Raw genomic sequence first — 72,089 nt, forward strand, 5'->3', positions numbered from 1 at the left:
TCGAGCGAGGAACATAGGTGGCACTCGATTAAAGTCGTTCTCAAGCGGCTTCGTGGCGATTGGATTAACAGGTGGATTGGGTTTCTAAATGGCTTCCTCCCACGGTTTGCTCGTGCCCTCTAAACGCGTGACGCGCGCTACTTCGTCGTTTCTTTTCATCTTCTTCTTTATCCTATTTCAAATTTGTACCTCATTCTTTTTACTCTTCGTTAGTGCCGCGCATCGAACGTACATATAACGAGATATATGGATCGACTCGTATACACAGCAGAGCGTGCAATTAACTGGCCATGGAAATTCGACGTGGCTATCGCGGTGAAAATGAAATGTAAATACGGATGTGTCGCATTACGCTATCGGCCCGTGTATAATTGCCCACGATCCGAGTTTGAAGTCAATGAAATTCGCTATCACGCGGCGACTCGATGACGCGCATGTATATTCAGGACCGTTTATGCAAAGTAACGCCAATAAATATGCAACGATGTAAATGTCAGATATTTGTACCGCGTTTATGGCCGTGCCACGACGCTAGTTACATACGTGCCGCACGTTCGTTATATTTCCGATTTAAAGAAACGATTATTTTCCGGCATACATATGTATCGGATTCGGGTTATCGACATCGATCTCTTTTCTTCGCTGATCTTTCGGACCTGTCGACGTTATTAAAACGTCGTTGAAACCTTCGTTCGTATTTGCTTTTCTCGTCCATGTTACTCGGTACGTGTCGGAAATGGCTATTTCTGTTGTTTTTTATCGTCAGTTCTTCCGTCAAGATCGAGTAGTTTGTTAAAAATTACATAGATTATTTCTGTTAGTTACTTGAATAACTTTTTAAATAATTGTTCCAAAACTTAAACATGCATGTACGTAATAAAAAATACAAAGAGGATGGACAATCGAATTTTCTTATGAAGTTAAAGTTGTATAAATTAATTACGCAGCGTGAAGTTCACGGAAAAAAGAAACGGATTTCTCGGCGAAGCGTTAGAGAAGAACCTTTTTTTATTTCAACTCGTCCCGATTCTCTAAACGCTGTTCGTCAAAGAGATCCGTGTTCTCGCAGACAGGCATCTACGCCACCGTGGACGTAATGGAAATTCAAATTTATTCCCACTGCCATTTGCGCGGGACGGTTCATTAGCACGGTCCGCAGCGAACAGCGTGTCTTTAACTACCTGAACCGGCCAAGCGGCGGCGATAATTTAATTATTACGTTAGATTTGCTAATTCGTCTTGAGAGGGTGGCACCGGTTCGCGGGACCGCTTTTTCTCGGGGGTGGTTTAAGTAATGAGCAGCAAGCTCCTCCTTTCGCCGATAGAATTCACTCTCCCAGTCTTCCAACGACTTGCCAGCATTCCTCCTGTTGCCTCTTTCATCGTACTTTCTTCGTTTCGCCTCGTCGACGCTTCTCTCTCCTGTTTCTCTCTTTTTACGCGAGGGATTAACAATCTCCGATCAGAAGGAATTGATTGCCGCTTCTTCTCACCTGACACGCCCACGTATATGTTTTTCTTCGTTTGCGCCGCGTTCCTCCATCTCCAAATCGAAACCATCAAATTAGCGAATCGTAAAGTTAAAATGGTATCGTCGTAATCGTCACTCAATGAATTCGAACGAGACACGTGTAAAATAAACTATGTATTACTGTAATATACCGGAGACGATATCCGTTCGATTTGTGGATATCTACGGTAGTTGATCTATTTGGTGCGTTCTATCAATTTGATCGAGCTACCCTTATCCCTACACCTCTATCACCATACGAGAATAAGCGATGTTGTCCGATTTTTACAGGAGAGCAATTTTAAAATTCACTATATCCACGCTCCTAAATTATTTGATTCGTAGCCAAATTTGCGATCGTCGCTTCACTTTCTCCATAATTTTAAAAATATCGCTTGTCGTAATAATAAAATATCGTGCGTCTTAGCCGTTATACCTTCCCACGACGGTAGCGCATTTCTTCAACCATATGTTTGGACCTTACATATTCTTTCTATTTCTAGCTATCTCGTATTGAAATATTTCCTTTTAGCTGTGACACGATATAAAAGTAAGAAAATCGACATCACCAAAAATCGAAACTTATCATCCTTTCCTGTGATCCTCGTAATCGTTCAATTTATAGATATGTAGCGGCACGCGAGCAGGACACTTCGAATCCTGTTGTTTTGCCTCGGAGTATCAAGACCATTAGGTTACAAGTATCGTAAGGATCAATGAACTCCGAGCAAAACAATGTCGCCGCTACATACAACCGTCAAACACAGTCGAGTTCAAATTTTCCGGCTGTCCCCCGATCAGTATAAATAAACAGACGCAATCAGGAGCGAGAGAGTTCATCGAACAGAGTCGAAGAGCATTAACGTATAAAGCAGTATCGCAGTGATCTACAAAGTTTCTCCGAGTATTTATCGGGTATTTATTTCGTGACTTATTTTTGTATCAGCGACTCACAATTCGTCTGTAATTTACTTATTTGAAAATATATTTAACGCATTGCGATTGCAATAATTCGCTTTCGTTATTTTCGTTCAACCAAATAGAGACTAATCCTGCACAGATACTTAACGTATCATTTGTCACGTTTTATCGATCGAATTAAGCTACCCTGAATACGTTATTCGTTGGTTTCTCGAGCGATTACGTGCGCGATTTTCCCCTCTGTCGAACGGTGAAATTGATCGAGTACTCGTATGTACGTTACACAGACGTATGTACGTACGCAGGTGTATGTAGGCGCGAACAAAGCTGAAACGCGATGATCAGGAGGTATCGGCACAGGTATATCGTAACAGCTCGATATAAACCGTGGCGCGGTTTCGAGCGTTCCGCGCGGAATATATATATCGTTATTTCATAATGGCCGCGGGTGGTGCGCTCGTCGCATATCATCAGGGCGAATTACGAAAGGAATTGGCCGACCTCGTGTGCCGCGGGAAGCAAACGTTCCGAAGCGATTGGTAACGACCTGGTTACCATTAGATTGGACGGCAGCCATGAGCCGCGAGGCGAAACGGAGGCCATTCTTGGCAAAAATTAATTATAACATAGACGGGCTGATTAATGACCGGATAAACATCGGCTTTCGGATCTCGGTTTCATGAATTATTCAGCCTGCATCCGACTTTGATAGTCCGTATGAGACGTTTAGAAACGGTAATTCGATGGCTTGTTACCGTAATTAGATAAACTTCTGATTGATAAGGGGTGATATTTTATCGATTGTCTTTTTTTATTTTGCGCGTGGATGAAACTGTATCTTTTCATGATTCGCGGTAGCAAAGTTTTATCGTTTTGGGAGATGTCGATTTATGCAACGAGGTATGAGAATCGAGAGCGTCGTTCCGATTTTTAGAAATTACATGTTTTCCAGGGAACATCTATACGAGTAATTTAGAAAACTGAAGATAACGTATTTGATAAAGTTGCAAAGATTTACCAATGTCGTTACTATTATCTCCGGCTAGCGCTTTCCCAACTACGGACATCACTTTTCCCGCGACACAATTTACAATACCGAATCAAAGCAAATTGCCGTGCGTACCGGTCGGCCAGTTCGCATGCGTACAGCTTACAAATGCCCGACGATGGCTCCCAATTACGTAAAGTTATGACATCTGTGACACAATCCTGTGCATGCGTGTATGGAACGCCCTCCTTCCGTGACGGTCGCCGACGTCCACTGACGCACCTCGATCGAAGCTCTGTTTAACTCTTTTTCCTCTTTAAAATTCCATTTTAACGCTCGCACACATCCCTTCCACTTTTTTTACTTTTTTTCTTTCAATCTCCTCCAATTTCGAGATTTTCTTCATTTTCCACTTTCTCCCTCTTTTTCATCTTCTTACTTTCCTCCATTCTTCGAGATTGTATCATCTTTGAGATTTTTATTTGTTGCAATGAAATTATTTTGTAAAAATTTCTTAGAACTTTATTTGGTTGTTTATTTTTTATTTATTATACATTTACATATTAGGACGCACTTCCTGCTTTGCATCTTTGTCTCATGAATCTTATTTGTTTTTTACGTTTTTACGTTTAGCGTTCTTCCCCCAAAGTAACGTGCTGCTTCACTAACTCGTTACAACACATCACGAATTTCGTTGCAAAATTTCATTCGTTGCAAAATCTCAATTATCGATATTTTTTCTCGGCTTTTTTTCTGGCATTTTTCGCAACTTCCCGAGTTTTCCAGGGCACAGCTAATTGCCACTGGCGACATTCGCTTTTTCTATTCGCGAATGCATCCGCGACCGCGTTGCATCGTCACCATTCGCACACTTATTTGCGTGTCATCTCGTTCGGCGTATCCTCGGTCAGACGTATTGTTCTATTGTGTCCTCCTCCGTTTCGAATCTTTCGCTTGTCTCTGGAGAATTTTTTCGAAATTCCGTAATTACAGTCATGGAGTTTTATTTCATGTAAATCGACGCAAAGAAAGACGCGTAAGTGGTTATTAAAATAGATACTGCTTAATAATCATTCGTGTCTGAGGAAATATTGTTGAAACAATTTTACTACACAAAAAGATACTACAAATCTTCTTTTAACCAATAGGTTAACAATTAAATATAATTATGGTCCTTTACTTAACTTTATTCCATTCTTTAGGTCATTTTATAGCAAATCGTATTTTTCTCTCGTTGGAAAATTTCATAGATACATACGTGAAAATGTGAAAGAATCGTTATTAATGTGTGTAATTTTTCGTTTCAATTGTATATCGAAGGTTTCCCTAAAACGTTAAAAATAGGAATTAAAAGGAAGAGAAAAAGGAGGAATTAAAACGAGCTCGAGACGCAAAGAACTCGCGTAGCAGGATTAAGACATTTTTTAATTATGTATACCGAATTGTATGAAATAATCAAACTATCGAGATTACGCACATCTACAGAGACATTCGACAGCGTCGGTGCTTCTTCTTACGGTGCAATTTCAGCAAATGAAAATTACATTAGAAATTGATTCTACGAAAGGAAATTTATAAGAAAGTACTAGACGTCTTTTTCGCTTCCCCGTAATAAGTTGAGTCTTCTCCTTTCAATTGAATTTCACGTGATGATCTCTAATGCTTAGAAGGCGTCTCGATGCTACAAAGTCGATTAGAAAATCTAAGAAAAGCCGAACAAACTTTGTTCCGCTCTGCTGCGTCGGAAAGATCGCGCGATGCCGCTCTGACAGGCGTTAAAATCACTGGAGAGCGTGACGTTCGAATGCACCAGATGCGCATCGCGTGCACTGGGCGTTCATGATTGCAAATTGCGGGAAACATTCGAAAGCATCCGGGGCTGTCGCAGGCCGATGTTCCCTGATTTTTCTTGCACGATGTCGAACCACTCACGCGGAAACTGCTGTTCTTACTTAATCGCCAATTAGCTGCAAGTGTAACTCCGAGGTATTTGCGGTCTTTCGGTGTTTCGATCGACGTAGACTGCCGTAACACGATCGCTTACAAAGTTGATTAAAAGTGACTGACGTGTTTGGTCAACTGACCTAGAAATTACATTATTTCTGCATTTAGGTATAAAATTTATTGGTCGTAGGTGTATATATACAGAGTCTCGTTAAAACATTTGAATACATACAACAATCTTTTTTTGTAAATACGTTACGTGTTACGTACGTTACAAACTTAGATAAGTTTGCAAAACTGAAATTATACATAAAATATGTACATAGCACTGTAGCTGTAAGCTTCGTTATTTAGTTGGGTCTTTCGTACTAATTATATATTTAAAAGGCGATTACTAAATATACGTTTGCTGTAAATGTTTGTAATTTCTACGTAGAATTTCAGATTGGTTTGCAATTTTACCAATACTTGGTATAACCAAGTCGTGTCTCGTTACGGCATTAATGAAGTTTAAAAAAAGTTTCGTATAATACGTATAAATCTTCAGGAAATATTCGTGCGTTGAGCGTTCAAATACTTTCCATTTCTTTGTTTTTTCCATTTTTCTTATAGCCTTAGTCAAACGTGGATATAATCGGATTATTTAATACATTTACAAGTATCGTATGACATAGATTTTCTATCGATCTGTTACATGGAATTCTATTGGGAAACATTGTCGCGTCGTTTAACTTTTCCTCTCAAGATCTGCTGCTCTAATTTCACATCAATCTTAAACTCGAGAATTAAACGTAGAACGCTCTCGCTAGTCTCCTCCAATTATGCGAATGCTATTCCTAATTTCCGTGTTCAAATTTCGCACGTTTCCCCTGCCACATCATCTCACCGTAGCCCCGTTTTCGAGTTATTAATCGCCACGCTGAGAGAAATCAACGTTACAGCGGCACAATCTCGCAACGGATCCCGCAACCGGCGTAATTGGATTCGAGCTTAATACATTTATAATGCAAAGTTATTAACCTAACTAACGTATGATCGCCGCAATTACGTGGTTGTGGGTTTTGCCGGCTTAACGAGCGATCTTGAGAAACCGTGTGCTGCCCTGACGAAAGCAGTCTAGTGGGCCGGTCGACGACGCCGACCGAAAGAGGGATCATCCGTTTCTTCCTTCGATCGAATCGCCTTTACGCTATTTTCCGCACGTTCAACGACCTATTTCTCTATCTCCGTTCGTGGAATGTCAGCTACTCGTTTCGTAAAACGCCCGCACGAGTCCTACCATTCGAATTATCAGAGAATATGCAGGATTGTTAGATAGTCAAATGCAATGGATGTCGAAGTTTAACTTGGGCCGATATATCTGTACGTATATTCGAGTATACGCTGGCTTACGAAAGTATTTCGGCACTTAGCGTAGATATCGTATGTATTACATAAAACATTTTGATTAAGAAAACTTAGAAAGATTTGCAGAGTCGACGTGATAAAACGTACACGTTTCGTTATTAAACGTGTGGTACACGTTACATTGTACTGTTGGTTAGGTTTCTAGAAAATCGTTAAAACGTAACAGCATCGTGCAAAATGTCAAGCAAGATTCGTACTGCGATAAAACATTATACGCATATCTCCGATCATTTTGACAATCATTTCGAGTTACCAATATCGTTTGTCGACTTCGAAGCTCGAGGCTCGGTTTCCTACGAATAATAAAAACACATAAAATCGTAATTCCAACGTGTTCGTTCGTTCGATCCGTTCGAACAATGAGACATGTTAAACGATGGAGATAAAAGAGAACCGATCGGTGAGAGGTAGACAAAGAATATGATTTCGTTTTCATATTCCGGGGGCGGGCGTGGCGACGAGCATGGCAATGAGCCTGGTCAGCCTTACGACCGGAAGCGAGGGAGGCACACGCGCATCCGGTGATGCGAGACGTCTACGCAAGATACGATCCTCTCCGCCTTCTTTCGCCGCGTGCGATCAAAGATTTCCCCTCAGATTCGAGCGGTTCGATCCGAACGATGACTCGCCGCGACGGTCTTACTCGTCGAGGGAATACGACGCGGTAAAAAGCGAAGGTAGAGCTCGTTTATCTTGTTTCATGGTCTCGAGCAAGCGTGAAAGTCATTTGCAGGTTCATCTTCCTTCGATGGTTGTTTCGTTGATCGCCGTGTGCGAACGTTTCGTAATCGTGAATACGGTGTTCTCGTAGCTATATGCGACGTGAATTCCGTCGCTCTTTGTGGAATTCGTGGCTGATACGGAATTAAGATGCTTCGGAGTTGATATACGAGCCTCTCGAAAACCAAACCCATTTTTTGTAGCTTTTCGCTTTCGTTATCTGGATACACGATTATCCAATTTTCGTAGAAACAAATGATTTATCGACGTTAGTTTATTCGCTGCTGGAAGCTGACACGAACAATTGTAAATTTCACGAGATAATAGTTGTAACATCATAATTCCCACCAACTTTTTTATCCGTGGTGGATACCGAGCGATTCGTGCTACTCTTGTGATATCTAAGAATGGATCAAATTCGTTCTATTTCCTAATTGCAAATACGCGATAGTACGACCACTGCGAGAGGGTCAAAGATGCTCGATCGGCAGCGAAATTTACCTCTATTAAAATACATCGCATATTAAAATTCGCTTGGATTATTTTCTTTTTGTTAAAAGTTTTCTTCTAACTTGCAAGCTTTCCTTAAATCGCTTTAAGCGATTATAGGTATGTTAAAATATTCTTACTCAAAATTCTTACTCGAGCACGGAACTCGGAAATTCCTCAAACTTTCCTCGCAAAATTGCAACAAAGTTTACCATCGATTAGGCAAGGCTATTCCCTGGGAACGAAGAGACACGGTTGCAAGAATACCTTGCTAAACTTTTCTAATCAAAGTTCAAGCAACGGATGCACGTATCAAACGGGTTGCAACACGCGTCCTACAGTCGTTTCCCGACGGTGCAATTGTTATATTGTAGCAATAAGAATTGCATCGTTGTATCGCGGCACGCGATCGAAGTGGTCCCCTATTGGTGAGCCTAATTGCAAGAACCACGGTATTTTCTCCGTCGCTTACATAACGAAATCGACTCTGCCGCTGCATCCGGATCTCTTTCCACGTCGAACCGATGTGAATCACCCCCTCACGCGAGATCGATCCGTGCTTCGCTCTCTTCTCGATCGGACCTTCGTTTAATTTCGAATTTGCACAAAATTTAGAGTTTATAGGATCTTAGTTACGGAATTCGAGAGAATTTCAAACTTTTTAGAAATATCAGGAAGTTCGTAGCCTTTTCTCCTCCTTGCATTTTCATGCGAATGTCCCGATCAATTTCAAAATACAAGACGGGAGATTTTCTTCTTCGCTCAATTTCTAACGATACAACCTAATCTGCTCGATTTTTCAAACAACGATATTTCCGTCTCTCCAAGGTTTATTAAGAATCGATTCGTATACAAATATATGCGTCCAATGAAACCTGTCCTTTTCCAAATATTATTCGCGCGAGAATCACCGCTCGAAAGGTCCGAAAGGCTAGTTCGAAAAGTCTGCCCTGCGAGCCCATCGGCATTAACAGTCGGTTCGTGGTGTCTGGAGAGGACCGCAGCTACCGCGTACGCATAAGATGCAAATGGTGCCACGTACGAGCTACCAAGACGATTTGCACCGCGAGGTTCGGCATTAGGGGACACGATAACGCAGTGACACTCTTTGAGACCCGCAACGATTTATCTGGGGGTTGTCGCGCGTCCATGCGACCGGGCATCGTGCATCACTCGCCGCTGAGGGACGCGTTGCAAGCGGATGCGCGACGGGGAGCACGGTTTCGAGTGATAGATCTCCTGGCCGAGGTGAAATATACCTACTTGGTGTAGCGTGTGCTTGGCACGCAGCGGATTATTCGCGAACCCTGGGAAGCATCCGTCACACGGGACCTGGAGTGAATTTCCTCACGACGACCTTTCGGGGAAACCGCAGAAATTTGTCGTAATTTCGTTCAGAGACGTTGCTTTATTTTTTAAACGTCTAATAGCGTAACTGTTTAGAACGGATATCTTTCAGTTCGATCGAAATTTAAGATACGCAGGACGTGCGAGGAATTTCGTAGTATTCAAAGGAGAAGTCGAAGAGAATTTACTTCTGGTGCAGTTTGTGGTACAGTTTGACGAATATTTTTTAATTTGATCAAGATTTGGAAATTTGCGAGACAAGTTAAATTTGTTGGCAACGAGTTACTTTGAAATCGTCGAAGAATCGTATACGTGTGATCGAATCGTTATTCAAACTCTTTAAACGAAGCGTATAAACTTTGACGTAGACGAAATGGTATATATCGTAGCAACACGTGAAATTTCTCGATTCTCAGGAGCAACGCGAGTCGGTAGCACTCGCCGTTAAACCTTAACGATACGATAAAAGATGAAAGGTTTTTGGCACAATAGAATACATAATAAACACGAGAAAGAAGTCACCATTGGTGCGTCCTATTTGGCGAAAACACTCAAGACACAATCGGTTCCCTTCCGAAACTTCGTCCAACATGCTAATTGTTCGAAACAGCAACAGCTCACAAAACCTTACACAAATTCGCGGCAAAGAAAAGATGGTTTTGCCGGGGTCCGTCTCGACGAGAAGCGAAGGGGACTGTCGGCAATATATTTTCAACGCGGCCCGGAGAGTGAATATTTAAATTCGAGTATCGTTATGCGCTTCGTGGCGCCAGCCTCTCTAAACGGTGCTGGTGTTGTCTCGACGAGCGAGCAGTCTCTCACTCCGGAGAAAAAACAAAGGGTTCCCCGTGGCCACTCCACCTGTCACGCAGTCGAAAACGCAAGACCAGTGGCAGTGTCGCGTAACGATTCCTCGCCTCCGGTCTGCGCGTTCCTCTTTCCCTTTTTTCTCTCTTTTTCACCTCTTTCTCATTTTTCTTCTCTTTCTCGTTTCTTTGTTTTTTTTTTTTCGTCTCCTTTCGTTTTCTCGTCGCCGGTTGCCCACGTTCGACCGTTTTCTCGGCGCATTCAGCGGAAATATTAAAATGCCCCGACGAGTCGTGCGCACGACAATAAGTTCTGTCGGCGCTCCGGACGTGCCCTGGATACCGGGCGTTCGCTCTTAAACTACCATCCGCGTATACCGTTTCCCTCTTCGTTCGTTCCTCGCGCCTCCAGAGGGGGCCATCTCGCTCGACCATAATTCGTCGGGGTGTCCCCGGGGATTGAAATGCACGCGGTGCACATCCTGTCCGGGAAAATTCAAATGAGCCTTGGTATGCTCGAACTCTGTCCGCCCGCAACCGCTACGAAACCCTCCGAGAGAGATTTGGAAATCCGCTCGACCGCTTCTGACGGATGGATTGCGAGACACGCTCCGGGACCACGAAAAGAGATCCGAGTGATAAATATCCGTGCACGATGAGCAACAGGTTTTTTCGTGGGGAGGAACGTGGGACAGTTGGCTTGTGGAAACGTAGCGAAAGTCGGATTGCAGGAGTGGGGAGGGTTCGTTATTGATATTCCAGGGTGGAGTTTCGAAATGGTGTGGGAAACGGAAGTCCATCAGGCAGAGGATTCGATGGTTAACCTCTTTGTATTCGCCACGGAAATATTTCCCGATATAATTTTGCTCGTACGTTATTAACGACGTTACCAACCACGTAGATAGTTTACGTGGCTGTTTCTAATATCTAAAACGTGGGGTGTTGGCTCGCGTAAAATAAAAATTAATAATTCGCGATGTCTTAAACGATCGATCGAAACGCGAGACGATTGAAATATTTCGTGCTTCGACGAATAAATATGCGATTTCGTTCAAGAGGATTTATTGATTTATGATCGTTGCAACGTTTACATCTTTAAATAACGAAATGTTTGAAGGAAAAGAAAACGAACGAGCGTTCAAATACACTCGCGTGTCAGCTTCGGTGTCATGTTCGGTGCGTGCGCGCTCGTTGGCGCCTTTTGAGCGCGCACGCACCGAACCGACCCACCTGCGAAGCAAACTATGGTTTTATCAGCTTCTTCGGTTCAAGTCGTCCGATAACCTCGATGTCTACGACAGAACAGCAAACATTCGAACTTTCTTATCTTCTTTACCGTCGATTGACAAAGATCATTTGCGAATTCCCCCCTTAATCCACATTGGCCTTGGTCAAACGACAGTTCTTCGATGGATTCTTAGCGCATCGCAAATCGGTGCATCAGGCTAACCATTTGATTCCGACGTCGCTCGTTAAGTAAAGCAACGAATCTAGAATGTTCGACGAAGTTAGCGGATCAATGGATTCTGTCGACTTGGAACCCTGACGAAGAAATAAAATTTTCGAGTTTGTTTCTTTATTTCGAGCATTTCTAATTGAGGAGTCGAGATGACAAACGTGGTGTGCCCGAGAAGCTTGGAATCTCGATAGCCATATATTTCTGTTCATTTTGAAAGCTAGAGATTTTTAATATTTTTGACACAATTTTTACATCATTTAGCACTGAACGCTATTTCGAATTTGCAAGGTTTATCAATTCAGAGAGAGAGAACAAACGGAAAGAAATACGCGATGTGTAGCCTTTTTGGTATATCGTACTTTCGTGTTTTATTACGCTTTATCTTACAATAGCCAGAAAAGTTAAAATAAATTATTCCAGCCCTTATCCTTTTTTCTCTGTACCTCATTTACCACTCCAACCCCTCAATTTTCTTCATTGTTAATAAAGGAAAGTTAAATACGACATCAGACTCACCGGTATGCTCGTCCGAATATCGTTAACGATTCGCCGAGCCCGTTCAGCGAAGTTCTGCACGCAATGAACCAACGAATCTGCTTCTTCGAGGTTTACCGGTTTCTTCCGATTAACTTCCACGTAGTTAAGCTCTTTACTCGGGTTAGTTACCGTCTTCAAGTTCGCTTCGTTCAATTTCCTGTGCACTGTCGTCGGAGTTTGAAACGACACGCCTTTCGTTAATGCTTGGTCGGTTCTGTACATGCGGCGAAATCTTATTAAAAAGTATATTTTTAATCAAAGATATTCGTCCGTTTAACATTTCCTTGTAATTCATACCTATTATTTTGCACATGTTGTCGTACGCAAACTGCCGCTAAGAGACAAAGTGCGTACATGGGATTCTTGATGTAGTGAAGAGGCATAATAGAGATCGCCTTACTATTTTCGATTTCGCTGGTAGAATCTACCGCGACCAAAGAATTTTGATAATTTACTTAGAATTTCGCGAAAGACTTCGCGTGGCCGGAACGTTGCCGTGCTGTTGGTTTGTTTGAAAAACGATTGCAACTCGCCTATCGATCGTTTTCTTTTTTAAGCTATTACGATTGCCGCTCGAAAACGGTTCAGCGCCTTCTTGCTCTAGTTTCACCTTCCAAACAAAATAAATCTTCGGCAAGATTTTCTCGTTATTTTCGCACAGAATTGCGTCTATATTTGCGTATGCACATCTAATCTAGCACAGCTTTCGCGAAGCGTGCGAAAAACGTTCGACGTTTCGAAAGAACCGTGAACGATATTAAAACGATCGTTCGCGGAGGATTCGCGCTAATGACAAGCTGGAACAAACGGCACGTAACGAGGATTAGCGCGATTTTTAACGAGTTTCGAGATTACCGTGGCTTCGACCGTGGGGCGCAATTACGCATGACTACGTAAACGTTCGATTACTTGGTTTCACGTCGGCTCGACGCGGCCTTTTCGCGCCTTTCACTTTCCCGCGCTTCAAACAGAAGTCGCAAGTTTAACTGCTTTTTTTCTGCTCGTCATCAGGACGAACGACATTAACCTTAATTCCGATAATAATACGCGTAGACGTTTTAATTGTCGCATCTGCTGAAGCGTGAACAGGGAAGTGTATAAGGCATTTCCAGCGCTATATAAAATAAAACTAGAACTAGATATACAGTCAGCCACAAAAATAGCCGTATTCTTTGTAAGAAGCCATTTTTGTCAATGTAGAAGCTACAGGGTTTCACATCGCAGTCGTTGTACGATACAAAAGAGCGACGTAACGCAACATAGCTCGACGAAGTATTATTAAAAAACCGACTCAGTTTTCCACGCATTACATCGTACTGTGTGTTTTTTTTTCTCTGTTTTACAATTTTTTCATTCGCTTTAGACAAAACGCGTTGACGATCTCAAATTTTCGATAGATGTGCGCTGTGCTCTTTCGCACCCTAATCTCAAGCACCTCTGGCGCTTGAATCTTAGTCGATTTAGGAATCGATCGACCAAGCTGAATCCGTGCGATTGTCCAAAATTCTCGGACGCGTAAAATGTAACAAAGAATATGAGTACGAGGATATGCGTGGAAGAGAAGGTATTTATCTAACTCCGTGCTCCATTTAAAGTTTAAGGGAACGCTCTCTCTCGAGATTCACGGAGCGCTCGTATTATCCGCGGAAATTGGTTCTAGCGAACGCGAGGTCAGGAAAGACCTCGCCGACGCGAGGATCGCGTGCAGGACCGACCACTCATCCACACTCGAGTATTAAACATAAGTGCCACTTACCTATGCCTGATCCTCACGAGCTACGGTCATCTTCGTCCCCTCACCCCTAGCTCTAAAGTTTCGCCGTTTCTGATCCCTTGGCCTGCCCTTGTTGTTGCCGGCACTGGCAACGTTTCTCGCGATCCATCCCGTCTCACCTCGTGGCGATTCCCGTGAAAAACGGAGTCGTGGGGCAACCCGCCGTCGGCTGATTCACCTTCCGTACCCCGCAGAATATACACGCACGCGGAACGGTATCTTGGCTAACCCCTAGACCTTTGCTCCTCTCACGGTCTCTAGCGTTTTTCCTTCGAAGGTGGTCGAATATTTTGGGTCGCGTGAAGTTATTCGGATCTTTCTGATTTTTCGCTCGTTACAGCTATTACCGCAGTCGAATTACACGTTACACGTGGTCCGTAGAAATTGGAAATCGTATACTTATGTAGTGTGAGATATAACGACCAACTCTTAATTTCTATTTAAACGCGTTATACTCTAAGAATTTACTATCAACGGTGTTTCGTTTACATATAGAAATACTGCAAATATTGGAAATTCGTATGCAGATATAATTTATCAAATAGATCGACTCCTTACTAAAAATTTCCTAGCGCAACCATGACCGAGTCGTGAATTTCTCACGTGCCCTTTCACTTTTATCGATTCCGTCGCTTCACCCCTGAAACATACCAAATGCGTTATACAAAATACCAGGTATATCGATCAATTTTACCACGTCGCTCTATCCCGTCTCCGTAAATTAATAAGTTATTAGGCCAGCTATCTCTCGAGCGTTATCCCGAAGCGATCTTTCTGTGGAATCTCGCGCGAGTTTCCATTCCATCGTCCTCGCCTCCGTCGTAGAATAAGCAGCAGCTTCTGGCGTGCACGAGCTCGGCGGCGAGAGAGCCGCTCGTCGTTCCGAAAGCGTCGGCCTGGTCTCGGGCGAGCTGGTGGCGCGAGATCGTGAGAAGTACTCCAGATCAGCGAGCAGGATCTACCAGGTACATATCGCGAGGCTGTTAGAGTCAGATCGCTAACAAAGTGAGGATCAAATAATAACACGTTAGGATCGCGGAGCCCGAAGATAGATGGCGCTCGGTGTGAGTGAATAATTTGATAATGGCGGCGGCGGGAGCGACGCCGACGTAGCGCTTCGTAGTTTTCGCCCCCGCCGCCTCCTTCTAGGATCGTGGACGAGAAGAAGAGCCGGTCGAAGAGGGAAGATGATCTCCGATCGTTGCTCGAGATCTAGCACTCGTTGCCTCTCTCCCTTTTCCTTTCTCGTCACACCGTATTCTCTTCTTCCTTCTCGTTGCTTCGACACCGTCTTATTTTCTGCTTGCGTCTCGCTCTATCGTTTCGCCCCCTCGTATTCCCCCATCCTTCCTCCACTCGACTGTTACTCTCGATCTTGAAAGATCATGCCGCGAGATCACGGGGCTATTCGTGATATACCCGAGCCGCGGACGGGTTATGCGCGTACCACGAGATCGCCTCTTGCTCGCCCCGTGTAAAGGGATATTCCGGTGTTTTCGAAATTTTTGCAGACGGCCTTAATGGCGGATGATTGTGTGCCAAAGGTAACCCCAGGTGAAAATGAGCCATCCGACCGCGCTCAATCCTCGTCGTGGTTTGGTCGAACAGGCCTAACCCTTGTAGCAAGCGAGATCCGAAGGATCGAACGGTAACCGTCCATCGTACCCGTGTTTTCGTTCTCCCTCGCCGGCCTCCCTCGCTCTCCCCTTTAGAGACGGTGCGATCACGACGCGCGTGCAATTTTGTAGCACTTTAGAGCGCAATAACCGTCTCTAAGGCGGCACCGAACGCGCTCGAGATACGCCTTGCAATCACGAAATCGAATTTCGAAGTTCGCCAGGGACGATATTTCTGCGAAGCTCCTGCATTCCCACGCCGAAGCTTCGCTAATCGTGGTTATTCTCCATTCGATTGTTATTAATCCTTCGGTCCTCGAGTATGGATATTAGGCAGCATCGGGCGAGAAACGATCGAGATACGAGAAGCTTCTTGTCGTTTATCCCTATATGTATCGTATAATAAAGTACTTTATTACTCGCAACCATACAAACGTTGGCTCGAGTTAAAAACTTTTTCTTCCGACTCTTTACGATCTCTTTATGTTTTTACTCGTTGTCACGCCTTAAGTATATGCCATAATGTATTTCCGTAAATATTTAGATCAATAACATCTATTACATTCTATTATATAAGCAAGCCTCTCCAATTTCCTGTATCGTCTCGTTCTTCATCGTGCAATTTCGATAAAAGCGTCGATTCGTATTTCCGATATCTAAAATCAAACACCAGCGAACGAGTTAGCAGAAAGGTAGAGCATGTCGTGAATGTACGAGATCGTGAAAAACGATGGCGCAATTATTCGAAATCGTAGCGATTCCCGCGGCGCGCACCGTGCGCATCGCTCGATTTTCCGCAGCGGAGCGCGTAATTTAAGCCGGTCGCGCGTACCGGCCATGCGAAGCGGCGCACAATTACTCGTATTTATACCGGCCAGCCGGCTCTAATTGCCTTGTGTAATTCTCATAATCGTAAATACACGCGTCAAAAGGTGTTGAAACCGCAGCACGCCTCGGGGAGGCCGGCGCGATAAATAAATCACGGGGCAAACGCGAGATACGTAATCTAATTCCGCGATACGGGTAGCGAGAGGCTCGAGCCGACCCGCGAGCCTTCTCGTTTTAACGGAGACGAATAGTTTTACGCAGGATGACGTTGAACCTAACGTTTCAGGGATCAAGGTGATCCTTACCGGGCTTTTGCTTCGAAACGGCGTCACACGGACGACGGTTGCCTCCGTTTTCGCCTCGTCTCACGATCCGAACGCCTGATTTCGCGTTAACGTGCTCGCGGCCGAGATTATTTCGCGAAGTCACGTTGACTCTCGATGCTCGTTCCACGATAATGAGTCTTTTCGTCTCGCTTCCTCCCGTTTCCACGCGCTTCTTCTTCCTTGCGCGCCACCGGTGAATCATAGATGCCACGGCGAAACGCGTGGACGTTCGATCTCCGTCGTTGGTGCGGATTTTTCGCCGAGCGTCTGTGGGAAACTATTCAAAATAGCCGACGCTCGATCGAGAGCATCTCGTGTTCGCGTTCGTATTTGTGTGCTCATTGTTGTTGCACAGGGGTGGGAGGTCGCGATTTTGTAAGATCGCACACCTCCGTAAATTCCCCGAAGATGACTTTCGTGAAGGAGAGAGAGGACGATGGGACCGAACGAATGGGATTTCTCAACCGCGGTCATGCGAGAGGCGTTCCGTCTCGGAGAACGATTTGTTCTCTTGCTTCCGGCACTGCTCGCGACTGTCGCTAATAAGGAACAAGTTGCAACTGCCGTGGGTATAGCGAGGATACGGAGTGCGGCTCGATTCGATGTTCTCGTTTCGTTCTACGGGAATAATCCTTGGAATACGTTTAAGGGAACGTTCCGTATGCGAGAAAATAATATCCAGTCTGTGAAATTAACGTTTTAGTCTTGTTTATTATCGGACATTCGAATATTGAACTTTACATTAACTTTAGAAGCATGAGAGAATACGAGTGTGGTAAGTTTCCTTTACGCAACAAATTTTCCTACCTGACGAAGGTTGCCGTTATTGGCAATATCGTATTCACATACACATATGCTTGCAATATGCAAAGATACAGGAAATTCTCGAAACGTCTTTTCGCTACGATACATGCTCAGAAGGTGAAACGAATCACTTAGGTTCCGTTTCTTGAATCGCATCCGTAAAAATATGAATTTCGCGTGAAAAAAGATTCTTCTATCCGTGAAAATAACGAAAAGGTTTTTTCGCGACACGATTGCGACACTGCGACAGGCACACCGAAATTCCCCTAGGTCGAACATTGTCATTCAAGATCGCGGGCAAAGGACGGTCGCGCGAGTCGTCCGGCTAATTTCCATTAACCAAGTTTCACCGAACGGGAATCGCGTTCCATTCTAATCGATACCCGGCGCGAGGGGCCCCGGGCAAAAGGCACGCTTAATTCTAAAACGTTTCTAACGATCTCTCTGCTTGATATTCCTGCGACGAGCGCGAAATGGTGGCTCGGAGTGGCGAGTGTCCGGTCACTTGTCGAATTTGATCACGTAGCGTTTTAACGCTTTACATTGAACGCAGCGCGTGCTCTGTGTAGAACGTCGACGCGGTTACGAGCCGATACACGCCGATTTCTGTGTGCAAAGAGCACTATCGTGCGCGCGCGCGTAAGCGAGCGATCGCACAAACGCTCGTGCGTACGCATAGAGACGAGACACGAGTGTCGAGTTGTAAAACAAAGTAGTTTCCAGGGGACGCGGACGTTCCAGCTCTCGTTGGAATTTATAGAAGACACACGTCGAGGACGATCCGTGAACGCAACCTTTCGGCGCCGCTGTCCGATTCGCTTCGGGGAGTGTTTATTGACGCGTTTGATAGTCAGGTGAATCATACTTGATCGAGTTCGGGTCCGATGGAATATCGTATTCCGTGGCCGCGCGTCTGCGTTGCGTATTGTTCCTCTGATTCATTGGCGATAAAAGTTTCGTGGTGGTGGGTCTCGTTTCTGGGAGAAGGAAATTAACAAAAGGAGATAAATCAGGCGCGACGTTAACCGATAGTATTGTTTTCTGCCATTTCGTTCGGGAATCTTGGAGAAAGTACGGGAAAACTTCATTTATAGAAACGATGTATCGGTTACCGCTCGATCGAACGAATTCTCGCACGGTCTCGCGTTATAATCGATTAACTGATAATATCAACGAATTAAGCGAGCGACAAGTTGCAGGTTGTAGAACGTGATAGCACATTTTTTAATTTTACGTCGAAACGATCGTCTTGTACATCTCGCTTGTTCTATCGTCAAACTTGACGCTATTTATACGAGAGAATTAATTAACGACGATAGCAAGAAATTTTACAAGAGTAAAATCGCTATCACGGGTGATACTTTTTACGAACATAAAACAAGATAACATCGTTGAAAATTTACAGTTGTTGTGGAAGAAAATATTGAAGGAAAAAGTATGGGAAAAGTACGCCAGGCAGAGGAACGCTAATACGGCCGACTACGTTCGATCGTTGCGACGAATACGCGTAAGTATGAACCGTGGCCGAAGCCTACGAGTATCACTTGTAAATTAGAAGTTACACGGGTTAGACCCAGAATCTGTGTTGCACAACGTCGGCAGAAGCGACGAGCTCTAACGAGCGACTGTTGTCAAACGTTGTCGTGCCGGTGGTTGTCTCTGCCCGTACGAACGATATGCAAATCGGCCGCGACCTGCGCACCTAGAAAGCGTATAATTACCGCGCCGCGGTATTTTAACGATATGTTAATTGCGCAATCGGTGTCTCGTTGTAATTAAATTAGTAACTGCCGCGCCGCAGCGCGCTCTGGCGCACGCACGTTGCCTCTTCGTGCAGCTAGCATCGTCGAGAAGGTATCCTATACTACTCGCTGTGATACGTGAAATCGTCGAATCGAACTCTCGTCTTTTGTTCGTGCATCGAGCGAACGTACGGGAGGCATCGACTAATGCGCACGACGAGTGTACTCACGATATGTCGAACGCTGTCGGACCTGCGCCCGTGAAAATCAATTGATATGTGTCACGGTGCTCCGAAAGCTTCCTTGAAAACGCACCGGATGCACGATGGGGTGTTGCTCGGCCGACAGGCATTGTCTCGGGTCTCCCTCTTTCATCCGACCGACATGTCGAATGCTGGATGCATATCAATTTATGCCCCATCTCAGAATTCAACTCTCCGCGTCGGGGAGCCTCTTTCTCTCTTCCTTTCTCTCTTCCTTTCTTTCCTCTCTTTTCGTACTCCCGGCGCCTGGCCGACGTCCGGCGAGGCATTTCCTTTCGATATCACGTATGTTCTTACGATTCCCGGTGTACCGGCCTCGCGTCGCAAGTAAATCGGTTCTGCGGATTCCTCGAATGGAAATATCGCTGGATCGGTGGCGATGAGAGCTTACGTGACGTTGGAAGGAAGGGTCGCATTTTTCATTACAGTTGCGTACGATACAAATAGACCGAGATTGTTTCAACGTGTCTGTTGCTCTCGAAGAGCGCTAGTTGCGATAAATATGTTACGCGGAGCCAACTAAACGTAACGCGTGTTACTCATCGAGATCGTACGAGTAAAGTTGGAAACACAAAGTTGGAGATACGCGTAGACCGTTTTTAACGCTTCATTGTACGCTCAACGCGGCTATTAATACCGTAACTAATTTTTTACTACAAAAAATATTCTATCACTTCGATGTACATCTCCAGATTCGTTCGAAACGTTACCTTTAACGTAATTATGGTAAACGAATGGCGCAACAACGCTAATAGAATTTCGAAATATCTCGTGTAATACATACTCGCGGGAAGAGTCCGCGAGTGCCGCGATACTTCCGCGATCCTACGCACGCGTATCAAAATATCATCACTCGCGTCTTTCTTTGTCTATCTTCGCCGAAGATTCTGCTCCACCGATCTCCCCCTTGGAATTAAATCGTCCCTCGGCAGCAAAATACAAGGTTTCACTCGCGCGAAAGGAGACGTCGGAGCCGCGTGACGCGCCGCCAGTCGCGCAATTAGGCGGAATGATTGATTAACGAATCGCTCGGCGAATAATGATAGAGCAAGCGCGAAGTGGCTCGCAGGCGGCCTGGATATCGTCGAGATTTCGTGCGAGGGGCGAAGGGGTGGACACATCGCCGCCGTGGATTCATCACGCCGCCCCTGGCAGGTCCATCAGTATGCGTGGGAGTTGGCGTTTCGAGGACCAGGAAGTGGGTGTTGCTGCACTCCATAATTCACCGGGTGTGTGCTCGTGGCCTGCCTCCGTGCTAGCTGGAGCTCGCGCGCTCCACCGATCCTGCTTGGTCCACGATCATCGAGGCGGACGTGTATCCGGACGTGACGCGGATGAAGACGTTGCCGTGAACGTTTCCAAGGGGCGCAACACGAAGTAGAAAGGTACAAATGCGGCCGCGTTTCTAACAAATCGTCGCTGAGCACGCGCCTTTAAAGGACTGTACACAGGAGGGTTCGTCTTAAATGGGAGACGATCGCGTTGTGGACTTTTGACGATTTAGTGCCACTTATTCCATCGCGACGCGTGCTGGTACTCTATTTTACCGTTTATTGTCGTGAATCTATTTTACTGTTTATTATCGTGAATTTGAAGTTTGTCGTAAATTTCTTTTTCCATATCGTTCGAGGACTGTCCGAGAAAAGGATAATTGGCTTATATTTATCGAGCTCCCTACTGTCGCGTCGCTTGTATCGCAAAGGATAAGGGTTGAAAAAGGATTACCCAAGGGGTTCAACCATGTTATCTTGTTTTCTTCGTTTACAACCCTATTATACGTTTCGAACCTTAAGAAACACGCAAGGTTCTTCTCTCTCGAACCTGGTTAGACATCCTTTGAAAACGTTAGATGTTCCTTTTGTTTATTAAAACGAGGGTAAAATTGAAACGTAGGAATTAGCAGGGTGAAGAATCCTACTGGTACTCTCACAAGCACGAGGCTGCTCGAGCTCTTCGAATTCAATCGATCCATCGCGTTCGATATTCTTGATTTAAGTTACGTTCGGAGAGCATTTGGCAAAAAGTATTTCGCGAGATAAGGACTCGTCAGAGAGGCGAAACAGCCTCGCGAGAAAAGAGAGGAAGCGAATCTCGGGACAGAGCGAGAGGAGCCGCGATCCGAACCGGCGGCTATCTACGATCGTACCGGCAACCAATTACGTTTGTTGAACCGGAAAACGTCGGGTCGTATTCCACGGTGGAGCAGCCGGGGCCTCAAATTATAAATCAGACGATAACCCCTCGGCTGTATCTTCTTCCGTCTCCGTTTCTCTGTACGCGCGTTACATCGAGACAAACGCAAGACGAAAAGAGAGGAACGTGGTCCGTGGTGAATCGTGAGGGCTTTTAAGCTCGTACATCACCGTGTGGGTTACGCCTCTCGTATTTGCTTAGTCGTGCGATCGGCCAGGCGCGGATAAGCGCGGAGATGAAACAATTAATAATCCCAACGAAACGCCAGCACCGTGGGCCAGATGTTTCCTTCGCCAGCTTCTTCGTTTTCTTTCTCTTCTTCTTCTTCTTCTTCTTCTGCCTAGTCTTCTTTCTGCTCTTTCTTCTATGTAAACACACGTTCGTAATCTCTCGCTCTTCCGACGCGCTTGTCCCGGTTTCCATCACTTCAACCCGAGACTTTTGTTAAACAAAGGTGTAACCACACGGTCGAATATGAAAACGCGGATTCGAAAGCGCGATCGCGACTACGCGAACGATCGTGACGACGGTGGATGAGAGAAATTTTGCGCTGCATTCTGATCCGGACTTTCACTGTACCGTATAATTCTACGCGTTACACGTCCACGGATTGTTGGAAATTTTAGGACGTAGACACACTGTCGGACGCTAATAAGATACTTTGTTGGACCGCGAGATCGGCGCACTTCGAGCGATATCGAAGTTGGAAATCGTGAAATTCGTTTGTACTGTACAGCGCGAACGACGCTCTTCTCGTTCGATTTGAGACAATTATTACGAAAGTATCTCGCTGATATTAAAATGGTCGATGTTCCGTATCTCTTCGTATATCTCTATTTGTATTGAAATTAATCTTTCGGTATATTAAATAATAAAATAACAATAATAAAGGTAATAATAAAAGTAGATTCTGATAATCCAATATAGATATCGTCGGACAAATTTTTGACATTTTTCTGCATTCGAAATTTCGACGATTTCGTCGTATATTTCATTGTAACTATTTTAATTTCCTTCTGCAAACTACTTTCAATTCTAATTCAAATCTCGTCGTTTCGATAACAAAGGAATTACCTATTCAAATATATACGTATATATGTAGACATAAATGAAAATTCCACGATCTTTTCGAATTTCGCATCTAACAGTGCAATTTATTTAACCTAACTATCCGTTTACTATTACGAACACGCGTGCGCTCGTTGATATTATTCCAAAGCACGCGAGCGGATTTATGGCTGGAAATGGTTGCATCCAGAAGGATCGGGCCGTTTTGAGAATCAAGCGTCAGGATCGTTCTCGCGAGGACGTAATAGCAGCTCGTTCGGGACACCAGGAATTGCAAGGTTGCGCGAAGAAACACGCGATATCCCGGCCTGAAAAATGACGATACCGCGGGCTATATCTCAGCGTCTGCACAGGATATCTTAATTATCGGGCAAAAATTAATTACCGTAACGCCCACCGCGTCCGTGCAATGGAACGAAGGCGGCGGGGACTCCCGTAGGGCATTCGTGGGAGTAGAGCACACGGAGCTTGCCTGCGTTTCTAAATCGCCAGGCGCCAACAAATTTCCAACTCTTTCCAATCGTTTAACTTCTTACCTTTTACTTGAAATTTATCCTTTCTTCGTGGATAAATCGGGCGTATTGAGAGCGATAGGCATTTTCGTGGATCTAATAAAAATTTAGTACCTGTAGGAAGTCAGCAAGAGTTGCAAGTTAATCGTACAAATATTAACGAAACGTTTTTAGCTCGATGGATTATGTCGATAAGCGAAGGGAAATTGATCTTATAAATATTAAATATCTGGTATTTATATAATACAATTTCGCAATTTTCATTTCGCATTACAACTTACATTTACATATTCTACGTTATCTCTCATAAATAACACTTAAGCGCTGGTACATACACGAACGATTTATACGAACCAGATCTCAATTTAAAGAACGATTTCGAAAGTTGCTTCAGCCAACATATTTAACTCCGATTATCAGGAATCTCAAACGAACTTCATTCTATCCCATTAACCCAAACCTTTCGAACCTCCCGGCACCGAGTTCCGTGATATCTTCTTCTAATTACGGCGACGCGACGTGCTTTCCAATGCCCACAGCGACGCAGCTATCGAAGATCGCGCGGAAAGTTTGTAAAAGCGGCACGTATATGAATAGCCGATTAAATTCCATCGGTGTCCTTTAACGGCGTACATGTATCCTCTTCTCTTGCCCAGTTAATCGAAGATCCATTTCTAGATCCTGCGAACAACGTTTCGCGTTCGTGCTTCTATGAATTTTCCCTATCGTTCGTTCCATCGTATATCGGCGAAACACGGCGCAACTGTATTTACAACCTGGTCACACAAACCTCTAAATGCAGATATTTTTCTCCAATTTTTTCCATTTGGTACAGTCCAGTCGTTTCTCAGGATTCGTCGTAATATATTTCACGTAGATATTTCAAAGCAAAACCCGTGCTTCTATATCGTCCAATTTCAACGAGAACTTCGTTATGTAGAAATACAAAGTACAAATATGATCGAAATGGTTCGGAATGCATTTACGGACACGGATGCAACGTTTGAACATCGTTTACAGGAAAATAGCAGCATGCTCCTTCGTTGCACTCGCATAAACGACACAACGTCCGTTGAATTGACAGCCGTGTGACCGAGCTGTTATAAGCCGACCAGCGGTTTCGTGGAAGCGTATCGACGACGAACCGGCACGAAGCGGCGCGGGAGAGTAACACGAGTAATTTCAGCGATGGAAACGGGGCCCGGCACGGTCCGTCGACGGATGGTGGTGGTGTGGGAGTCCAGGCTGTTTGGGTTCAAAGGTTCGCGATTATAACATTCCGGGCATGCCGTTTCGTGTGCATCAATTCGGTACGCCAGTTCCCTCTTTGCGGAGTTCACAGCCGCGAGAGGATCTCCTCTTCGACTCCCTCTTGTCTTTGCTTCCCTCCCGCTTCGTCCCTCGTCGACGGTTTCGCTCGACGTACGAAGCTCGAAAGAACGGCGTGCCTGGGCTCGTTGGAGAAGGAGAAGCAGGGCGATCCTTTCCAGGAAGGATCAGCTATCCGAGAATCGGTAAACGCTTCATTTTCCCCGCTCTCTTTTCGCCGGCCGTTCGTTACTCTTCTCGCGGCTACTTTATCCCACGTATGCACGCGCTCCTTGGGGTCAGCTTCCGTTTCTTCGTGAACCACCCGAGCGAAGGTTGTGAGAGGGAATCGTTCGCGAAAGAGAATTCTCGTCCGAAGAGCGGCTTGTCAGGACAAGAACCGAGATAACTGTATTTTTCACGGTAAACATCGCAAACGGAGTATAGACTTTTTCGATATGAGAAATTTGCGTCTTGTTTCGATTTGCGAGCTGTTGTATCCGACGCGATTAAGAATTCTTGCTTCGAGAAATAAACGAATAATCGAGATGTTCGACGACGAACTCTCGGCGAGTTTCGTCGGTGTAGGGAATTTTGCTCGTGTAATTACGAGGTCGTAAAAAAGATCGGATGTATTTAAATATGGGAAGTTTAGTTCAGATTTAGATTTGGAAGATACGTATGTTTGATGTGATTATAAATTCTCGTTCGAAGAGTACGTAATTGGCCAGGTCTTGTGTTTTTGATTGATGACGAGATAATAACTAGATTGCGGATTTGTTTAAGTATGCAAGGTAAAATTGATGTGATTATAAATCTCTGAAAGAGAAGAAACGAGCAACTGGAGTAGAGATACGAGGAAAATGAGTTTTTGGTTGATGACGAGGGAAATATAGGAGAAAGGAAATTGATAGGATTTTGATGAAGAAAAATATACGAGCAACTTTTTAGAGGAAAGGAAAGGTACAGAAAGGGAGAGAGGTTATGTCAGCGTGCTATTAGGCAAGAACGTGTTTAGTCATAGGAAGGTTTAATTGGTGAAAGGGTTACTAGAGTTGCCAGAGGTTACCGCAGCTGATTTCAACCATTGCTCGCAATCATTCTGTTTGAACCGAATGATATATGCTACGTCTTATAAATTAAATCAATTTCCATAGATATCTTCTCGTTTTCGTTTATCCTTCGTCGTTAGCTTTACTTTTCGTATTACACAAAATTCCATCTCGTGGGTCTACCGACCTAATCATTTAACCCGTTAACTGGATTATTACTCAATCAGAAACTTCTTATCGAATTGGAATTGGAATGGAAAGTTAGCAAAGACGGTTCGATTTAGGAATAGGAACGTTCGAAAAATATTACTACACGCTCTACGAAAGGTATTTTCTTATGCTGCGCATCCTTCGACACTCCCCTCACTTAAGAATCTACGCGCCTGAAACCTTTGTTGCGAATGAAATTCGCACGCTGACCTGACAAGACCATTTTCCGTGACCAATGAACGCGCGCGAGAATCGTTCGGTTCGCAAGCCGCCCTCGATTTTTCCGTGTCCGTCGACGGATAACGTGACCGACGTGGGTCGAGATTACAATAAGATGACGTCAGCCGAACGTGTAGTGGAGAAATAGGAACGCTGTAAACTAGATCACCGCGGGATTTATAGCCGGCGTTGCTTTTTAACCAACGGCTTTATCGCTCCATTGTCCCGTCGCGTTTTGTCGGTCGAGTAATTTAAGCGTTTGGACACGAGGTCACCGCTCGCGGTCAGCGTCGCTCTCCGTTGCCGATTGAAATTCACATCATCGTAAAACGTGAAAAGGAAAAATGAAAGGAAGAAAAGAGTAACCATACGAGATTATTCTAAATCATACCGTTAGGATTCTACGTACGCTCGCTGGACTACGGATCAGCTGGCGAATAAAAAGAATATTAGCGTGTTTACAACCGTTCCTCTGGGTTTTTCATTTGCCAGCGTGCCATGCGTAACAGATAATGCTCCCTTTCCATCTGTCTCGAAAAAGAATTTCGTTATTAACTCTCGTAACGTGGGATTATATAGAAATCTCGCTAGAAATCGTATTAGAAACGCTTAATATCGTGAATATCGTCGTCGTAGTTTCTAATCCAAAAGACGAAACGCGTCTCATCGAAGCGTATAACGATTCGGAACGATCCTCGAGTCGAATTCCTCGAAGGAGCCCTGTTCCCGCGATACTTCTCGGTGAGTTCGAAGCGGCGCGATCCAATGATGGGCGCATAAATAACGCGGGAAATGGACGACAGCGACAAAGCTAGCGCTGATTTCGCTAGTAAAGGCAACGGCGCGCGAGCGGCGACCGGCCAAACGGCCTACCGAGATGGATTTATGCCAGCGTCATTAGGGATTAATTATACGCCTTGTCAGGCAGCTGATGCCCGTTCTAGCGGGCCAGAGATGGCCCCGCACGCGAGAGTTGCTTCCATCTCGCGCGTCGAGACGCGTCGCGGAACGAAGAAGAGAAGAGAACGATCGTGGAACGCAAAAGGGAACGCGAAGACAAGCGACCACGCTCCGAGACAAGCAACCTTCCCTCCGTGTTGGTGGTGCGAGTGCCAGTGACTCGTATGATTTACACCCCGGTTGAATATCGCGAGCGAGTACACGAGCGTATTCCGCGCCATCGAATAAGCCACGCGGTTTATGTTAACGTTCGACGAATCGTCCGACGAACGATGCCCGACTTGTTCCCTAACGAACACCCGGTGAATTTCATTGGGCATCGGGCAAGATAAACGGCTGCTATTCGCCAGCATAATATGATATACGGTGGAATCGAACTGGCTACCGCGGAATCGCGAATTTCAATCGTGCGTGAATAAGAAATGCAAGGTTATTCCGCGCAGACTGTCCCGTTGTATAGCGTTGTTTCTAAGAGGAATTCCATTTATGGTCAAATTATAGCGAGATTATTACCATCGTCGATGAAACGTGGTCTATCGTTCTTTGTGAATCTAGATCCGTCCGAATCTTTCGTTTCTCAAATTTCGTAACGTCCGAAATAGCTCTGTTTTACTTGACGCGTAATGTCCGTGTACCAATTAAATTTCTATTGACCGATCATCTGTTTAGTAGCCGAATAAGATAAAAATAGAGGCTGATAACGTAAAATTGATTCGCAAGGCGAATCGGATTTTAACATCGTCCTTTTGTAAAACACGAAAAACGGGAATTATTACATTCTCCTCCTATGGTCTTTGTACAACGGTTACGACGACTGAAAGAATCCAATGTGCACCTCTTTGACATGCCTTTGTTCCCGGAACAACGATAACGGATTCCCATAGGTTCCGTCAGGTGAATGAAAGTAGCGTTTAACCGGGTTGAAGATCGTTTGTGCGTACATTTCGTGTGGTCATCAGATTGAAGGAAGTTCAGCCGTCCGTTTTAGGAGGACGACCGTCGGTTAGGCAATTCGCGAAAGAAAAAGGAAACGTTGAAAGACGAAGACCCGAGGGAGACGCACGTCGACCCGCGGCTGAAACGCACCCATAAGCACCGAGCGCTCTAGACTCACGTACTTCCTTAATGCCGAATACGCCATCCGTTTTCTTGCCATATAAGTTTCTATCAAAAGGACGGATCGTAATCGAGAAATCTCGTCGTGCGACCCCATGGGAATACTGGCTCGGTGAAACTCACGCACCTAACCGCCCCGTTACGCTTGAGAACGAACGAAATCGCGGCTCTGACTCATCGTTTCGTGTCAGCGAAATGAATTTTTCTGTTATCCTGCCGTTCTGCTACTCGATCGTACTGCCAATCCTACGTGATCGAAGCTCGTTCATCGTGGTTTTCCTCGATTTCGTTACCGGCCAACATGGGGATCTTGTTGCTCGTTGCTGCTCCGTATAAGATTCCTCTTCGTTCAGTTCGTTTAGTGTATTACGTTTGGTAATAGAGCGAATCCGTTGTTATCGTAGCGTTACATAACGCCGTACAAGTAGAATTTCACAACAAGAAGACTCGAGTTTAAAAAATCGTTCGTTCATCCTCAGCTACGTGTTCGAAGACGCGTCACTACCAAAGTACAAACCCTTTGGCGAACGTTTCCCTGGTTCGGTGCAAAGAACGCGTGAAATTTCAATTTGATCGCGTTCGGCGCGTCTAGCGTCCGTGGAAACGCTTCGTGCGACTAGCGGGCGATGAAAGATTTTGACGAATGCTCGTCCGCTGGAGCCTCGCGTTCGCCTCAAGTTTCTCCTCGTAGCGTTGGAGCGTGCTATACATTGGTCGGTAGGCCGGTCAGATCGTAAGTAGTAAATCGTTTTCTTGCCCCACTGTTTATGCAGGGTGATTGATGAAGTTGCATTAATATTTCCGTAACAGCGGCCTTTACTCATGGTGTGTACTCGTGCGAGCACTCGCGCGCTCGCGCTGCGCTCGTGGAGCATCCATACGTTAGCGGCGCGCAATAAAATATGTCTCAGCCGAGTAGATTTACGATACGAGTAGTCAGGGATATTTCTTCCAGCCATTGTGTCGATATCTTCGATCCTATTTGGTAATCCGTGACACGCTTTCGACGCGCGAACATACGGCCATATTGCATCGGTACGTCGTACCGTACGAATTTTTCCATAGAAACGATAATTAGTAGCCGGTCACCGTGCAGACGTTTCGATAAATCAGTCCACCACCGGGTTCAGCCCCCTCGCGAGGCAAGTGGGTCGTTCTTCTCCCCCTACCGTTACGAAGAAATTCTGCTCTGCATGCACGCACGCAGCGATAGGGCCTGCGGAGTCAGCGAAGAACCACCGGAGCAACCTGTAATTACGCGTATTGCGGATCGTTCTGTTTCTCCCTTTCTCTACCTCGCCGTCTGCTTTACTTTACATCCGGTATCGGGTCCGTGGAACGTTCGCCGAAACGCTCGTTGAACTCGTTCCTATACGATCGTCGTATTTTCGACCTGCTACCTCTTCCACCTCCTCCTGGAGAAAGAGGATCCCATTACACACACGGAGGCTATTGATGTCGTTGATCCTCCTTTCTACCAACGATACGCTCGAACGAAGATATATAAGTATACATTTAGCGAATCGAAAGCTAAGGGGAATCCCTATCTGGGGTATCCCAATGTTGCGGAACCTCCGACTGTCTACATTCTCACTAATCGTGATCGTAATCGCGGTCGTGGTCGTGGACGAAGCGAGCAAATCGAAAATCGGTTACGATCGCGGCGGTCATTTAAATAGCAAGTCATCGCGATAATTCTCCGACGCGAAGATTTATACACGGTGTTACAATTGTGAAGCGGTAGAGCGCTGTCTCTCGCGTGGTGCGGTCGCTTTCACTCGGGAAAGAAAACCCGGCACCGAAACCACCTTAGCGGGGCCGGGGTGACAGAGATCTACGACGAGTAATACACGGTGAAAGCGGAGGAGGCAGATGCGACCAGGTGCGGCTCGCTTAAGATAGAGGTCGAGCCGGATTTCGGAATCACCCGTTGGACAGGTAGACGAGCGCACGGCAGGTGTAGCCTGCAGGCGAGGAATCGCGAAGCGGGCTCGAGCGTTGCGTGGGCGCGTTTCTCAGGGTGGCTGCGATGCGTCACACGCGAATCGCGCGCCAGAAAACAGGCACTCGTGCGACCTGCACGACGACCAAGAGATCGGACGAGGAAAACGAGCGAAAGACGTAGCGTTAAAACGAGACGAGAGTAAGGATAAAGCGGAACGAACGAACAGACGAAGGAAGAAGATGATATCGCTCTCTTCTTCTCCTTGCTTCTTCTTTCTACTTTCGTTGCCGTTTCCTTCGTTATTGGAAGAAAGTGCGGAGAGAGAGAGAGAGAGAGAGAGAGAGAGAGAGAGAGAGAGGGAGAGAGTACCAAGAGTTGAGAGGACCTGTAGGCGAACTATGCCGGGTATCCAGGCTGAAGGTTGGGCAGAGAACTAACCAGCTAGACTAACCAGCCGAGTAAACCAGCCCAGGATATATCCTGAGAACAATCGGACCTACCGACTGACTGGCGTGGGCGAACCACCGACGAAATATGCATTCCTAGCAAGCACCGGTGCTAAAGGGTTATTACATTTACGTGGTTCGGTGGTGGTCCAACCGAGATCTGATTTTTCGGTCGCGCGTGCTTCGGGACCTGGATAGGTCACACTTGGATGGAATTCTTGGATTATCGCGAGTTACTTAGGCTGCCGTTTACTTTAGCTCAGTCGGAATTAAAAATTCGACAGACGTTGCATCCTATAAACACACGGTGGAATAGAATCGATCTTCAACGAGTACGTTTGTCGCTTGATAATGATTTATCGACTTCCTGTATTTCTTAGGTGACACATCGTGGTTGTTTTAATAGATACGTATGGAATCTTTTCGTAAATGTTTTGTAAGTAGGCAATTTTTAAAACTCGTTGGTTCAAATTCGTTAAACGACGAGACCCGATGACTCTTTACAAATTCAGATTAAATCGATATACTGAAATCTTCGGACTTGAAGCTCATCAAGGCGGAAGCTTGGTTGATCGCGCGTTGTCCGCGGGCGATCACGTTATCGAGGAGCGAAGCGGCGCGGATGATAATTATATTTTTCCCCGATGCCGACGACTACTTTCGTGCTTCATCTCGCTACTCTAAACGACCGAACCTTTTTTTTCTCTTCTTTCTTTCTACGACGCGACCGTGGTCAGAACAATCTTGTTTCTAGCCGCGGGAAAGATTAGAACTCGGTTGCAATAAATGAGACGCGGTCGTGTCGCTTCCTTCAGACAATTCGCAGCCTCCATTACGCGCGATCGCAGCTACAGCTGCAGCAACAGTGTTCGGTGATCCAGAGAAGGAACGTCGTCGGCTAACAGGAAGAACAGGCGCCGACGACGACGACGAGGTCGATGACGACGACGACGACGACGACGACGACAAGAAGAAGGAAAAAGAGATAGGAAGATGAGAATGTCATTGGGGAATAATAGGCCAGGTTTGCGGTTGCTGGCAGCTTTGCGGATACACCGGACGTGGGTATCGTCGACGCTCTCCAGAGCTCGTTGAATTGTCGTCATGAGAAACACGGAGATTGCCGAAACCCGCAGTTTAAATTAGAAGCGTACAAACTACAAATTGAGACTGCAAATTGCATCGTGGTATAGTTACGTATCTTGGTGCAGCCGTCGCGTTTCAGGTTCGTTCGGTGGATAACTCGTTCCACCGTCCGAAAGCACTACTCTATTTTCTGTACCATTCGTTTGTCGTTATGTAAAGAGAAACGGAACAGCTCTATCGAATTTTTGATTCAAATGAAAGTCGAAGAAAAACTATTTGAGATGAATTGATTTGGTTTAGATTCACGCAGTCGTCTGATATGAAAAATGAAATTTCATTGAACTTTATCGTATCGTTTCTGGTAATATCGGAGCCAATGTTTAAAGCTCGACAAATTGTGTTCGCTCGAACGATTAAATGATTCGTTGGAAGATGTTTCAAATTTGTTACTCCAACGTCTTTATCGTTAAGCTCGTAACCAGATCCGAAAAGTATAATTTAATTAGGATAAACGGCCTATCGATCGGTGCTAACCTTTTTGCCGACGAATTGCTTCTTTTCATATCTGTCCTCTTATTTAATTCCTCGTAATATAGCCACAACAAATTCTCTCCACTGATTTTAGCTCGACAAATACCATGAAACTTTTCTTAGCTCGTTACTACGTTCATATGGAATAATCATATTGGAGAATCACACGAGATTACCTACTTCCGACACGCATCGTACGTCTCGTGCGTTTTTGTCGCGCGTGTTGGGACCTTCTTGCGTTATCGGTAAAACCGTACCGATTAACGGTGCACGCATAGAAACCAGGAAGTCGTTTGGCGAATTCTACGATGCTCGGCGCGCCAGAACGCTGTTTTACGGTTTTCTCAGTCGTCCAATCCCATCGAAATGCCGACGTATTTCGAACCGGATCGTAATTAACCGCCCATTACTTAGCGTCCGGAGACGGTGAAACCTTTTTGTTTCTACGAATCGCCACGCCGCGGTCCCCTTCTTTCTTCTACCGAGCAAACCGCGACGAATCCGCTCGACGAAACTTTCTAACTGCGAGGCCAGCCGTGGATTACCGAAACCGGTCATTTTCGGCATCGTGCCTCGCGGATTTATCGAGATTGTCCGTCCGTCACCTAATGAAACACCGTTAAACAGCCTTAACGATCCACTGTCACGCGCAATTTCACCGTGCGAAGTCCATTGATTCCAGAGGTTGCGATTCACGGAGATTGGGAAAAAAGGAAAGGGCAAGGGAACTCGTCTTTCGGAAAGTACTGCCTGGATACCAGCAGCTGCCATTTATTTACTAGTCCAGACTAGGTCGTTAACAGCGATCAAATATTAGTTTACCAATTTGGTTTTTCCGTATCGACAATTACATTTCATCGTAACGAGCTAACTGTACCGATCGAGTTGATGGCGCTATCGTACGAGATTGATCACAATAGCTACTGTTATTTGAAATCGATTAATTACCGGGTCATCGAGGTCTCTAGGTTGCTGCCGACGTTCGCAGACACTGGAGAGTTACAGAGGATACCGAGATAATGACATTGAATCCGAAGGTCGCTCGAAAGTCGTAAAGAGGTTATCGAGGTTATATCGTTAGCCCTCAAGGTCACTTCAAACTCGCAAAAGATGACTGAGATTATGTCGTTGACGTTTAAGGCTAATCCAATGTTACAAAGAAGTCGCAGAGATTATCCGATTAACTGTTAAGATCAATACGAATGAATTTTTTCTCTCAATTTTCCCATAAAGCTTTTCTCGAAACACTGCAGACTCTTTGCTTACCGAAACAAGAATAAAAACGAGATGCACAAATTCGGCAGAACAGTAGCAGAGTTGACGGTTCTATAAACAAATAAATTGTAATTATAATAACGGTTAATCCTATCGAAGTATCGAGGCAACAGGTGCAAGTCGTCGTGCTCACTCTCTCTTTAATTCGAACAACGGTTGTCCGAAGAAGACAACGACGTAACACGCGACGATTAGAACGAGCCGCGAACAGCAGCGTCGAGACGATTAACTTCGTAACGAGCCGACTGGCCGTCCACGGGAAACAAAACGATTCGAGTCACGAGGCACGCTACTATGATGCAGGTCGTTTCGCGGTTCATAATGGCTGCGTGGTACTCTCGCAAACTTCCGAGACGCGACATTGCCTCTTGGTTGGACGTGCACACTGCGAAACGTTATTACCCTACCGACAGAGGACAGGTGGCCTGTCGCTCGTGCAACGCTCGCGTCGCGGCTAATTAGTAGACTGATTGCATGCTCGTGTGATTAGCCCGAGGTGTCTTTCTACCTCCCGTGCCCTGGAATTGTTGCCGGCCAATCGAGCAAAGCGGACTGCGCTGGGTGACGATTCTTGTCACGGTCTGCCGATTGAATCGTTTATTCATCGTAATTGCTGGTTTTCTTTTGTTTCTTGCGCCAACACTCGTAGGTATGTGATTTTATTTATTAAATAATAACTTTCGGATATTTCCTTAAAGCCGGCATTAGATTATTCGTAAAGCGAACTTGCGAGGATCTGATACAGATCGCAGCTTGTAGATCATATAGAAAGGTGATGCGTACATATTCTATCGGAATTCTCTTGCACGTATCGATATAAATTTGTTCTGCGTCGAATACCGAATACATTTCAAAATATCGGAAATGGATAATCGAACGTCGTCGCTTAAATTATGTACGACGTATCAACGATCGAAGCTACAAATTCTTTTTTAAGAACGACCTTATCGACCGATCCTCGTCGAATTCAAATTCTTTCATCGCGTTACGATCGTCTGTTGAACGCGTGAATGAAACCGATCTGGGAAGGGCTCTAATTTTCCTGCGTAAATCGCTGATAATGCATGACGTCATCGTACATCAGACACGCCGTGCTGATTGGGTGCGAGAATTGGAGCCCGCCAATTACCCGGTGACCCGGGCGCGATTTATGGGGTCAGTCGTAACTCATACCGGTCCCTCGTACTCCCTGGTGGTGGCCCCCTATATTCCATAACTCGACACCCTGTAACCCTCGACGTGACTATAGTTGGATACGTACACGTATAACGGATGCGCAACGTCAAAACGAGACGGACGATTTATCGCAGATTCTGGCGTCTGCACGAGCGGAAACAGGGGAAATCGTGAGTTGCGCGAATCTGTCGACGCGACTCTATGAAATCCGTTTCCTGTAAAACCGATCTGATCGAAGACCGCACGGAAATATGTAACGATTTGAAACTTCTGATCGGTAGAAGTTAAAAGGTATTTACGTAATAAGCGAACGTATGTACGTTAACTTGGATGATGTCAAAGTACCATCGTTCGCAACGATCAAAGATTCCTCCTTACCTGGCAAATATCGTCATCTTTGCCTTTCCAAACGGACCAACTCAGACGACTAAAGCTAGACGACGATCCATCTCGATTGCACGGATTTCGCGGAAATCATCAGCGACTGTGTTTCGCGAGGGTAGACCGGGACCGACTAGAAAGTGCGAGTCGTGCCAGAGCAACAATAGCGCTGCCATGGCAAAGACAGAGCGACAAGAAACTGTCTCTGCCGAGGAAATAATGCCTTGGAATCGTGTCCGGGTCTGGAGTCGCTCTTACGTTCTCGAGTTTATGATCTCTGCGACGAGGCCGTGTCTCCCGAGTGTCTCCGGCTCTTTCTTTCATACAGACAACTCGGACACGTTCGCGACAAAGCGTTTCCACGACACCTTCCACCGTTATCTCTCTCGTCGCGAATGAAGTATGAATTTTCAGAAGTATTGAACGATGACTGGACGCGGTTGCAACGGTGTCGCGGCTTATCGAGTAGCGGAAAAGAGAAAAGCGTTTGAAAAGGTTGGGAGAGGCTGGCTGAACGGCCGCTATTGTATGCCGGCTGTTTCATATTTAACGTTTATTATTATCTTTGGTAACGACTCGCGCTTCATGTGCAACGTACGAACACAGAGAAAGCGAGGAACAAATAATTTCGCACCCGGAGCCAATTTCGTTCCCGGTCAGACTTCTTCTTCGTCTACAGGCGAATGCATTAGCCTGAAAGAAGTATGAGCCGAGTGCTCGAGTTCGAGATCACGAATGCTCGCTGCTTTGAAGTTTCTTCGGTCGCGTGTCGCGTTTCTTGGAAGTGGAACGTTTTAACGCTATCGAATAGTATAGTTTGACGCTATAACGATACGCATTTCGGTCGTCCAGAAGTCGTAACGATCGGCTCGATAAATTTGAAAATAAAAAAAAGCGATAGCGTGCCAAATATGATTTTTTTGTTTTAATTTACGAACTCGCAACTCTTTGTGCTTATGTAATAAATAGACGTACGAAGATAAAACATTTGTTCTCGAAGAAGTTGAACATCGGCATTACATTTTTGGATACTAGTTGAATATTAATAATACGAGCGACAAAATCGTGAAATTAGGGAAGTGTAGAATCGATCGATTTAATTTTCCACTTATCCGATATACGATGCAACTTGATTCGCCTACCATTTGCTAAATTTTTAATTGTCACTTTTCCTTGTACAACGATGTTAAGTGCATCTATGTGTATTCGAGCATTAGACACGTTTTCATTTTTCCAGCGCGAATTGTTGCGGAGAATGCTGGCAAAGGATGTAATAGCTGTTTGGTTCTCGAGAAATACTTTTTCTTTGGTTTCACTCTGTGAAAGTGGCTTCAATAGGTTTATTGGCGTCAGCACTGCCAGATCGGTTGTCCTGATGAACAGTCAAACGAAGACGTTATCCTACTTCTAGGAACTGTCAGTCCAAGAAACTCGAAGCTTCTGATAGAAAGCCTTGATTTACGGCATAATTTTTTCCATCGTGCGGCTGGATGTTTTAATAGGAACAGTTAAAAATAACAAATAGCGCTACTCCTGTCTATTATATTTATTATAATGCACAGGAAACTTCATATTTCCAGGCTAAATAGTCGTAGTCATCTGTTTTCACTTTTGTAAATCGAACCATCGCATTTATTCTTCAAAGCGTACTTCGTTGTTGTATTTATCGCATCGCCCAACACGTCAACTTGCTTCAAATAACGGTCCAAGTTGCAATTGAATACTTTCGCTTATTGTTAGACTAATTACGTATCTCTTCACTCCTTTCTAATAATACTTTCGAAATACTTTTCTTCTTTCCTATTGAAACACAATCTGAATCGAAGACAAATCCGAGCGTCGATCGTTCGAACCTACAAAATCGCGATGTCTGCAGTCCCTGGTTGTCGAAGCAAGACCCGGTTATTCCACGTACGAAGCTGAGCGGAACACGTAGAATAAAATTGTATCGTTCGAGATCTCGTTTCGCAAACAATTTTTGGAGTTCGCGTAGATCGGTACACGCGTGCTAGACAAATTTCCAAACTCTAAAACGACGATTCTCGTCTTACTTTGCGCCATAGAATCATCATGCGTGACACGAACCTAGAGCGACGTTGTATAACAATACAATTCGATGATCAGGACACGGAAGACATTTCCAGAGAAACGTGTCGTTCCCCCTTCGATGCCTCGCCTCTGGCATCGCACCGACGAACGCGCAGTCGACCGAATGCGTGTACTCGCGTAAGATGGGCTTGCAGGGTGAAGCTCGGCCGTCGTCGGATCTCAACGCAGGAGTGTCTTGCGCGAGGGAGCATTTTTGCCGCTGGTACGAGTTTACAGGTTGCGCGAAGCGCTGTGCGCGATCGACCAGGCCGCTCGGGCTCGGTGACCGAGGATTCCCCCCGTGTCCCCTCGGACCTGAACGGGCCAGCACGCCCTCCCACTGGCCCCTGGCCCGTGCTGCATCGCGTTGCAGCGCATGGCGTCCTCGTGTGGGCGAAGGGTCATGGGTCGCAGACACACCGCAGTGGCTCTCAGTTGGCCCGGATGCCACGAGCGCAGGTTCAACCAGGCAACACCGTGCTCTTCTCTCCTCGAATCGTCTTACAGAACGACGAACACGATGTACCGACGATACATCTGGTATTATATCAAAGTAGGACACGTTCCAAGTAGATTCAGAGAGAAATTGTCTCTTGCGATGGTATTGAATTACGGATGATTAATAATATTGGATTACAGAAAGGATCGTTACGAAGATTCGAGCGAGCGAGAGAGATCGAGGATCAGACGCGGTACGACGCGAAAAAGGTAACTTACTCGTCAAGAGGATCCAGTTTTGAGAACCTGAACAAGTGTACAGAGAGGCTGAGAAACGCACATGGTCAAAATCGCGCGCGGTCGATCGACCAAGCTCGTATGGACAATTTGTACAAGTATACGTAGTCGCATGACGTCGCATAAAGCGTACACGCGGGAACGTAGCTCGCGGGTGGAAATCGTACGACACGTCGGGGTCACGGGGAAACCGATACGGTTCGAGGATGGCCTCGGGTGATGCTCTCGCGGAGGATTTCCCCTCTCCTCCCATTCGAAGGATAACGTGAGGAATTGGTTGCTTCATTTATGCGGACCTTCGTAATTAACAGCAGTCTCTCTTCTTATCAAACTACAGTTCTATCGGTGTAATCCGACTCAACAATGTTTCGAGACTTTAAACTTCAACTTCTTGAACTTTGCGTAAAATAACCAAGTTTCTTGTATATTATATAAACGTTATTAGTTTCTAGCAAATTTTTCATTTGTCATTTTTGTCACGCCACTGTTACCGAGTCAGATAGTCAGTTTTCAAACGCGTGGCACCGTTAGATTTTCTTATCTTCGGCAACTCGCACGGAATCGTCAAGCGTGCTAGCAAGGAACACGACGAAGAGGGATCACCGGAAGAGAGAATTTTAGAATTCCTCCGAGCACCGATACGGGTTCGTGGTCGAAAACTTATGGCACGGGAGAGGTTGCCGGGCTCCTGTCCTCTCTCGTGCGAAAGGTCACGCGCGGAGGAACTGACCTCCCTCTCTCTCTCTCTGTCTCTCTTTTCTCTACCACCTTACCGGTATCTCACGGGTAACCTATCTCCTCGCGTAGCTCTTCCCCCCTCCTCTATCCATCCTCCTTGCTTACGGTGGTGGCGATGGTGCTACCCCAACAATTTCGAGCAACGAAGAGTCGACAGATAGAATCTCGGGGCGGACCCCGAGCAAATTGAAAAATTATGCCGACGCGTAAGCGACGCGTTTTTGGCGAAGATGCGAGACAATAGGATCGTGAGATAAAAAGGTGAGGACCGTTCAAAAGGGTAACGCCATCACGGTAGGCGCAGCGCGTACGTACGGGCCGCGAGCCGTATATATCTGCGCCGATCTACGGAAAGGTATATACCCCCGAGGCTCTTGACGGCCTCCGCTGCTCATGCATAAATGCGTCAACGTTGTTTCACTCGGTATCTCCGATCTCTGCGAGTTCCACCAGCCTGTCCGCGTGTGTATTCCTGCCCGACCACGCTTCTATATCGTTCAGATTTCCGATCAGTGGCGGCCTATCCGTCGACCGTTTCCCAATCTCTCTCTGCCTGAGCTATTAAATCGAAGTCGAGGCGGGTTACTTTCTACGATGATAAATCGCGGGTACTCGCGATCGGTCACCGGTCCGCGCAACCACGGTTCGCGGGTGAAAGGGGCTCGAAAGTACAAATGAAACTTTAATAAGCGAGATTGTACGTCCGCGGCTTTGTTCGCCGTCTAATTGACCGTAAATCTCTCTCGTGCAGCTTGCACGGTAAACAAATAGACGTTTAAATCCGCACGACTGGAACGTTAAATCGGCGTTGCTGCTGCTTCCATTTGTCCGACGAGGTCCATTAAACTTCCATTCGAATCTGTTCGCTAGGACGAAATACGAGCGACGCGAGGAACCAGATCACCGCAGGGTTAGATTCTTAAGCTGTTCCCATAACGGTTTGCTTCGTCCTGATTTTCTCGGATTCCCTTTGAAGAGCCTAAGTAGCCATGGCCGGTGATCTATTCGTTACCGTTTAGAGGCGCTAGGTGCTCGTAAAGTCTCATCAGAGATCGAATCTAGGCAGCCTGCCAAGTGGAAGAAGTGGTACTGGATGCTCCGCGGGTTAATTCGCGAGTGATGAGCCGCGGTCCTCCGTATCTTTCCTTCCACTCTCTTCTGCACTCCTTTCTCTTTTGCACCAGAGCGAGCCTGTGTTTCTCGTTCGTCCACACGACGACCATACTCGCCTGTTGCTCGCGAGGCTCGCGAACGTCCGCGGGTTCCCACGGACGGGACCGGGAGGAGTTCTTTCGAGTTTGAAAACACGGCAATCAGTGTAACTGCTTCTGCAGCAGCGCTATGCGTACATACATATGTATATCTTCTGCATCCCGTGCCAAGAACATATGCGCGTTCTTCCTTCTTTTCTACGGAGCTCACCGACCACGATGTCGTTTGCTCATGTTGCTAACCAGCGTTTTTGTCGGTAGACGCTGATTGCGCGTTTCGACGTCCCTTGCGACGTCCCGCCCCTCCACGACCACGAGAAATCCACTTGCTAGAACGTTGGTCATGTTGCGAAGTCTCTGAATTCGTTTGCAATGGATCGAAGTAGGAATTGATTTGTGCCGAAGGATTTGTAACGGAATAGTAATGGATTGCTCGGGGAGAAATCGAGTTTACGTGATTGTATGGGTCGATGGAACGACGAAATTAGATTTTCCGTTTGATTTTAACTCGATCGATGCTAGAAATCACAAAAGCGTTTGAAGCAAGTTAACGTTAAACTTTGTCGCAATCTTCCAGTTACTTTTCTTTTCATCGTACTAGTTTAATATACAAAGATCTTGATATTAAAAATCGACACGGAACTGACGATGATTATTCCCGCGACGACAGTCGCCTACACTAGTCTCGCTACTCCGAACGCTTCTTAAGAATTCGATCGAAAGTTTCCAGAGAACACGATGAGATTCCCCCGTTCATCCCTAATTATCGAATCTCCTCAGCCATCGTTACTTCCTTCCGTCTCCGGTCATTCCCAATAACGCAACCCTTTCATTTCCATCCTCAAACGCACTCTCTTCCAGGAAACCTATACACGCAAGGAATCAAAGTAGCCCCACAGTCTACGCATGATGCGCGCGATTAAAAGTCGGAAAACGATCGTTCCACGCGTCTCCCTCCTGTGTACAGGATGTGAAAATGTTAGAAGGTGGCGGAAGTCTTCCCTATCGCGGAGCACGTCCGAATGAATCATTCGCCAGCGATCGAGGTGTATATCGGCCTGGTCTCCCATGACGAGCCGGGTGACTAAGTCACCGCCTTGTGACGCGGAGGCCAATATACCGTGTATCGACTTGCCGTAGTGTCTCGATGGCGCAACTCAGCCTTTATTCTCGGCTGCGTTACACGCGACTCAATCTCCGCCGATGTAAAATCAGACGAGCGGCAGAAACACGCACACAGGTGATGCCGTGCCGATACGAAGGTGTATGCGGTGTCCGAACGTGCACCACGGTGGCTCGCACAGTCTCGTCCGCGCGTGGGTGGAGACCTTCCAGTCGGATAGCCAGGAAATACGCGGTGGTAGGCCGTAATCGAATCGCCGGATAATTAGTCGATAGCCGCCGGTGTCACTCGTATATCTAGCGGCGAATCGGTATGTGCCAATGTGGGTAACGTGCACTATGGACACGTAAATAAGCAAGGGCTTCGCGGATCTGAACGCGCCACGGAACGATCGATATCGACGGCGATCGTATCGAGGCAGCGCGCGGGCGGTCAGTAAATGCCGATAAGGCGAGAACTAGCTCGTATGTTTCCGCTTCGCGGCTCGACCCAAAGCGATCCACCACCTTCTCGAACGTGTTACGCTCGTGGTCACCGTGGTTGGTTCGGAGATCGATCGACCGATGGATGCGAATCGTGGGAATTTGGAGACTTAGGATCAAGGTGAGCGAGTCGCGCGTGTTCGCAGAAATTCGCGCTTTCGTCGATAGAAACGAAATTGTTTGGTTAAATAAACGAAATCCGAGCATAGATTTTTGCTGTATTTATTAAACGTTACAACGGGTATACGTTCTTCGTATTTTGACACTTTTAAATTTACCGCGTATACGCGAATGTTTAAAGACGAGCGATAATTTTTGAGAATCGGGTAATTTATGGAAAAACAAACTTTTATTTTACGCATTGAAACGAACGCGATAAAATTTTAGTACTTATAGCGAAAGAAAGTCGTCCAACAGCAAGCGAAGCGCGATGACATCTTTCGATGGATTCGATTGGAAATACACGGCAACGAGAAAGGTGTAAAAGCGACCGGACGTTGCTAGCCTCGTCGGAGGCTCCTACTTTATAGACATCGAAGAGACAATGGGTCGTCGATAGAAAATGAAATTACGCTCTCGCGGGACAGCTCATCGAGAGCTGGGCTCCGGCGTCGATCGCAGCGGTGGCGAAATAGCTGATGCACACGCGCGACGACATAATGCGAGGCCGGGCAGCGAGGCGACACACGTAGGTAAACGATCGTTTGTCCTCCCACCTCTCGATTGTCGTCTCGAAGCGTTGCATCCTTGCGGCTGCGAAACACCGCCGCGACCCTCCTCGTTGGAGATGAAGAAGGTGGAGGTGGAGGTGGGTGCCCTCGGCTCTCCGTTGAGTAATTGGAACACGATCTCTGTCATCCCCCGCTGACCCTAAATGGTCAGCGGAAACGAGCTCACCCCGCCAGGTAGGAAGCCACCGTGACGCGTTGCCCAATCGCCATTGTTAGATTATGCGGATTCAGACGCAGATGGACCATCGGGGTCTAGTAGCTGGCTCGAGCGTGTCTGTGTCTACGTCGGACGATAGGTCGGTTTGCGCTTTATTGTCCTCCCACGATGATTTATGCTGATACCATCTGAACATCGCGCGTAGATGAGAAACAACGTAGGGTGGGACTCGGGATTTTTCGGTATTTTTCGCACTGCCTCGGTGTGGAGAATTTTCGGTGTTTCGGCAGGATCGTTGAAGGTAATTGGATGTCGCTATCGAGTAATTTTGATACTAATTTCATCTCGAGGTCCGTAAATACGTGTTGCGAATATATCGTTTCTCGACAATCCTTTTCGCGGTCGAATTTAAAATTCCGTACTAATTAAAATTCGATGCTCGAGCATCGTTGGTTTTCTCTCCGATCGTATTCCTCAACAGGTAGCTGTCTATCGCTCGCAGCGCTCGATATTTCGTCGATGGCCAAAGAGGTCGCCGTCGTTTTCGAGATTGTGGCGTCGCAGGAACCAACCTAACCGCGGGACGAGCGTGTTACGAGGTAATAAAAGGGAAAGCCGCGCGAATTGGCCTCCAATTAAAGAGACCGATTTACACGTCGAAAAATATTGGCCGTAAAACGTCGTTACGCGTTACGTCGCGTTGCGTCAACGTTTAATGACGATCTCTCGCCTCCTGGTCTCGTACTCCTCGACAAACGGAAGACGAGACTGAAATAAAAATCTCGATAACGAAGAAGAGACGTATTCGCGATAAATTAAACGAGCGAGAAAAGATCGTCGAACAAAACGACGGCGTTTTTATGTAAGCGATATATTTTTCCCCCTCGTTCGTTTTCTCTGTTCGCCGTGTCGTAAAACATTCGCGTAACACGAGCGGAATGCGCGTTTCTTTCGAAGAATTATTTCGAATTTCGCAAGATGGCCCGCGTCTGCTGCTTTTTCGTGGAACGCGTTGCGTCTGGTCTCGTCTCGGGGGATCGAGCATAACGGCGAGAGTCGCCCACGCCGTTTCCAGCCATGATCAAGGAACAATGTATAACAGTTTCTTCATGGTTGTCTCGTCAAATCAAGTATTAGTCATCTGCCAGGAACGAGATTCAGTGAATGTATGTACGTTCGCCGCGCGCCTCCTCGAGCCGCGGCCCCTGGTTTCCGGTTTCCATTCCCTTTCCTGTGAATCTCACCGTCGAGAGAGCCGTGGCTGTTGCAAGATGATCGCAACGCCGGAGCAATTCAATCGCGGGCGTGTATATTAGATTTTCTCATTGATTCTGCTCGAGGTGGAAACGTCTTCGATCGATAAATTGCGGGGTGTCCAAGATGATACGTTGGGAAGGGTGTTATCGAGATGTTTCTACGTATTGGTAATTATCGTTTTAAAGCGCTTAAGTAGAATAAACAGGGAACCGATAGGAATTTTTGTAGAACTTGATATAAAGGTGTATATAGTACCTGGTTCGTGTTGTTCGATGTAATTTGTTACAAGTGCGCGTAATAATTACGTGGAAATATTAAATGACGGCTGTTTTCAACATCGTAGGCGTCGGCACACGCGAATTATCCTCGGTTCGTTCTACTCCCATGCTCGTCAGACTCGAATTCTTCGAACCTTTCGTGTGAGAATATCTTCGAGTGGTTATTCGTAGAAAGTTAGTTACCGATCCGCAAAGTGTGCAATTGATTTGAAACACCGAGAGGTTTCTGTCGTTTGCTTACATTCTCTCTCGAACATCGTACCGAGAGCTGTATCAACTACTTCGCTCGATGATATTGATCGAATCAAGTTCGACTCCGTTGAACGCACAGTTTCGATTTCCACGCACATCTCGCAACGTAACACACGCTTCACCATAAAACAACCATCTTTGTGTAACTTTATAAGCCTTCGTCCCCCTTCACCTCCAATAAATCAGCCAAAATTCTCCACTGCTCGGGACAATCGAACGATTCGTAGGTATCTCGCAACCCGATTCAAAACTCACCGATACCCTCGATCGCACACGTACGCGTACACACAGCTACACACCTGACGTAGTATCCGCGAGGGTGAAACTTCCAAACGAGTCTGACTTGTCGACGCATACATCAAGCGAATCTTATCGGGCGGATCGTCTGGTTGTTACGCGCGAGTCGGACATTTTTCACCTTTGACCGGAGAAAACGAGGCGAGAGAGCGGTGGCCCACCCGCGGTTGACTCCTTCGGACGACGAACGCCTTCGACTCTCGCTTGATCCCTTCTGCGCGAGCGGAGAGGGTGTTCGGTCTCGAACGAAGGGTATCGATCGCGAGCTATCGTTCGCGGGCTGACAGTGTGCGGCCAAGAGATATATATCTCAGGCGGCGGGAGTGGCGCGGGGTTCACGCGGGGGTAACTCAATTTGTAGTTACAAACGAGCATAATATGATAATGCTCGCCGCGCTCGCCCGGTTCGACGATATTCCTGCCCCGTCCCCCGCTTTGTTAGCAAGCCTCTACGCTCGGATACGCTTCCCTCCAGCTGCGCGCTGTCATTTGTTCACGTCTGTCAATACGTCACTGATCGGTACACCGGAGTGCCTCGTTGGGCACCGGGATGCCCCGTCAAGGCCAATCTTGTGGCACGAATTTTCAAGCGCGAGCGTGAAATTCGGTGGGGGATCGTTTCTGGGCTTACGAGGTCGCCACGAATGCTCCATACGGCCGGCGATCCGCAGGTGGATACTACGTTCTGTTTGCCTGATCAGATACTGTCGTGAGTCACTTTTTCGAATTGTTTTTCAATCGAAGATCGAAGTTGTTACGATGAAAATGTCGATCTATGTTGCTCTTGGTTAGTCGGAATAACGATAACTTTTTGTTAGAGCGCAGCAAAAATTGGATACTTGGTGTCGTTTCGATCACCAGTGGACACCGATCGAGAAAATTTAGAAAAATTCTAATCGTAATAATCGTGATACTCTATCGTAATTCTAATTTACTCGTTTAAAGCACAGCCCATCCCGATAATTGGTGTTATCCACGAAAGTTTGTACAAATACGATCACGATTCATTTGTCGAGGTCTAGTAACGATCCTATAACAAATCCTGCCTGTAAAATAGTTTCAACATTGAGATTGAATTTACCATCCACAGCGTCAATGGCGATTCCCGTATATTTCCAATTGTTAATAAATAGGTACGCACGATACGATTTCAAATCTACCCACACACGATACTTGAACAAACAACCGAACGGCCAATCTACGTAGATGTATCCTGTGTAAAGAACGATCTATGAAATCAGCATACATCCACGGTTAATCGATCGAAAGCAAACATTCGCAGTACGGAGACGGATCGTCGGAGATGATCGCAAAATAGCGCTAATAGCGCGTGTAATGCGCGAGGCTGCCGCGAGCCGCGGGAAAAAGGGGGCTTGCTTTTACGTATAAATCACGCGGGGCGCGTGTATCCGCGCGCGATTGTATCGGACCCCGCCGCGATTCGAAAGTACTTACAACGCCTGTCAAATTGGTTAAACGGTTAATAATACGCGGCGTGGTACTACTTTTCCGCTTGTTTGTTGCCTCTCTGGCTTTCTTCGCGATTTCGCCGGAGCCGTGGTCCGCCGCCGGCCACTACGCCATCGTGCGTATGATTTAAGGCGCATCGTAAATAGATAATAATAAATCGGCATCGTGGCGTCCATTTACTTCGGGACCAATTTGTTAGAATCGTTCGGCCTGGCGACCCGAATATATACACTAGGACGCCATCCGGCTATTTTTCATCCGGCCAGGCCCCTGATTTATTTTGGCACGAACGAAACGGCGCGCTGCGCCCTGGGCAAATTATGCGAATCCGCTCCGGCGATGCGCTTGTAATCCCGCGGGATCTCGTAGGTGCCCGGCCCTTCGTAACGAGAGTCAACGTTACTTGTGCTTGTCTCTGACGCGAGATCATGAGAATCGAAGATCACGCGTAAAGAACGCGAAGACTACGGAGAAAAGAAAAGATACGACACGTTTCTTTTATCTTCACGGAGAAGCGGTTTCAACGTTAAGAATTTGTTACGTACTTTGTTCTACGTTATTGGTACTGGAATCAATAGAGGGGACAAAATGATCGCTTTTTGGATCTGTATGAATTCATTTTTGGCAACTCGAATGATTTTCTTGTGAAATATATGGATAGCGTCGAAAGATTTTTGATATTTCAGAAATACGCAGAAGAATCGTCGTTGAAGGAGTTTCAAACGTTTGACTTACCGAATGGTTATGCGACGCAATAGAAACATTGCTAAGTATTTTAGAATTTTCTTTCACTATTTGTGAGTTTATACCTTTTTTCTAAAATTTAACGAGCTCATCGTAATGCGTTAAAGCGAACGTCATTAAAAATCATCCGAAAGGATACTGAAAGTAACTCTGATTTCGCTCTCTATAGAATCGGAAAGTGAACAGGTGGCCGGCTCGATGTTTGCTTTTTTAATGCCTCGATAATATTCCTTTATCATCGGTTAAACCTCTCTGACACGTGTGTCAATCCCATCCGCCTTGTTAAGTGTTTCGTAAGCTGTGGTGTAATTTGAGTTCTTAAGCAAAATGCTAAATATCAGCTGTCAACTGGTTTTTGTATCTTCGATCTTCGCCTATCCGCAGCAGTTTATTAAAATTAATATACGGTTTTAGCTCATTATTTAATTCCTTGGTCGTTTAAGATATCTTCTTTTACCAAAAAAAACAAGAAAGAAAAAAAAAGAAAAATACATACTAAAGATAAAATCATTTAATACGTAAACTTCTGCGCATGAATGCCACCGAAAATTTATAACCTTACCTAACATCAACGATTTTTTCCTGCTCAAGCCGCAACCTCCCATTTCCTCTTAAGATAATTAATGATTCTCATCGAGTATCCAGTTGGAGGCATTCTTCGACGCCAATTAACGCGTCCAGCTGTCAATCTCACGAGGGCGTCGTTCTTAGAAAGCGTATGCTATATACCGCACAAAGAAGAAAACTGTTTACAATTCCAACTTCTACTCAATCATCAAGCATTCTGTGTGAAAACAAAGATTCGACTTTTGCCATTCAGTTCGTTTCTCGAAACGCTTCCTGGGGCCTTCTTCTTGCTTTCTGGTTGGAAATCGATGATCCGCGGCTGTCAAGTTATTAGCACCTCCGTGGCCGCTCGTTATCATTATCGGCTGACATCGGTGGAAGGATTTTAATTCGAGATTTCACCGCTTGGCCACTCGAGGCCGCCGTACAAGGAAGCAATCACGGTGAAACGTTAAAATTGACACGGGTCGCGAAACCCCGACGATAGCTGCACCGAGAATAGAGACGCACCGGCGCGACTTGCCACGCAGCATCCTTCTTCATTACAATCGGAGGATCGAGCACCGTCTTTTCGATCCTCGTCGATCGTTTGACACGACTTCGCCAGAGTCGTACCTCTCCGCGCGAGAGACCGAGCCAAGATTAATCCTTTTAGAAAACTGCCAATCGAGATAATGGAACGTCTCACGCGTCGACTTTCAGATTCGCCGGCAGCGCGTTATGTGTAACGACGGTGAAATTTTCATTCGTCTATTCTATTCTATGCCGTCTATACGTTTGTAATATACAGGGTGTTGCCTGAAATTGGATCAAATTATTATGAAAATCGTATCAGATGAACATAAATCGAAATAGGCGAAAATTTCACTAGGTCAATTTAAATTGCATCGGTTTTGCTTTTTCATATTAAGCGACTTAATTTTTTAACATTGGCTGTGTTTCGCTCGATGATTGTCACAGCCTTTAAAACACATTGCGCTTGCTATCTCTACGAAACAGAAATTTCGCACTAATTCCATTGATCGTAGAAAATACGCTTCAAATTTATCATAGATTTGTACGGTACATTTCGTTTTTAGTGGCGTGTCGCGCGATACACGGGGAAACGTTACAAAAACTTCAAAGCCACATTTTTTCTCAAATTGACCCATATACCGTTTTACTATTGTACTTTTCTATTTTTCCTAAAAAAAAAAGTAAAGAGTTAAGAAATACCTACTTTCACTTAGAGAAGTAAAGCCGATATATTGGGCAGGTCATTATCAGAAACTGTTTGATTTAGCCATTGAATTTTAACTTTCAAATATAATTTCCTTCTATTTTCTACCATAGAACTACAACTTTTATCCAGTTGCATGGAACACCCTGTATATCGTTACATAGGTATTTTCCGTTTGTTCCTCCGTGTTTGTTGTTAGCGAAGGAAACGCGAGGCGATGTTCGTAACAGGCAGACAGCATCGCGCTTTGGATGCTTTACAGTTTACGGCGATTGACGCGAGGTTCGACTACTTCGTTACACATCGTTAAGTCGAGCTCCTGGCTTCCAGGCGCTTTCACGAGAGCGCCGCGCCGTTTAACCAGCAGCCTCGATACGTGAAATCTTATCGTCGTAAACAAATCATCCGTCGATGAGGGTCTCGCTCCTGTTGCCGGTATATCGGTGTTCGCCGTTCAACTCAATTATCCGCGAGACGTCGATTTCGGATTGCCAATAAATGGTGTTGGGTACCGCCGTTGTGATTGACTTGAAAGCGTTGCGTAGATGAAAGTAGTATGTCAAAGTGGTTCCAGAATTTATTCATTTTCCTCCATCAACTCGTAAATTACGTTAGTTAGGAAACGTTAGGGTTAAATCGCAACAATCTGAGAGTCTAAAGGTGGACAATTTTCTTTCCAGACTAATGTTCTTATCGTTAGAAGAATCGAAGACGATATTTTACTCGCGATTTAAGGATCAACGAATCGATTACAAGTTCTAACGTATTCGTTCAGCGAATATCACGGATACAACAACGAGTAAAATAGCCTGTATACTTTGATTTACTTTTCCAATCTCGCAGCGCTACGCCAGCCATTTGTAACGCACCTTGCGGTCGCTCTCCCGTCTTGGCACACAGGAAGACCTTTAACAAGAGAAAAGACAGGGGAACGGTGTGTATCTTTGTAACAGTTACGAGCGGTGTACGCGTTATAATCTGAAACGCGAGGCCGCGATGTAGCCGCGACTCTCTCTAATAAAGTTGTCGCGAGTGGGTTTCACATTGTGCTGTCGGTGGGGGCATTAAAAGGAAGAAGCACGGTACCCGTCTGTACGACAGTATCCAAACCCTGGGCTTACATGGTGGAAACGCATTTATAGGATCGTCTTGCTTTATGGCGTCTCATTTCGTCGCTGATGACCGTCCACGTTGCTTGACGAGTCTCGTACGGCCCGCAGATTCTCATCCCTCTGCACCGACGATAAGAAAAGGGTACAAGATTCTGGATGAGAGTTTCTCTTCAAGCGCTTGGTTTACCGAAGCAAATTGCTGGGTGTAATTGACACCTTGATCGGTCGAGGTTCAGGCGAAGATGTTTGAAATTTATCGTAGATTGGTGTAATTGTGGTTTCAGCATGTTGCGATATAATTTGGAGAGCTGCTGATTGTAAGTAACAACGTTTCGAAGAGAATATTTTTTCGCTTTTCGTTCTTTAGACTTCTAATTAGTCGGAATACTTATCAGATCAAATATCATAATTATTAAAAAAAGTAAAATATTCGAGCGATCAAAGTACAGTTTCTCGCTACCTTATTTCGTCGGATTGCGAGATCCACCACTACTAAATAAACATCTTCAATTTCAATAACGTCGATTATAAATGCACGGATCACGAATCTCGAACGCTATGAAACTCGCATTCTATAAATGAAAACCGCACAATACCTCTGAAGAACTACAAACGATCTGCGAAAAGATACGGAGAAGGATGGACGGAATTGTATTGAGACGTGATCGGTCGGGGGTTAATACGAGCCTGAAAGGAGGCTCTTAATTGGTTCCTCTAATCGAAGAGGTTGCAACAACAGTACCAGAAGTCGATATTTTCTTTGGCGTTTCATCGAGAGCGAAACGAGAAGCGGTGCTCTCTGTAAGTATCGTTATAACGAGTTCACGATCGCTCAGCCGGATCGTTAGAAACAATCGGTAGGTCTATCGATCATGTTACGATCAGCAGTTCGTCTATCAATCATTTTACAGACCAAGAAATCGTTGCACGGATCGTTTCGATACAACATAGAAGAAACAGCTTCGGGCTGCGTCGACAACCTTCACGAATTGTCGTGGCTCTTGCAACGTTAATGGCGAATTATTTGTCACCTTTTCTTTTTTTCTTAATTTATCACCAACCCGCCAAGTTCCTCAAGTTCGACTCGTTCTTCGATCGACGTGCGTATCCGAGGTCGACGTGGGTTAAGGAGAAATTTTTAGTGGAATTATTTACGATCGAACTCTTACGAGTGCTTCTTCTTCCTTAATTAGACATCGACTCGTAGAAGACGGCGAGACGTTAGAAAGTGTACGACAGTCACAATAAACGTCTGATTGCTTCACGACCTGTAAAATCCTCCGGGATGGCGGATCCCCAAGAAGTTACCATCGTTAACGAAAATAGCATCTAATTTCAAGCGGAGGGAAAATTAGGTTATGCGAATTATTGTCAGGTTTTGTTTGCGTTTTCGAGTTAGGAGGTTCTTTTTCGTGGAAAATTGAAAGGGGAAGCGAAAACTTGTCTTCGAACAATCTAACTCTCGATTTTTTGCCTCGTATTTGTCGTAAAAAGTTTCCTTTGTCTTCCGTCTTTAAGCCTTAGCCAACTTAGACGTTATTGAATTTTTATACTTCAAACTCACTCTCGTTTTAGAAAATACGTCTCACTTAAGAAGACGTATTTTCCTTCAAAATTTAAAACAATCTTAAAAATTGAAAGATCCGAGTAAACTGTGCGTTTTCCCATTTGTACGGATATTCTCATGGTCGGAAGAACCTCGGTGACGGGCAGAACGAGTCCTATTATCGGCGGGGGCGTAAAATGACGTCCGATCGAGGAGGCAAATCGCCACCTTCGCCGAGCGATAATCCATCGTGGGTCCCGTCGCGGATTCTCGTCTCATTTTCGCCACACGGGGTCCTCGATCACGCCTAACGGCACCGCATCGGCGTAAATACGTTACGTAATTAATTTCGCGCAAACCACGCGGCACGGCCGGTGCGGTATTAATATTTATAGCGGTGCATTAACCCCGGGGATATGTTTTATGCGCCGCCGCGCGGCACGGCGTATCGTTCCGTGGCGAACGAGCCTCGCCGTCTACCGGCAAAAATCGCTCGACGCCGTTGCGAACGAGAAGAAAGGCTCACGATACACTTGGGCCAAAAGAGGAAGGAGAAAGAGGACGCGATTACAGGGGTCGAACACCGGGTGAAAATATCGATAGGGGGTCAGCGCGAGGTTAGTTAGCGCACTTTCTATTTCCCTGTTCTTTCACGGGCTCTCTGCTTCTCCTCTTTCGTCGTTTCACTCATCTCTCCTATCCTAAACGTTTCTCTCGATTCTCGTCCAGCGTAGGCGTGGATACTGTGTGAAACCTCGTGGCGAGTCCACGGTCCACACGGTGGACCACTGACTGCGCACAATTAGGCCTGGGCGCAGAACGAATTCATCTTCGTTGGATGCGCGAGACTCCGGCCAGTTCGGCACGATCGATTATCAATCATTCTACCGCGGTCCACGATCCTCGAGATGCGCGCACGCTCGCAGCAAAAAAGTAGAACCTGGTGTTAGGGGCCCGGATCAGGCGAGTGGTATGTACAACGGGCGCGAGAGAGGCCGCAGGGTGTATCCACCCCCGCAGCAGAGTGTTCGTCGGCTTTCGACGTTTCCTGATGGACGTTTCCAGTGCCCCGCGGCAACGCACGCCGCGATTGGGATAAAGTGGCTGTCGGGATTTATAATGATGGGCCCCGCGCGCTCGCTGAATTTTATCGAGTGCCCCGGAAACTCGATACACCGCACCGTGATTTATCGAGGCGTCCACTTTCGTGCGGTATACCGAGCCGTTTGGGACCCTTCACAGTTACCATTCGGCGATGTTACATCGACAAGATGGATTACGCGATGGTGTTTTAATTTGAATCTTGAAATTTACCGGCTTTTATCAGGATGGTAGAACGTATTGGATTTCGTATAAAATCCTCTGTGTGTGGCAAATCTCACGTGGTTAATCGGACACTGACCAAAAATTTCATTCCAACGAACCAAGTTCCGCCGCATTTTGTTCGACGATTGATTCGTCTAAGGGAAATATACCGAAGGGGAATACGAATAAAAATTCTAGCGTTTAACTGTTGCTCGATATAATCAGCAATTAGACAATGAAACGGACGAAGATTTAAACGAATTTATTTTTCGATTGAGAAAACCGCAGAGTAACGGTTCAGCGTTAACATTTATGACGGGCTTTCCACTCGCTGATATTTTCCAACGTGGCATGGAAAACATGGAAGACGATTACGCGTAACGTCGCACGCGCATTGACTTGATTAATGGCGTCTTTCCAAGTATACAGAAAAATCTGACTATATAAATGTAAATTAGATAAATAGTGAGCGGTCGCAATCCTACAGGTTGGAGGAGTAATCCTTGAGAAATCGTGCCTCTTCGTAGCTTCGTGGTGCGAAACTCGTTGCATCTCGAGAGGAAAAATAGAGGGGAGGAAATAGAATACATGTAACGAACTACTATTGTACGGAGGATTAACGTCACACGATCGTGGAATAGAGACGAGTTGATTACCATTCGTAAATTCAATATCGCTAGTTTCATGCTAAATGAATAAATCTCATATATCTACTTATTCCCAACTGAGAACTAAGTTTACACTGTCCAATCTGTAACTGACCAAGCCACTGGGTAACAGATAGCTAATATCCAAATGGTAATCTCTATATTTAGAAATATCGAATGTATCGGAACTAGTTAGGTTGCCTATTTCTTAAAAATTACTCGTATTTAAGAATACTTATATTTAACAGCGTCGCTCTCCTCACTTATTTTTCATATCTCTATCCTTCTTTCTGTCAAAGCCGTTGTTCCGAACTTTGTATCTTTTGCGTCATTTAACAGTCGGCGTGTCATTTCTGGGGTTTTTGTGCATCGTTGATTTCGTGCACGATCGCTTCGACACACTACGTGTCAGTTCGTCGTTGACATTAGCACCGTAACGATCACCCTGCTCTTTAAATGATAAAAAATTCTCGCCACCGCGTAGTCGTAGGAAGCTTCTTCCGTGGATCGATATTTAAGTTTGGTCATCCAACCTTCCCCGAGCCCCGATCGCGCATACATTCGTACGTTTGAACGAATGGACGACTTTTTATGTGCTATATCACGATCACCGCCTCGATTCTTCCTCGGGAGCATGAACAGGATAGTTCCCGACGATCGGGTTTTCTACAAACTAAAAAACTACACTTCGCGCTTTCCTATTCCAAACAAATAGCAAAACAAAGTACTTAAAAAGCTATTTATATTTTAACAAATTCTATCGAAATACAACGTTTATTCCGAGTGATAGATTCGAACTGCAGGGCTAAAAATATTTGTATTTAAAGCTACATGCGCTTCTAAAATCTATTTAAAGCCACGGTATAATTATTCAGCATGCAACGATTCTAAGATAGAACTGCTAGAAAAATCACACCATCGTATCCAACCGAGATAATAACCCGTAAATAATTTTCCTTCTCTAAAACGTAGCTCGTGTAAGAAAAAACAGATGGAAGAGACAAACGTCCATCTATTTCTGTGGACGACGCGTGAATTAATCCTGGCGAAATGATCCCCGTATCGGTAGCTTTGTGCCCGGTTGTAATCACCTGCTGGCCAAGTTAGAATGCATTTACGTAAGTAAACGACACGCGGATTGGCCGCGTGCCCGCGAGCTACGAGCGAACGAGAGAAAGAGAGAAAATCGGGGATAGGATAACACGGTGGAGAAGAGCGTCGTGCCGATGTCATTGTACCGGTTGATTTATAGCCAGTTTGCTCCGCGTACCGTCGCCGTTGGAAAATCGTTTGCGTTGCGCAAAATTTAATAAAGCAATCCACGCATCGACATCGCATCGGTTCCCCGTAATCTTTCCTCGTCGGACGTGGATCCGCGGGGATCGATGAAAGCTACGGGTCTCTCTGATAATTGCGAGTCTGATAATTGCGTAACAACGACGGATTCAACGTTTCGTCTCCGATGTGATCGTCCTAGGAAAAAGTAGCGTGTTCGCTGGAACGAATGGAAGATTCTCTTATGTCTGGTGTAGGTATGTAATGTTGGGGAACGGCATCGATGTTGCGTCGCTGTTCTCTGATAAACACGTTGCCGATGTTTCTAGCGTGGCGCGGCGTGGCGATCGATAAATGCGAGAAAAAGGCGGTGGTAGAACGTATACACAGTCTCGTTGAAGTGGAATGCACGTGTAACGAGATTCGAAGACCGGTGAGTTTGTTAATGCTGCCGAAATGTTTTAGGTAGGCAATTTTCTGTTTCTTCCTTTTCAATGCTCTTTTCTATCTTCTGTTTCTATACTCTAATCGTTTAAAATCGAGAAAGAGCAGCGGTAGAATATATATAGTCTTGTGGAATTGGAATCGATGTGTTTGAATAATTCAAACATCGATACACGTAGGACGAAAAGCTGAGTATATTATATTCAATTTTGTACTGTTCGATTTATTAAATTTACCGTTAAAACGAAATCGTTGTTTGGTTTTAAAGAAATTAGAAGATCGTCGAATGTACTGTTCATAAGCAGCAACAATAAAGCGGTAGATTTAGGTTCTCCTTGTACCATTTAATTTCTTCAGCCTGTTGCTTGTATTACTTCTGGGAATCAGTACGAACACTCTCATGTAGACTAGGTTAACTAGCACATTTAGGTGAACTAGGTAATTCAAGTATATATGATGCATCCGGTGCACCAGTTGCATTCAGTTCACTATAACATCTTTGGTGCATAACATAGATTATATACATTAGTTGCACCAGGTACATCGAGCGCATTAAATGCATTAGCGAGAGAATCAAACGCCTAGGATGCATCAAGTGACCTAATTGGATCAGCTACGTTATGTCTGCATCCGATATTCAAATGGATCAGATTACATTTTAACTTAACCGATTCATATTCAACGCCTAAATTCTTTTCAACAACGGTTCATAATATTTTGATAAAATTTTTCGGATAAAGTTTCAGAGATTAAGAAGTCAAGAATTTATTTTCGTTGGTACATGTTAGGAACATCTTCGTTCAAATATGTAGATAATCGTCGAAAACCACATCGAACGTTTGAAGCATTTTCCTAAAAATTCCTTGTATCCTTGTCTCGTTCGTATAAAGGACTCTTCCGCACATCCACAAATCCATTCGACCTTACCGAGTTCACCAATACCTCGACAACGTCCATTAGGTCACCTGTCGGCGATAAATGTAGGTAAATCGGTAGGACGAAAGGTACGGCTGGCCGGTAGTCGCGTAATGGGTCCGCGCGAAACATCGATAGAGTCGTTGTTGTCGCCGACGCCGCTCAACAAACAGTGATAATAGTCAGGATTAATAAATCCTCTTTTCTACGGCCATCAATCGCCGCGCGGCTCGCCACGGATTGTTAACACGTTCCTACCTCAACATCCACGATAGAAATATCACTCTCCCAGGCGAGATACGGTAGGTGCGAGTTTCGTCTTTTTCTTCTTCTTCTTCTTCTCCTTCTTCTTCTTCTTCTTCTTCTTCTTCTTCTTCCTGCACCTCCTCCTCGTCTTCTTCGATAATCCGCGTTTAGACGCGATAGTGGTAGTCGTCCGCGGCTCCTAGCAGTCCTAACACGCGGACGTTCCTCGCTTGACAAATGATCGTCGGCCATTCGATTCGTACGCTTTCTATGCTCGAAGCCCCGTGGCCGCGTCGTACGGTGTGTTCAACTGTGACGCAATCGGTGAAACGAAACGAAACACGACAATGACGCCTCCACCTTCGCCGACACCCGTTTCACACCTTACACTGCAGCGATACGCTGCGGTCTCACTACCTTATCTCGTGTACGTATACTGCGGGGGTGAGAGTAGAAGCGTGGCAAACCATCGACTATATTGCGTATCGTTCGAACAGACCGAGTAACACGGATAACCAACCGCGCAGTCAGCGATGAAATATTCTCGTGGGGTGGGGTAGCCGGCTACGGTGAAATTTCGCACGACGAGGTGGAGTTATTTGAGTCAGGATATTCGAATCGAGCTAAACGATTGATCCTGTAATTTGTCAAATTTCGTTATCAACTGTTTTTTTTTTTTTTAACTTACGTCATCTACATCGATGAAAATATACTGCTTATAGTATGAAGTATATCGTACATTACGTTGACAGTACGGCGACAATAACTCTCTCTTAAGATATAATTTCTACACATCGAAGGGAAAGAAGTTTGTACAATGTTGAATTAATTCTCGGTTATAATTATCCTTATAAATTCGTTCAGCGTGTTTATTTTTGAGAAATATTTCTGAGAATTATTTGATTTACTTTATATCTCCTCGCTGTCTCAAATAACCCTACCTTACTATATCGCGGGGAACGTTTTTCTAGACATTCGCCTACCTCTGAAATACACGATATCCCGACACGAAAATACAGCGGAGTAGCTCGTTTGATTATACGATCAGGGACAAACGACGAATAGGGTTCCATTAAAAAGTTGTCAGAAGCTCTTCTGCATCCCGGTGTAATTCGACATTGCCGCCGGTGATGTCACTGATTGTTGACGTTTTTCTTGTCAAAATCACAGCTTCTGTACGCGCGTAATTTCACGAAACCAAGCGATATAATAATGTTCCGCGAAAACGCCTGCCGGGACGATTTGCATACAGGCTGGTCGTTATCCAGGGACCAAGGGCCAAGAACGCGGGGGCGGAGTCTCCAATTTTGCGCGAACGGCTCATCCGGTCCAGTCGGAGGAGGGCCTTCGGGCCTCGTAATCGCGGTGGCAAAAAAGTTATTACGTTTTTTGTCGGTCGTTCAAGATTAAAAACGGCCGGTAGCGTTGTAATTGCGAGCGACGGTGGCGCCGCTCCCGGTGGCTGCTACCGGACATCGGTACCGAGGGCGAGGTTCTTTCTTTTCCCCCGTGCTCTCCCGGCCAAACGGAATATCATTCCGCGAGGACGACTCCGAGCAGATCCCCCGGGCACGACCGCGCAAATTACAGGCCAAGCCGAGAGCTAGCTTCTGTGGAGGGAGCCGATGGATACGCGCCGAGAACGTGCCGCGGAAGCTGCATCCACGTCGTCGGATGTCGCGGAGAATCTTAGATTTCTATCTCGTTGGTAAATTTCGATATCTAATCGATAACAGAAATATTCTCTGGCGTGGTAAATTTTAAATTTAGATAGACATGGTTAGGCGATGATAACGAACGCTTGGTATCGGAGTCTAAAGTTATCTCGAGTTTTCGCGATTATGTAAATAAGTCTTGTCCGATTATGTAAATAACATTTAGTTGCCGAACGAACGTGTCACGAAGAATTCCGTCGAAAACTTTTACGTCGCTCGATTTGTATCTTTAGTCGGTCGAGTTTATCGAAGATAAATGCTAAATAGTTTCTTAAGACCAGAACGATATCCACGCTTGGTCAGGTATAATCATTTAATGCCTCGGATACCTCCATTGCATACAAGCGTTCTATTCAAAGAAAGGAGTTAATTTTAACCTGTATCGTTTCCATGCTATTTTTACACCAGCCGTACAGAATACCTTTGCACTCTTTGCTATTGATAGGGTTAATCAGGAACCAGGATCAACATCGCGGCACGCGAGAACAGCGCGACGCTTCTCTTGGCCCGTATCGGCTGCGATCGTCATTCCGGTCAACCAGCGGGCGGGCAATGTAAGTCGCGTTTATTTCAGGATTATCATCGTTCGATCGACGATCCCTCCATCGTAATTCCGCGCGCATGATCTCGCCGCGATTGTCCGCGCGACCCGCTGGCTCTGGGACAACAGGCGAAAGGGGAAAGAGAAAGACGGCGGTAACAGCTGTTGAAAAGACAAGAACAGGGATGAAGAAGGAACACAGAGGGTGGGAGGTCGTGGCGCGGCGGCTGAAAAGAAACGGCAAATTTTCACCGGGGCTCGTTGTTGCCCCGCTCTTTTACGTAATATGATTTTCAATTGCACACGCCCATCACGTATCACGCCGCCTTTCTATTCATATAATCTTGGACGAGAGGAGCGTGTGCACGAGCGGGGCAAGGCGCGTTCGATTATCGAAGCTGCAGCGAGAGAGGAGGCGCGAGGCTACGAACGCTCGCGCGGCCATAATACCAACATAGACCGGCTTCTTAGTAGGTATGCATTATAATGCATCTACAATGCACAAGCGGCGCGGTGCACATCAAAGCCAACTACGTGAGCGACTACGTAGCCGTGTACGGGCAATAGCTAGGGAGAGCCAATGCTGCCGATACCAGAATACCGCCTAATGGCCGACCGATCCATCCGCCTCCGATGCTATTCTTCCCCGCGCGCTCCGCTTTTCCGTGACTTCCTTTCTTCCCGATACTCGCTGAATTCCACGCTACGAGCAACGTTCGCCGGTAAAGTCGTTGACGCTGTTAGATCGTCCCGAAGCTGGTTTCCGGGTGTTTGGTCCACCGGTGATCGATCAAAGGTTGCGTGGTCGATGATCCGTGGCGTATGCAAAGACTGGATAGAAACGAAGACGCACCTCCGCGAAGCTGCGAGACCGCTTCTTAACGTTAAACGAAAGTTAAGAAAAGTTACGATTGGTGGAGCGATGTAAGTTATGTTCGAACGCGTCGATAGTCGGGAGTATTCGTAATTGGTTTTGTCGGGTAAGGAGAGATGGCATTAAGTGGGTGAATTGTCGGAACAGAGCGTCTTGGCGATGGAGCTGCTTCTAGGATCGAGTTTAAATAAGATGTAGCTCGAAATGGCTACGTCCAGACTAGTTTTCGCTTGGCCAGTGGTGCTAAAGGGTTCAGCAAAATGCGATAGTAAAATTTTCGTTTCTAGAGAAACGAGAAAAGACAAACACGATATGTATAACTGTACAATGAAATTAAGAAAGAATAGAGTCGATCGTATAAAAAGTTACTCGCGGGATCCTATTTTCTTCAAGAACGAACCATTACCCTGAAAAACTTCTTAAGAATTCCCTTTCAATCTCTTCGCAGCAAATCGAGTCATCGACAGGTCGCATATCTCGAGTGACAGACTCCGTAGGGATTGCTGTTGTCCCTGGACGGAGGTGCGTCCGCTCGAGGCTGAGTAAGAAAAGATCAAAGCCCGACGGGCCTGTTACGCGGCGGGATCGCCCACAGACGGAAGAGCCGCGGCGTCGAAGCGAGACGAACTCTCGATAACGCTGGCGGTCGCGAGACGAAGACGAGAACAAAGGGGATCTCGATCCGCGCGCCCAGTGACCCAATACCATGCGTACCGATCGACGCTGGGAAATGCTCGACAGAAACGATCCCGTGGAATTCGCAGACGAGCACGCCGACGTGCGCCACGATCCACGCCGGGCGAATCTCCATCGCGGCGCAGTCGATTCAATCAGAGAAGTGGCGCCATGCGGCAAGGAAGGGGGATGATGCTCGAGCAAAGATACAAAAGAGGAAGAGGTACGAAGAGAGAAAGAGATGGCTACGTCTATGTAAAGGAGAGAGAGAGAGAGAGAGAGAGACAGGGTTTCAGATGCGTTGGCGTTTGGCTTCATAATACGGTAGCGGCCTATTGAAGCGATAGATACGAGGGAAACTCGGATGAAACTTTGTAGTCTTGAAGAATGGCCAACAATAATAGATAGGTATTTTCTTTTTCGCTACTCTAATTTCAAGGAACGAAACCATCCTCTAAAAGCTATCACCGTTGTGGTTGAGAGACAAATTCTGCCAACAAAAATTAAATACGATGTAATAAAAATTGTAATAAAGAAACGGCTATATGAAAAGATAAATGTAGGTCAAACCGGGTATAGATAGTTAAACTACACAGACAATGTTAATATACACAGAATACCGTGACTTTTTTCATGTTTGATAATCGTTTAAAAACACTGCGAGACGTGCGGGAGCAACAATCACGAACAAAGAAATGAATAAAAAGAAAGGGTCGAAAAGGTTGGAGAAGGGAACTGAAACAAACGAATGAAATAACAATCCGTTCCAGCGGATGGATCGTTGCAGGCGGCGTGTGCTAACTAATGGCATTCAAAATTAGTCCTACCAGCGGCGAAATTATTGGAATCCGATTTACAAAAGGGCGGTGGACGACGATGGACGCGTCGTGGACCAAAGTTCCTCGGCGAACGCACGGCCCACGGTAGCCAGGGCCGTTCCTCGCGACCGCAATTGCAGAGCCCTCCCGGCTTCGATATTAGTTTTCGACGTCTCACGTCTCTAACCTCTCGTCTTTCTCGAGATCCTCCTCCCTGGGCCGATCCATCGTCGCGAAAACGTTTAACTGGTTATTACGGTTACAGAGCGTGCGCGTATCCTTGCGATAATCTATATTCGGTCTTGTTTTTCCATCTCGTGAGAGGTTAGTCTCGATGTTTCATCCATTTGTAGAGTGGTATGGGTTAGGTTGGTTTTCGCGTTCTCCGTTTTGCTTTCGTTTGTTCGAAGCAAGTTACAGAGTCCCCTCCGGTCGATTTCGTGGTAATAACGTCGAATGTAATCTTCTAGGGGCAGTCGGAATCCGGAGCCCGGCAATCAGTCTACTGCGCCTTTTCTATTCATTTATTTGTTCTGTTGCAGAACGGTGGCTGAGTGGGAGGCACGAGAGGGACGATGGGATTGATATTGAAACTAGGAGAGCCTCGTCGACCGGTGAGTAGCAATTTGTGTTAATTCGTATTTGTGTTTTTTAATATCTAATCTCAACGTCCGTCAAGTTTTTTATCGAAACGCGTAAGGACCAAGTTGCGGTAACTAATTGCGTTTTCCGAAAATTTCTTAATTTTAATATCGTCTGGTATCGAGTTCCGGTGTTTTATTTTTGGTATACGTTAATTTCGTTTCTCGGTTCAAAAATATTCTACTTTATTCGATATTCTGAATTTTACCCGCTACCGATAAAGTATTATCGATACGAAACATAGAATATAGTATAAACGTATCTAACCTCACCCGTATCTAACCTAAATTACTGCCTCCTGTCACCTTTGACCCAACGATACAAACCACTCAACGATAAAAATAATTATCTCCGTTGGTGAAAATCTCCACTAACCAATGAGAATCCGATGTTACGACAGGATTTACCAACTCCCATTTATCAAACTCTTCATTAACTTACTTCTTATCGGTTCGAGTGACGGATTCAAAAGGAGCCAGCATAAACCAATGATTGACTCGTAACCCACTTGATCGTACACAGTCGATACATCACAGGTTTCCTCGGACGGTTAATTAGAAATCAAAACCACTCACGTGGTTAATGATTCTTCCGCGTCGCGCTAAATTCGTTTCAGGCCTCCCTCTTTCGCCCTTGGAGAACATTTCCACGCGATCCATGCCCTTTCGCCCTCGCTCTAAACGAGTCCTCCCCTCTGGCTCTTCCCACTCTTGTTGCTCCATTCAGGCATTTCGGTTTGGTCGACACCTCGCCGCGTTCTAAATGCCAGTGATGAGATCATTTATCATCGTACGAAAATGCGAGGCGCCCCGCTGCCGGAGCTGGCATCACGCTTCCGCGCTTCGCTCGCCTCGTTCCCACGCGCGAGACGACTATACCGAAGATCAGAACACGCGGTCCATCCGACACGGATCTCCTTCCTCCTCTAACGTGTCCCGCTTTTACTTAGAATACCAGGTAGGGATTTTCGTGAGTGACACGGGTTTCTACGTGGAAAGCTTATTACGTGGAATGTAGGCTGGTATTTTCTTCTGTTCGTAAGTATTATAGAACACTTACTGCTCTCACGAAGAACGTATAATAATTGATTTAGATTATTAGGAAAGATATTATACATGCGATTTCGGATTTAAAATAAAACTATACGATGAAAGTTGACCAAAATGTTCGCGGAAACTGTAAGAGACGATAATAAATTAACAATAACGAAATTTGTAAGTTGGACGGATTCAAATCCGAGTCCGATCTATAGAATCATTTTGAAAACTAGCGATATAAATATCGAGATTGCCTCGTCAGTTCCTATTAGGTTAATTATCGCACCGAAATCCATTACTCAAGATCTGTCAACGCCAAGCGCTTGCCAATGTCATCCGCGTTTCGTTTCACAAACCGGAGACCAGAATCTTTCTCCCGAGGAAGAGTCGCACGATTAGGTATCATCCACAAGAAAGAATCGCCGTTATTACAGCGAACTTTCATTTGACTTTCATTATACGAAAGTTCATCGTCGGCGTAGCTCGCATGCCGGACTAGCGCGCACACCTTACGTAAACGCACACGCGGCTGTTTGACCCGGACCATTTTCAAGCTATTAAGGCCCCGAGAGAGCACACGGTCGTTCGAACGTTCCGATTGTCTGGCTCGCTGTTGATTCTAATTAGTCACACCCGCGCGCAGGTGTATCGGCGAACTGTGTCGGACGGGTTGCCTACCTCGAGGCTGGCCGATTCGTTCGAGGAGAAAGCGCGAGCGATGCGTTCGCCGCGATTTCGCGGACAAAACGAATTCTAATGGCGTGAACGCGACCCGCGTTCTTCCACACTCTTCGACATTCGCCGCCTGTTTATTCGTACGCGTGGAACGTACGAGAGCTTTGACGTTTATAGCCGCGAGCAGACGAGCCGTTTTAATCTGATTCGACGTGGAACGTGGTTCCAAGTCGAAGTCGTCGGTTTGAAGTCAAATAACGGAAGAGGTACAAAAGGATTTGATAATGAGCGAATTGTTAAAACAAAAAACAAAGAAAAAAATAGAGGCCACGAAGCGTGTCTCCGTAGCCACGAGGGTTCTGACATTTATCGCTGTTAGAAAGTGAACCGTTTTAATTTCATCGGACGTGGAACAAGGATCTCGATGATCAGATACGCTAATGCTGGATATCCAATCAACCAGTGACAAGGATTCTACGTGGACTATGTTTAATAAGCTGTGGCTCGTTTACGAGGATATACGATGCGTTGACGCGTTTATTGCTGAAATGTAAGATGAAAATCTAGCGTGTTGGTTGTCTCTGCTTGTGTATAGAGATGTGGGTGATTTGAGTTATTGAGCAACTTGAGTGGTTTGGCAATTAGTCGTGCTCAACCGTACTGGTACTATAATATTACAGTCAGCTTTTACTTAATTAAAAAAATAATCGTAGTTAGTTTGTAATGTTTGACAGAAATAATTAGAACGATCAATTACATAGCAGAGATATATTTTACCGAAAAATGTCAAAGACTTATTACCTGTCGTACGGACATGATTATCGTAACGAGAAGAATCTTTATTTAAATTTATCGCGTTTATGAATGAATCGAAGAATGGAAGATAGGTTTCAATGGGAAATCTCTCCTCGAAATTTTTCCATATAAAAAATCGTCCATCCAACCCTCGTGTTTTCTATAAAAAAGCGACCACCCTGGAAAACCTCCGAGGAATTCTCTTTCAATTTCTCCGCAGCAAATAAAAGAAGAAATCTCGGTAGAGTTCTACCGCAAACTATGCGACGCAAAGAAAAATTCCCATTAAACGATTAAAACAGCGTTCCACGTTCTTTGCACAAAATTTCATGAAAAATGCGAAACAACGAGTCGCATGTCACGTGTCAGAACGTTCCCCGGCCTACGCGAGCTTTCACGAAGAAACCTCCGGGACGGTGCAGCCTCGAATTTGTTTGAACGAATCCGAGCAGGAGCTGGAACGAGCGCTACAAGTAGCGGGGCCCCGTGTGTCTCGCCCACGTGCGCCTGTTGAGAACGTCGGGGCTCGTCGAGCGCGCCGCTGAATTTGCATAATGCGGAATCGAATTAATGGATTTAGGGCTGACGTCGATAAATATATCGGCTCGAATTCGTGCTGCTCGGAGCCGTTCAGTCCCCTTTGATTAGGATGAATGTAGTCATTGTTCCGTGGATCATTCCGACTCCGACGTTGTCAGCGCATTTCGAAGAAAAAGAAACGAAGAAAGAAAAAAAAAAAGAAAAGAAAAAAAGAAATAAATGATAAAATTGGCTGTGTATTACGAGTAAAGAAATAAATATAAAGACATCAAGGATATCGACGAGATCAATCACTATTAATGTCGACCGATCGCCAGAATCATTGGGGCCACGTTTTGGATAATTTTAAGAAATCATTAGAAACCTGGGTAGCATCGATATCAAAATTCGGTGTTGTTAAGGTTCTTCATCCTGAAGTGAAACGCATCAAAGCGGAACGTCAATTACGCGTGAGAGATCAACCAAGGTGAGGATAAAAAACCACAGAGGTGGCACTAGGAAAGATCATTACCTCGAACATCTTCTGACATTAGAAACCTCGCCGGAGCTCTAAAATGTTGTAATAAACGTAGGAAAGGTGTTAGATACACCCATCATGTCTACCGTTATTTCGCTATATTCTTGCACTCACGATGACCCCGGCGTTGGTTTCTCATCGTTAAAACAATAAGTAGCAAAAAATCGCCTAACATGGACGCCGATAGCCAAATCCGGCGCTATTAAAGACGTCCACTAATGCGTGCCGGACTATAAAGATCCAAATACAGGTGGTAAATCAGCTGAGGCAATAAATAGCAGGGAAGAAGGGTGGGGAAAAGAAAAATGAGGAAAGGTCGTGATAGGAGAATATCTGTGTGCGCTTCCATCCGCGTGTCTCGAAGCGCAAAGGCCTCCATTACTTGTGTCCACAATGTCGAGATATTAACCTGCTTCGGCTGAATGCCCACGGTTCGCCGGTGTCTACCTCGGTCCGGTGAGCTCCGGTTCGCCGAACAACCGGCAACGAGGAAGAGGAGGGAGCAGAAAGGTATACGAGAAACGACCACACTTTGCTTCACCTTGCGCACGGCGTCGTCGTGCGCAGTCCACGGAGCCGTGCCACTTGTCCTGGAATTTCTCAGGGACAAGTAGCGTCCGAGTCGAGTCACTCGCCTTCCGCGTTCGATGGATACGTTCGAGTTCACCGGACTTCGGTTCGAAGGCGATGGTACGTTGATTCTCGTAATGATCTTTTTTACGATAATCGAGCATGGAGATGGTCGAGCAATTCGTACGTATGTCGAGAGATTAATTTGAAAAATCGCGTTAATGAGAATCGACGATTGAGTTCTATAAGACGATTACGACTCTCGGTGGATCCGATTAGGTAGAACGTAATTCGAATCTGATTCTTTACGTTCTTCGAGAATTGTACATGGAGAGTAGCGTTAACGAAAATCGTTTCGTACGACGATTAAATTTGGAGGTTTTGTATAAATGTTTATTTCATTTTTGGTATTTCTCGTACTTTCATTTCCAGAAACTATCCTTTCCTATTACTTAAATTATTCAAAATACACATGCCTTTACATCCAAGACGAAGAACCATATATTCCAACAAACCATAACCATCGTCCAGTACCAGCTCTTAGTACATACCTAATGAACCATTCCTCGAACCACACTTCCACAAAATCTGCACTGTCCACGGTACTTCTTCTGTATCACGATTCTCATAAACAAATGTCGTGGCAGCGAGTCGCCTTCCGTATTGCAGGGACGAATTCTCGAATTCTGCAAACGTACTCCAGATGGGGGAATAAATAAGAGCGGTCGTGGAGTCGCGGCAATTCGAGCAATTCCAGCCACGTGCACGGCTCGAGGGAAGAGACGACGCACGAGTCTTCGGTCCCTTCCGAGAGCTTCGGCCAACGGATACGCTCGCCTACCCAAAGGGAAACGCGGGTTCGAACTCGATGCGTGAACTCCGCGTACCACGTGGGATGCGGAAAAATGCCGGCCAGTTTATTGGAATTCACTTTGTGTTACCGCACACGGTTAGTCCGATAATGATCGTTCCGCGGTCGACTTGTGCCTACGGTCCCCTTTGAAGTCGCTGATTTTCCTGCTTTCCTTTTCCACCTAGTCTGCATACTGTGTAATGAATTGTAATACAATGTGGATTATCGGTATGTGGATCGCCGCGAGAACTGATCGATAGATCTGTTATCAGGGAAAGGCGAGAATGAAACGTACAGGCGGTGTGGATTTTCCTTGCTTCTTTCCACGTTACTTTATGTACTTGTAATCGATATCGTTCTGTTTCGTTCAGCAGTAAGTAGGTGATATAGATATCTCTGGAATTACGGAACTGTGTCGTTTGAAGGATGCGAAGAATAATTTATCGCGAGTATGAGATGTGTAGGTTGATATCAAACGAGGCTTTAGTCGCGGAGGAATGTTATCTAGGTATTCATTTTTCGAACAAATAATTTAGTGGCACGATGAAATCTTGAAATCAGTCTTGTTCTTGTTTCCACGAATACCGAGTCTTTCAAAGTCTCGAGAAAAACCTTGATATAAAATTCAAATGACAGATTATGCCTATTAAATATGATTCTTTCGCATTTCTTATCGAATAATACTAAAATGACTTCGATTACGAAGTAGGTGCGTAACAGAGTTTCAAGCATAGAATCATATTTTAACTGCCGGTTGTCGTTCTATATTCCTCACAACCACCTGGAACATTCCATCCTAGAATCATAAATTCTAAAAGTCAGAGTCTCTCTCGTATCTACCAATCTGACTTGCACGAAAGCCCACTCAAAATATGTACCCATCTAAGAACCGGCATGTATCATAACCAAAGACCTCGTATACCTCATCGCATACACCGTACAATAACTTGTAAGCTATCAGATACGGAGGATTGCGTCATTCGAACAGATGATCATCCAATTACCTTAATCAGTACATAAACTGTTAGCATAGAAAACGTTCGCCAGAAGATTCATCTCCGCTCTGTCTCACGACCCCGACTTTCTAACGGACGAGAGAATTAACGCGAGCACGGTGGAACACGCGGTTCGATCTTGCATTTTCTGCTAGGTTATCGATTTCTCGAGCTTGAAACGATACATGGTGGCAGGGTACGCGGGTGCACATAATACGACAATGAGTGTACACTCGGCCCACGCGCGCGCGCGCGACCGAGCCGCGACCGAGCTTTCGTAACGCTGCCGATAATAAGGATAATAACTCGATTTTATTGCCCACCTTTGCCCTTCTCTTACTCTCTTTTCTTTATAGAAAGACATTTTCTAGCGTGGTTGGACGCGCCTCTAATCGCCGCGATCGCACAATGCCTGCCGTGCTCTCTTGTCGTTCCACTTATTCCATAATACACCGTGGCATCGGTAAACGCATCCCTGAGCAGCGGTTTAATATCGGTCATCGGAGTCTTGGGAATTGGAGTAACGAAATTGGATTGGCCACGAGTTGACGACGATCGATTTTTCTGTTTTCTTTTTTTTCTATTTTTTTTTTTTTTTTTTCAGATCGAAGCAAGTTTCTGATCTGTACAATTTAGTTTCACATTCTGGCTGAGATTTTTGCGGAATCTTCCAGTCTACTCCGTTTCTTCGATGTTTATTTATGTTCGTCGTCTGAGAATTTTCACGAATGGAATTATATTAGTCAGGAGTAATCCGGGATTATCTTTATCAACTTCTTTTTCCTTTATTTGATATTTAATATGCCAAATTGTTTGAGATTTCGTTGTGTAATAAAAACAAGTTTAGTACATGTGGCACATCGGTAGAACGAGTTCAGTGGAAGTCTCTTTAGCAAGCCTGAGAAACGTAATGGTCTTGTTCAAAGTTGTAAACGAACATTGTGTAAATTCAACAACTGTTTCATTGATCACCACCTACGCCTCGTAATTTCTTTTTCACTTGAAAGCTGGTTCACCTTATAATATACCGACATGGTAACTTCGTTTCTTACAAGTCGGTATTGAAATCTTTTATGTTCGGAAACTACACCTTCTGATATTGTATTCAGCAACTTACATAACATGTTAAGCTTACTGTTTACCATATGTCATATAAATCTTATCTTCGCTAACTTATACAATCCCAATAATTCGATTTCATTAAAAACATGAAAAATAATCATATCTCACAGTGTTTTTAAAATCTCCTTTTCGCTAAATTATACGATGTCAATCATAGAAATTCCCACTTCAAAAATGAAAGATAATTACATTTATACAATTGGATTCTTTATCTGTGCTTATAAAAATACAAATTAACATAAATGTCCGCAGACTAATAAGTTTTTAATAGAACTTTCTACGGCAATAAAATACGTAGAACGCTGTTTTGCAAAAATTAGTGGCAGTCCGTTATACGTCGCTGTGATTTTTAGCTAGTCATTTTAAACGCATGCATGCGATTAAATACAATTTCATAGTGGAAGTCACACGAATTCGTATTTTGCTATCGTCGACGGTGGACGAGGAGTGCTGGAACACGCGTTGAAAGCAACGAGGTGAAACCTGGATGCACCGAAAAGGGTCAAATAAGAGGCGCGCGTCACACGCCAGCATTTACGATGACCCAACAATGCATTCTGTTACGGGCAAAGAGAGGCGTAAATATGCTGGCTGCATAAACCACCAACGGCGAGGCAACGGCACGCTCGGCCATGCAAACTCGACCTCGATTTTCCAGCGCCACGACAAACTTGCATCATCGTAAAACATTTCCCGGCGTGACACTTTATAGCGCACTCAATTCGCGTTAAGCTTCGCGAGATTTCCTCGAGGTACTTGACCACCTCCCACTTAGACGCTATCGATAGAGTTGCTGCATACGATTGTTTGGACATTTCGCGTTAGAAACTGCAAATAATACTTTCGATCCTTGATCCCGTTTTTTACGCAGCAATGTAGGTTTTACTTATTAGCTTTCGCAATGACCGGCTTTTAAACAGATTATGCAAGTTTTTATCTTTATTTCGGAAGACTTCGACGTTTGTTTCGTGGTTGGATCGGATTAATAAATTCACGAAGCGAATTAACGTTAATTTTGCATTGTTTGTAATTGCGTTTGCGAGGATAATTATTTAACGAGGTTTTTGGAAGTGAAAGGACGAGACTCTTAATTTTCAATTGGTATCGTGAATCTTTATTGATCTTAAGTCTTAATTGATACCGTCGATCTTGGATATTAATATCACAGGCTGCAATGATTCAGGTTATATATATTTTTACTTTTTATAATAAGTAGATGCATTATATCGTCGTGTTTCAAGGATATGCGCTATTTACAAAAAGTATACTCAACACGGATAATAACACGTCGCCACGAGCACATATTACTGGAATCTGTTTAATCTAATCCCGTAATACGATCACGATTCGTGATACATATTAGCAGTAATAATTCATGATTTTACGGCGCACTCGCGAAGTTAGTATTATGGTAAACCCTGAGGCGCACTATTCGCGTAGTTAGCGCCGTACACCTTTATATATTTATATATCCTCTAAACACTCGAGATAAGTGGAAATCTTGATCCAAAACCAACATGAATTCACCAAATCTTATCGTTAGATCGTTCGAAAAGTTCGTAAAGGAATTTGAGAAAAATTTTATTGTATTTTATCGGATAGTCGCGTTGCTCTTTTCCATGATCATTCGCACTTTGACCAGCTTGTTTTCAATAATGAATTACTTCAAGTACGAGCGGTCTTTACGCGCCTCGGCACAGTAAATTTCTTATCATCAGACAAATTTTATAAAAATCAAAATAAATGGCGAGACTATTCAATGTCCGTACGAAAGCTATCCAAATCTACGTATGATGTACTAGTTGTTAAAAATGCTACAAACTTTTCAAACGTTTCAATTTTTACCCTTACAGGCACCAATATGTACTTTTACAAGTACCCAATTAGTCGATAAACCAAATGCTAGAGAATCAGGACAATCAGAATCCCAGGCTAGCGCAATTCTCTCTGCATCGAATCCCGTAGGTGTGAATTGAGCGCGTTTCACGAGGCAAGTGCTCGCTGACGAGGTGGACAGAACAGTGAAAAAGAAAGACGCGGGCTCGTGCAACCGTGAAACGCGATACACCGTCGATAGCTGGCCAGATATCGATCTCTTACATTGTGAGGCGAAAGAACGATCCCACTATCGAAGCGTGAAACGCGTCTGGGCCGCGTGCAGCGTGGGTGTTCACTTCCTCGGTGGCGAGGCGGCGCGAGCCGATGAAACGTTCCAACGGATATTCGCTCCAGTGAACATGGAAAAACGCTAATTCGGTGACCAGCCACTCGATTATTTATCTATCGACGTTCGTTAGCCGCCTCGTTCCTGTTCGCAATTGATTCCATCGGATTCACGCGAACGATCGTGCATCGCCTCTGGTGCTGTTCACATCCTTTTTTCTTTCAATTTACCGCGGTCTATTTGCAAGAACGATTTATATCGTTGCATCGATGCTTTCAGGAAATTGACTGACTTATTGATTTATTGGGTTCTTATCGACAGATTATTATCGTTAAACTGCAAATATTTATACGCTTGCACGGGAAATATAAAAGTGCAAAAATTGACAAAATGGTAGAAAACAATTCCTAGTTATCTCCATCTTAATTCCATATCGTTCGCGTTTTACTAAACCAAAAGAGACCACCGGGCAGCGTTAAATTTCCGTGAAACGTCCATTCGTTCCAGTGATCGATGCCAGTGGCGTTTGATCGCGGATGTTGGCCAAGAATTGCAGGAATCGAGGTAGAGCGCGAGATTACATCGCGACAAATCGTGGTAGACGGCTGTCAGATTGCGTCACGCTAGGTGTACGCCTAGTCCAGGTCCAGTAAGTCGATTAAAAGCAGATTTGTTGAGGTTCCACGCGTGCTCTGCCTGTTTCGGGCGAAAACGATTAAAGGTTGCCGCGGTTCTCTTAGCCAGAAGACACGCTCGGCTCCGCACATTTATTTTCTTCGCCTGAAAACGTTTCCCGTGAGATATTTCTACCAGCTTTCACCGTTGACTAACATTGTTTGTAATTGGTGAAATTACTCGGGTGACAGCTACGAGTTCCAGTTACGGTTGCTTAACTATCCTCGTCGATCACCCCTGACTACTCACCCCGTTCTCTCATTTTTCTTTCGCAGGCCCACAAATCGACGCGATCATTTTTGTTTCGTCTGTGATGCAACGTGGTCATGTTAGAAAGGAATCCCTCTTTTCCGGTACACGATTAGCCCCTTGTCCGACGATTTATCTGATAGCAAACGCGTGGTTATTCGGGTTTTGTAAAAATGATGTGAAAACAGCGATAGATAAATTTAATATAAACATGGTTTAATTTTTGTTACATTTTACGTTAGAAAAGGTGTACGCAAAATTACAAATCCAAAATGTAGATGCAGGATATCGTCTCGAAAATCGAATATTAACAAGCCATAAATTGAATGAATAGTCTCCGTAGAACAGCCTGTACTTTCCACTATTTTACTATTTCACAGCTGAATGACAAATGTAATTATACCTAATTCTGGATAATAAATTAGCGTAATTTGAGGTTAATGAAAGCAGTGAAACATACGATACTCACAAATCAGGAAAAATAGGCTTAATAAGTATAATTCTGCCAGCTAATCTTTAGAAAATCTTAAAAACGCCTATGAGGTACACACGCCAAACAAGCTCATACATCTTTCAATCCTCTCGCACCGATAACATCGTACCGCTGAAATCGCTACAATTCATCTATAACATTGTACCTCGGGCAACGAACGAGTTTGCACCAGCTTTCAGATAGCTAAGAAACCAGAACCTAGCGCCAATTATCACGTAACGCGAGCACCGTAATATGCAGACACGCGGGACGTCTTATAGATAGGCACCGAGGGGATCGAGATCACCGGTTTCCGTACGGTGCAATTAGAAAGAAATTGATTTGGTTTGCAACGGCCTTGG

The 72,089-nt window shown here is 45.3% G+C and overlaps 1 protein-coding gene across 2 annotated transcripts; it reads right to left on the reverse strand.

The window, feature by feature from the left end:
- Nucleotides 1-11,363: 11,363 nt before the first annotated feature.
- LOC117209439 lies at nucleotides 11,364-12,603 on the reverse strand. Of its 2 annotated transcripts, none has more exons than XM_033451506.1 (3): nucleotides 12,426-12,603; nucleotides 12,108-12,342; nucleotides 11,364-11,674 (listed from the first exon to the last, which is right to left on the reverse strand). In XM_033451506.1, exons 1-3 carry the CDS (start codon nucleotides 12,509-12,511, stop codon nucleotides 11,573-11,575), a joined length of 423 nt encoding a protein of 140 aa, XP_033307397.1. In that variant the 5' UTR covers nucleotides 12,512-12,603; the 3' UTR covers nucleotides 11,364-11,572. The 2 variants fall into 2 exon arrangements, with proteins under 2 accessions (XP_033307397.1, XP_033307395.1); XM_033451504.1 differs by having other exon boundaries at nucleotides 12,108-12,360.
- Between the last annotated feature and the right edge of the window lie 59,486 nt (nucleotides 12,604-72,089).

The sequence above is a fragment of the Bombus bifarius genome, unplaced genomic scaffold (genome assembly GCF_011952205.1).
Source record: "Bombus bifarius isolate JDL3187 unplaced genomic scaffold, Bbif_JDL3187 scf7180000008176, whole genome shotgun sequence".
Lineage (NCBI taxonomy): Eukaryota > Metazoa > Arthropoda > Insecta > Hymenoptera > Apidae > Bombus > Bombus bifarius.

Excerpts from the sequence above, each read along its gene's own strand:
- LOC117209439 (XM_033451504.1), bottom strand. The coding sequence starts at position 12,511 with ATGCCTCTTCACTACATCAAGAATCCCATGTACGCACTTTGTCTCTTA. Across the intron at positions 12,361-12,425 it reads CAACATGTGCAAAATAATAG|ATTTCGCCGCATGTACAGAA; the intron begins GTATGAATTACA and ends CTTTTTAATAAG. Across the intron at positions 11,675-12,107 it reads ATATTCGGACGAGCATACCG|GGTTCCAAGTCGACAGAATC; the intron begins GTGAGTCTGATG and ends TTTCTTCGTCAG.